The sequence below is a fragment of the Alnus glutinosa genome, chromosome 6 (genome assembly GCF_958979055.1).
Source record: "Alnus glutinosa chromosome 6, dhAlnGlut1.1, whole genome shotgun sequence".
Taxonomy (NCBI): Eukaryota; Viridiplantae; Streptophyta; class Magnoliopsida; order Fagales; family Betulaceae; genus Alnus; species Alnus glutinosa.
Window position 1 is genome coordinate 14,465,875 of NC_084891.1, and position 60,948 is coordinate 14,526,822.

At 38.0% G+C, this 60,948-nt stretch overlaps 2 protein-coding genes and 1 long non-coding RNA gene across 3 annotated transcripts; all 3 read right to left on the minus strand.

Annotated features, from left to right (window-relative positions):
* Positions 1-5,653: 5,653 nt before the first annotated feature.
* Positions 5,654-6,103, minus strand: LOC133871550 (uncharacterized). The gene has a single exon (XM_062308979.1). The coding sequence runs from the start codon at positions 6,101-6,103 to the stop codon at positions 5,654-5,656; it is 450 nt and encodes a 149-aa protein (XP_062164963.1).
* Positions 6,104-54,993: 48,890 nt separating this feature from the next.
* LOC133871551 (uncharacterized) lies at positions 54,994-56,587 on the minus strand. The gene is made up of 3 exons (XM_062308981.1): positions 56,200-56,587; positions 55,187-56,049; positions 54,994-55,026 (listed from the first exon to the last, which is right to left on the minus strand). Exons 1-3 carry the CDS (start codon positions 56,585-56,587, stop codon positions 54,994-54,996), a joined length of 1,284 nt encoding a protein of 427 aa, XP_062164965.1.
* Positions 56,588-56,868: 281 nt separating this feature from the next.
* Positions 56,869-58,999, minus strand: LOC133870188 (uncharacterized). Its single transcript, XR_009900656.1, has 4 exons — positions 58,912-58,999; positions 57,944-57,978; positions 57,455-57,663; positions 56,869-57,238 (listed from the first exon to the last, which is right to left on the minus strand). It is a non-coding gene; the product is annotated as an uncharacterized LOC133870188 (long non-coding RNA).
* Positions 59,000-60,948: the final 1,949 nt, after the last annotated feature.

Sequence of the window (60,948 nt, forward strand, 5' to 3'; positions counted from 1 at the left end):
TCCCTTCTTAGGCGATTGTAGTCTGTCTGGGTATGGTGCCCTAGGAGGATCATCAACAGTAATTGTGGCTTTAGATGGCTCTGCATCTCTCTTCTCATTGTTGCCACTATCTTGCCCAAGAGGATAGCAGGGTTCTCTTCAAAAAGAACCACTTGATTGCCCACTTGTCTCCCAGGCCTTAGTGTAACAATAGCTTGCACTTGCTCTGGCCTGTGTGCATAATTTGAAGAACTTCTACCAGTACATTGTAACTAGGGAGCTTACCCTTCTTTCTCTCACTCAAGTGATTTGCCATTTGACCCATCTGAACCTTTGATGTGAACTCGTGGGATTGAACTCCCTTAAACCCACAATCAAATTGAAACCTACCCAAGAAAGCCAAGAATCAAATCAAGAAGATCTAGACCCGTTGAAATCTTGTTTCAAGAACCTAGATTTGGTTAGAACGCCATAAAGGGTTTTTTATGAAGAACAAAAACGTCATTCAAATTCAACTCTTTTCTTTTCAAAGTGTGGCTACAAGTCTTTTTAAAAACCTCCAAGAAACGCTAGGGCCTAACTAAGGCCTTCATAAATTAAAAAACATGGGCTGAACATCTTCAGGCCCAAAACAACCTAAACTAAAAGCCTATAGCTAGTAAAAGAAGTCCACTTAATGAATTAAAAAGGCTCAAATGCCTACAACCATAGAAACATAAAAATAGGCCCAATAGCCTGTGATCTGCATGAAGGCCTTGAGAGTGTCTTCCAAAGTTGACTGTGAAGATGAGGCTGGCATGAGTGGGTGCTTGGGGCACCGGAGCTGTTTGAGCTGAATGACCATGAAATCCAAGGGGGTATTGGCTTTGGGCATAATGAGGGGCTCCTCCCTGGCCCATGGGGTGGTTCTGCTTCCACGAAAAATTTGGTTGGTTCTGCCACCCAGGGTTGTAGGACTCAAAGAATGGTTCATTTGCTTGCTTCCTATAGTCATTGAAAGCATTCACTTGTTCCATTGGGCACTGGACAAAAGTTGGTGAAGATGGGCAATTCTGTGCTAAGTGCAAAGAACTAGCACAAATGGAACAGCTATCACTACTAAATGTATTAGCAGAATTGATGGACTGGCCTATAGTGAGAGCATCAACCTTTCTAGTGAGAGCATCTATTTTCATCTTCAAATCAATATCCTCCTTAACCTCATAGAGGCCTCCTTTCTTGGGGATTCAGGCAGATTTATCCCGACAACTCGAAAAATCCCACTGCTGCCAATTGTCGGACAATTTATCTAAAGTCCTGTATGCTTCATCTCCCGTCAAACTTAAGAATGCTCCTCCATTCATTACTCGATCATACTACGGTTGGATTGGGTTAATCCTTGGTAGAAGATTTGAACGAGTCTCTACTTCTCATATCCATGTGGAGGGATATGTCCAAACTTTCCAAAAACTTCTCATCTTCCTCTTGAGAGAAAGAACTTTTGTCCTTGCGGTACTCATTCACTTTAGACATTGGGAAGAATTTGCTGTAGAACTTGTTCAACAAATTTTCCCAAGATGTAATTGGCCTGGACATGTTTGAATCCAACCATACCTTGGCTTTGTCGTGAAGAGAAAAAGGGAAAATTCTAAGATGAGCCGACTTCTCCAAGAAGTTTTGCAATTTGAATGTGGCGCAAATATCCTTAAACTTCTCTACATGGCTGTAGGGGTTTTCAAGCTCTAAGCCATGGAATGAGGGAATGAGGTGGATGACGTGAGGCTACAGATCGAAATGGGTGGCGTTGGTAGGTGGCAATACGATACACGATGGGGAATTTATTGTAAATGGTGCGAACAAATCCCTAAGTGACCTATTGTGATCCACGTTCTCCGCTCTATGTTGCTCATTCTCGGGTTGGTGAGGATTTCCAGCCATATTATTCTCCATCTCAACAGTCGCTCTCCGTTCTTTCCTAAAAACCCTTTCTATGTCGGGATCTAAGGGTAACGACTCTAAATTTAAAGATCTTCGACCAAGCATAAACAAGATGTCAAAAACTAAAATAATCTAAAATTTTACTAAAAAGAAAATGCAAGTGGGGTAAACAGAATTATCCAAGGTGCAACCAGGTTAGTTCCCAGGAAAGTGAGGGTGGTCACAAGGACACTCTTAAATCCCAAGACTTTTCTAGCCAGAACTTGCCTAGACATTGTATTCTTGGAGAGTGTCGTAAGAGCATTCCTAGTAGTCTCACCAAAATAGCTTTTTAGCTATTTTGGTGAGCTAGTTTGATGAAAACACTAAAAAACCACTCCCAGCAATCTCACCACTTTAACCAAAAAATTTTGATGAGTGAAATTACTCACCAATTCTGATGAGTAAATTCACTCACCAATTTTATTTTTCTTTCTCTCTCCCACGATCCCAGCCCACAATTAGTTCTGAATTCAGCTCTATTTGCTGAATATTTTCGAGACTCTCTCCCTCTCCCTCTCCCTCACATACGGCGCACAAGGGTCTCTATCACCACCGTGAAATCCCAATCCGTTCCCCGATCCTCACCACTGGCATTACCATTGGCCACAGGATTCCCCAATTCATCTTCCCTCCTAAACTCATAATCTTCGCAGCTCTTCCCGGAGGCGGAGTCGTCTCTACTCATGAATGTAAGACTCTTCCTGATGTGAGGAATCGTAGTGGTGGTGTGTGTGGCGCCTGTCATCACTCTAGAGGATATATTCTACAGGTTAGATTTTTTGTTGTGGGTTTATTTGAATGTGTTGGTTTGGGTTGAGTTATGGGAAGTGAGCTCAAGTTCTAACACAATGAAACAATGTTATGCATATTATTCGGGTTTGCTCCTTTATTTGAATGTGTTCTTTTCATATTCTTGTTTGTCTGCTTTGTGGAACTTTTTGATGCTCTATATGTGGGAGTGATTGGGATGTTGAATCAAATCTTGCCCATCACCTGTTTGATGATTAGCCCACATGGGTTCACGCCTCTGTAATTGTTGAGCCGGCGGATGAGATGGACAGCCCTAAACTATGTAATAAGAAGTTATCATGCAGAAATGTTTGATTAACATATCTGCTTTGAATATTTACAAAATGACACATCAAGCTTTTGAATAATTACTCATACTTGATATACTTGATATGTGATTTTAGGATGGATTCCCAAGTACAAGGAGATATGTCATTCAATAATCTTTTACAAGGAGATGCTGACATAGAGGCCTCATTTTTGGATGAATCTCAACAAACTTCAATGTCCATTGATCACTCTCAACTCCAAGTTGTTATGGCTCGCACTAAGAAACAACAACACGGTACCAACTTCTCTATACAGGAAGACAAGCTATTGGTATCGTCGTGGCTAAATGTTGGCATGGATGCAGTGCAAGGGGCTGACCAAAAACATCGCATATTTTGAGAAAGAGTTCACACATATTTCCATGAACATAAGGAGTTCCCTTCTGACCGAATTTATAACTCCCTAATGACTAGGTCGTCAATTATTTCAAAAATCAGTTACTAAGTTTACTGCATGCCTATCTCAGATTGAACATCTCAACCAAAGTGGTACTACTGGGCATGACAAGGTATAACTTATATTAAAAGCATGTATTCAATACTTTAAATGACCAATAGTTACAAGATACTAATTATTTATCTATTTACTTTAATTTTTAGATTCAAAAGGCAAAGTGTGTGTATCGCTCAGAGAATAACGATGTAACTTTTTCCATATGAACATTGTCGGAATTTATTAAAGGGGGAACATAAGTGGTTGCACCATGGCAACAAGGACAAACGAAGAAGAAGATCATCTATGGAAACATCTGCTAATGTCACTCATACTCCAAATTCGATAAATGAAGGTGAGGGGGACAATGTGTCGCATGGTAATAATGTAGACTTTGAGAGACCAATAGGCAGAAAAGCCGAAAAGGCAAAAAGAAAGAGGAAAGAGGGTCCCTCCGAAGATGTTGTGGAATTCATGAAGAAAAAAACAGAATGTCTTGAGGAAGCGCGTGTTCAAGGAGAAGAGATAATTCGCTTGGAAAAAGAAAAAATTCAAATGGAACAATTGTATCGTGAAAAGATAATGGATATTGAATTGAACAGGCTTCATTTGCAAGAGTTGGAGTTGCAAGAGAAAATGGATATGGAAAGGCAAAAGCTTCAAGCGGAACAAATGGATCGCGAAAAGATAATGGATTTTGAAAGGAAAAGGCTTCATTTGCAAGGATTTGAGCGAGAAGAGAAGATGGATATTGAAAGGAAAAAGCTTCAATCGGAACAATTGGATCGCGAAGAGAGAACAATGATTCTTGATACAAGTAAGATGACCGAACTACAACAACAATATTGGAAGGCACGCCAAAATGAAATTATTGAGTGTCAAGGATCAAGAAACTGGACATGATTTGCTCTTGTACTCTCTTTGTTGTGTTGTAATTCTCTTATTGTGCTTTAATGTTCAGTCCATGTATGCACACTTTTGGCCATGTAGTTGCTGATTTTAACACTCTGTTTGGTGCGTACTTTTTGCTGTTTGGTTTTGTGTTTATACTTTCTGGTTGTTTTGGTTGTGAAGTTTCTTAAAGGTTTTGAAAATATTTAGTTGTTGACTTATTAGTCGAGGAACTCTCTCCATGCTCAAAAGAACTACTTTCTTTCTCCTTTATGGCAGTTTTACCAATTGGATCCTCATTTGACGCTGCCTAAAAAACCATATCTTCTTCCGTCTTACCACTCTGTAAATCCACTTCTTTGTTCTTCACTTTAACATTTCTTCGAACTCTTGTTTGATTTTGTAAGGAAGAGCAATCATTTCTATTGACAACATGATCAATAGAAGCTTGTTATTGAAGAACTTTGATGTACCAGGCTCAGCAGGTGCCATTCCTATATAGTTTTTAAGACATAATTTAATAAAGCTCCCAATGGCCCTGGTAGCATTAAGGTACGTCTTTGTTTCTCTTCCAGATATTTCTACAACCAATCTCAAGTTTGAATCGAATTTTGGGAAATTTTGAATTCAATGGTACCAGTGGATTCGGATGATCATCTATGATATGTTTATAATTTTATAGTGCCTGGAGATTCTCTTATGGCCGTCATTGTGAGGTACTACTCTCTATTTTTTTTTTTTTTTAAGAAAATTGAATTGAACCTTTTCATGTGGCCTTGGGAGCGAACAATTCAGGATTTTCAAGCCAATGCATGCTTTTCACGTGTATGCTTGTTCGGCATTTTGGCCTTTAGACCAGGAGCCAGGAGCTCCTTTTGATGAGACTTTGTTACGATTTTAGAGGGATATGGAAACAGAAATACTTATTGCTCAGTATTTTACAAATTTACATCAATATATAAATGTCAAAATCTCCTCTCCACTAACGTTTAGCAAGTCAAAAGCTTTGTTGTGTTCCCCACAACTTTGGGATTGGCTGATTGCTTGTATTAGTCACAGTTGTTGAATGAAAGTTTCCATTTTCGTAAAAAATAATAATAATAATAATAACCAGCACTATACTTTTGTTAGCTAGAAGTAAACCCAAATTTTGGTTTTTACAAAAGTGGCTTTTATTTCCAACTATAAATAAGTACCAACTTAGTAAAAATTATAAATAAAGACTAACTTAATTTAAATAATACATATTAAATTAACCATTCATTTGAAGCGCCTACGATTGGCCATGTAGTTGCCATAAGTGCTCAACGAGGTTCGATTGGAGTTGACAATGATTTCCTTGGTCTCTAATATGTTGACGATTACAAATAAACTTCGAAAGCATATCTGTTTCATTGTGTGACACTGGCTCAGGAGGATTTCCATGTTGTTCATAATCGAAGTCCAAAGTGTCTTGTTCATCTCTTTCATCTTCAATAATCATGTTATGGTGAATTATGCATGCTTTCATAATTTGTTTGAGCTCAGGTATTTTGTAACATCGTGCAGGCTGACGCACAATTGCAAATCGTGCTTGCAACACTCCAAATGCATGCTCTACATCCTTTCTTGCAGACTCTTGTGCTGCAGCAAAATGTTTCTTCTTCGCTCCTAGTGGGGCTGAGATTGTTTTTACAAATGTTGACCATTGTGGGTATATACCATCGGCAAGATAATATCCCATCGTGTAGTCATGACCATTAATAGAGTAATTGACTCGAGGACCACGCCCTTGAGCAAGCTTAGTAAATATAAAAGATTTATCCAACACATTGATGTCATTGTTAGACCCAGTTAACCCAAAAAATGCATGCCATATGATGTGAACCCGTGGGATCGAACTCCCTTGAACCCACAATCAAATTGAAACCTACCCAAGAAAGCCAAGAATCTAGTCAAGAAGGTCTAGACCCGTTGAAATCTTGTTTTAAGATCCTAGATTCGATGAGAATGCCACAAAGGGTTTGCCTTTGATAAGTTCTTAGCTCAATCGAGAACAAGTAGAGAAAACTGAAAAGTTTTCTATGAAGAACAAAAACTTCATTGACAATCAACTTGTCTAGCAAATGCTGCTACAAGTCTTTTTAAAACCTCTCCATGAAACCCTAAACCTACTAAGGCCTACATCAATTAAAAGACATGGGCTGAACATCTTCAAGCCCAAAACATCCTAAACTACACTTCTTTAACTAATAAAAGAAGTCCACTTAAAGAAATAAATAGGCCCAAAAGCCTATAACCATAGAAACATAAAAATAGGTCCACACACCTATACTTAGTGAAATAAAGAGTTTGCACTAAACCACTTGGCTATGTCCACCCCATTTGTCGCTTGTATCACATGGATTAAAGTTGGTTCTTCTTCTTTCATGCCCATCTTGAATGTTGGGGTTTTGCTCGATAAATTTACAAACTCGACCCAAGTGGATTGCACCAATCCTTGCATTGCTTCCTTGATCTTCTTCGCTCTTGACTTTGTGTTTGGCCCATATGGAACTTGCAAGTTAAGATCCGGTCTACCATGGGACCCATCACCATATCGAAAGATCATATGAAGCAACTGCTTCCAAGATAATAGTTGCTTCACGTTTATGGCCAAAATACATACCTCTCCATGATGTTGGGCAATTTTTCTACTTCCAGTGCATGCAGTCGATGCTCCCCAAATCCCAGGAAAACCACGACTTTGGGCCTCCGCTAGCAATCTCGCAATATCATGATTTTTGTTGGTGACCTCAAGTACACATCGGAGTAAAGAGAAACCACTACTTGAGCAAACAGTTTTAGACTATCCATTGCTGTGCTTTCTGAAAGCCTCAGATATTCATCCACATAATCACCAATTAGTCCATATGCTAGCATCCTGAGTGTGGCGGTAATCTTTTGAAGGGAAGAAAATCCAAGTATTCTAGCTGCATTTCTTTCTTGGACAATGGCTCGTAATCTTCAACCGCGGATACAATACGAAAAAAAGAGGATGCCTCGTACGGAACCTCCTTCGAAATAGTATGGGAGGGTATATTGGTGACTCTGCAAAATAATCGAGCATAAGCCTTTCATGGCCTTGCAACCGATTACGCATGATGTGCCTACGACTTTGGGTACCACCACAATGTGATGTTGATCGTTCTTCTTCCAACACCCTCGTAATTATCTCTAAATCATCATCAGAATCATCATGAAGGATTTCGGAAGAAAAGAGCGACTTTTAAAGAAAAAACGAGCCATAGAGTAAAAATAGAGATTGAATGGAAATAAGTATTAGTTGGGGTGAATGATAAATGTGGAGGAAATGGTCTTATTTTTGTAAAGCATACGACAGATTTTTTGAAAAATATGGCCGTTAGAAAAATAAAAAAAATAAAAAATAACAAAAATATGACCGTTAGGAAAAAAAAAAAAACTAATTTTCAAAAATATGACCGTTAGGGAAAAACAAATTTCCAAAAATATGATCGTTAGGATAACAAATATTCACAAATATGACCGTTAGCAAAAGACAATTTTTTTAAAAAAATATGACCATTAGAATAAGACAAGTATTCAAAAATATGACCGTTAAGAAAAGACAAACATTCAAAAAATATTAAATAGAGAAAGAATAAAAAAAATCTAAAAAAGTATTATTTAAATGGAATAGTGAATATTGACTAGTTAAAATGGTGAGGTTGCTGAGGGAACTTTAAAAAAGTCGCTCACCAGAATACACAAAAGCATGAGACGAAACAAAGATTCCAAAAAGTAAAAACTAAAACTTAAAAAACTTACAAAACCGGACCAAAAATAAATTTTTGCCATTTTAGCTACTAACTTCCGCAAGTGGTGCCCACTGTGTTGGTGCGCTCGAGCAACTTAGATGGTTGCTCGATCAATTTCTAAAATAGAATTGAATTTTTTTTTTAAAAAAAAGAAGATAAAATAAACAAAAAAATAAAATAAAATAAAAGAAGAAAAACAAACAAAAGATAATGTAAAAACAAAAACAAACCAAAAGGAAATTGCATATTTTTTTTTTAGACAATAAAGAAAAAACAAATAAAATAAACGGAACCCTTTTTTTTTTTTTTTTTAGAACATAAAAAAATCTAAACAGTAGGAATTAGACAGAAACAAAAATCTTGTAGAGAAATAAAATTAATTTAAACAAAACTTGATTTTATTTTTTTTGACAAATTAACACTTCCCCAGAAACGGCGCTAAAAACTTGATGTGGAAATTTTAATACTTACAAGCGTATGAATCGTATGTATCAAAGTGTATGGAAGTGCGAGATCGTATCCACCAAACCAAATCAAACTCTACATTCATGCACTCTATTCATAAATCTGATTCAAATGTGTTTGTTATTTAAGTTCTTTAACAATAAATCTTGAAATCATTCGATGAATTCAACTCAAAGATAAATCACAACGATTACCCATTTGAGATCAAATCATCCATTATATCAGTTTGTCAAACAGATCACAATGGATAACCATTCTCAAAGAAATCAATTGATATATCCATCGGTTGAAACACATCAAATATCCACTAACTAGCAATCTGCCCTATCTCCGTATAATATTGGCAATTGCCTGGGTGTTCACCAAGGTAGCATTCTTCATGTCATTGGTAGATTGGCATGTAAGCTTCATGAAAGCCTTGAGAGTGTCATCCAAAGTAGACTGTGAAGAAGAGGCTGGGGCTTGAGTGGGTGCTTGGTATGCAGGTGTTGGATACGCGGGACGACCCTGATTACGAACCGGTTGATGAAATCTGGGGGGGTATTGATTAATGGCATGATGAGGTCCCTCCCCTTGATTCATGGGTTTTTCTGCTTCCATGAAAAATTGTGGTGGTTTCGCCACCCAAGATTGTAGGTCTCAGAGAAAGGTCCATTGGCTTGCTTCCTAAAATCATTAAAAGCGTTCACTTGTTCCATCGGAGACTCGGCAAAAGTCTGCAAAGATGGACAAGTCACTGCTCAGAGGATTGAGCGTAGGTGCTCAAGTGCCTTGCTGCCCGACTGTGCTCAAGCATGCTGGCTATGGTTGGATGCGCTCGAACGGTGTTACAGAGACTTAAAATTTTGCTGAAAGAGAATCGAAAACACAAAAAAATTTCATTTTTTTTTTGTTAGTTTATAAAAACAGAAACAAAACAACTCCTACAGAAAGCAAAAATCTACCTAACTAGTAGAAAAACAAAATCAATCAAACGAAAATAATTTTTTTGAACCGATTTCCACAGCAATGGCGCTATAAACTTGTTGTGCAAATTTTAATTAACTCGCAAGCGCATGAATCGTTTGCAATATAGTGTGTGGAAGTGCGAGATTGAATCCATAGGGAAATGGTTAAAAATCAATTTCTAGTTTAACTAATTCCATTTTAACCTAGTTTCAAATTTTGGATTTAAAAACATGCAAGAACTAAGGCTTAAGAATCTACCAAACCAAATCCAACAACATACACTCTTGTTTTCTATTTAAACACCCAACAAACATTTAAACTTTGCTCATTATTCAAGTTCCTTAACCACATATGTCAAAAGCATTTAATGAATCCAACTCAAAGATAAATCACAAAGAATACCCATTTGAAATCAAATCATCCATTGTATCCGTTCAATGAACAAATCACAATGGATAAATCGATGTATCCATCGGTTGAAACACATTAAATGTCTAAATACTTCAATAAATGCATATTCAACCCAGGGCATAAAGCAAGAAAGTGAATGTAACTTGAATAATGTATTAATAAACAGTGAAATGCACAAGTAGCATAACAAGAGTGTCAGTGTTATCAATGGTGAGGTTTCATCCTCAACCGTAGTTAAGAGTTTTAGTCTTCCGTGACTAAAAACACCACAAAAGTTTGAAGAACTAACATAAAATTAAACAAAACAAACAAAAGAAGAGTAACAAGGAGGCATAGCTACTGCCCTAATTCGTGCTACTACAAGGAGGCATAGCTATGGCTTTATAGAGGGACATTAGGGTTAGAGGCTCATGTAAAATGGCATCTTTACCCCTCTCTAGGGTTTTCTCTCTTGCAAAAGACAAGCAAGAACATAAATGTTGCGTGACCTGCTGCAAAAACTAGAGAAAAGAGGAGCTTTTGGCATGAAAAAAGAAAGAAAGAAAACTTATGATTGGCGTTCTAAGTTTGACTCAGCGTCTGCCAGTTCTGCAGCGTGCGCTCGATCGCACACTAGATGCGCTCGAGCGCACTCTGGCTTTCGACAGGCGCTACGCTTGAGCGTACTCCCTTGGAGTCTAGTTTTCCAGCCTTTTAAGCATTTTTACTAGAAAATTGCCATTTTCTCTCAATTTTTGCAAAACATTAAAACACTAAAACCAACCAAAAACATTGGAAAATAACAAAACTAAAGGATTAGCTCATGCAAATTAAGGGGTCCAAATATACTGTAACGACCCTTTTTTTTTTTTTTTTTTTTTTTTTAATTACAAAACATTTCATAAACATTAATCCCTTAAAATATAAACGGATCTTCACAGTGGCACGACGATATGTTGCAAAGCCAACATATGGTACATACCCCATAATATGTACCTAGTAAATCAGAGTATAACATCTATCTATTATGCAACTGAAAGCATAAACCTAATAGCAGAAATCACATCTTATACATCTTATACATCTATCACAAATTAACAATAACAAGAGCCATTTAACATCTATTTGTTTAAGTCTTTCCTTAATATAAATACATAACAAAAATGACTTATACAACAAGTGACACAGGCGTCACAAGCCATAAACAAAACCTGTAAGACAATGGACAACCTGTGATCCCCCAATTACGACCGTTGCGGCAAGCTTCAGCTATAATATCCCAAGTACACTTCTACAACGTCATCAACTACGACCGGAGTACCTGCAATCAAAGGAACTTCATCTATACGGTTGTGATGATAGCCACATCTGTATAGGTGAAAGTATGAGTTCACCGCGTCAATAAGAAGTACTGAGGCCTGAGTAGTATAAAACTCACTAAGTATACAACACACACAAACATGAATGCATGCAGGGTTCAACAGCGTTATTCACAAATTATTAAGTTTACACAACAACACATTATCTAGTACAAGTCAAGCTGTTTATCACACACTTATTATCACAGTTTCTATTAACAATTCAACGCATACCATAAACAATATTTCACACATCTCAAGAGTGCTAGCACTTCAATGCTAGACTTACCATCAACACCGCCCGTAAAGCTACGACCCATAGGGCATATATCTCATGTGTGCTAGCACTTCAATTCTAGGCTTACCACACATCTCACAAGTGCTAGCACTTCAATGCTAGGCTTACCGTCAACATCGCCCGTAAAGCTACGACCCGCAGGGCACACATCTCACGTGTACTAGCACTTCATTGCTAGGCTTACCACACATCTCACAAGTGCTAGCACTTCAATGCTAGACTTACAGTCAACACCGCCCGTAAAGCTATGACCCGCAGGGCACACATCTCACTTGTGCTAGCACTTCAATGCTAGGCTTACCACACATCTCAGCCAAGAGTTACTACCTCTGACCTACTACTATGCCAGATACTACAACACTGGACTTACCACCTATCAACTACCGGGTTCTCATAATACCAAAGCATCCACACTATATACATATCATCACATGTGTATTCCCAAACATCTTTCTTTCAACAATACCACTTTCCACAACACAATCACATTTATGACATAATCTAATGCTACTGTAAGCATCCATCCAACATCATCTTATCATCACAAATTCTCAATCCAATAATTCACAACACAACCACATATATTTTTTCTTTCAACAATTCGATAACCATAAATACATTCCAATGTTATCAACATCTATTTATCATTACAATTTCTCCAACCAATATCTCACAAACTCATTCACATATATTTTCATGCATATCTCTACATTATCTTACTATCACATTTCCATTCACAATATGAATCTCATGCATTCTTCAATATCAATTCATTAACATATATCATATTCACGACATAAATCTCATGCAATACTCAACACCAATTCAATGTCATGTCATCATTCGCAATACAAATCTCATGCATCCTTCAACATCAATTCATCAACATTTTTTCAAAATATAGTTCATAATTACATATACCAAATCATCATCATAGAATTAACATCAAATTAAACTAAACGTAGCAATTCATATTTCTAAATTCCTAAGATCCCTCAGTGAGTTGAATACTCACCTTGGTTGCATTGGACTCATGACTTGAATATCCCCACGTTCTAGTTACCTTGAACTCATTGTTGGAGAACAATTGAAGTCTCCACCTTACGTGCCTGCAAACATTTCTGATATTAGACTAAGCTATTGGACTCTATACTCTATGACACATAAACTACCCACGTGCTCAGACGTCGCATTACACGCTTCTAAATCTAGCTAGGTACCTGAAGCTATTATTAGGTTTATATTTAGGTTTAGGTTCATATTTTATTCATCCTATTATCTTTAAGACACATTTACTGTTTTATTTGTCTACTTACTATTATTAAGTCACATTATCATTGTTAATCCATTAATGACTTGTTACTTATTTACATATACACTTATGCAACTCTTAAACCTAACCAATGGTACACTTAAGTACTTTGCGTACATGGATAGGTAAATTAGTTACTAAATTACCTCATATTGGATTCAAAGTACATTTATGTACTTCAACATCCTTACTAATTTATATTTGTTGTCTTAGGGTTACATAGATAATTTACCAGAACCTTGATCTTGTTTAACATATTACTTTAATAACCCATTTTATAACTACTTGTTTATGTAATCATTCACTTATTTTATTCCTTATCCCTCACCTAGATCATCGTCACTTCCAAGGATCCTATTAGGCCTATACCATGGGCTCATCTAAACAACCCAATTCACAAACCTTTATCCAACCATTTCCCAAAGAGGACTCAATAACTTTTAGTTTCTATCCACATAACATTTGACCAATACAAGAAATCACCAGGCCCAAACTTCAAACACAACCCATTGGCAAACTACATTCTAATCTCAAAATAAATACTCAAATCCCTAGATATTAAAATTACAATATAGGATCGATAATCCAACAAATAACCAAAGATTAACTATAATCATTTAACAAACCATACCTTTACCTTCAAAATCCTATATACCACATAACCTAATTTTCACCAAAGTCCATAACCCATTTCATTATTTCACCATAAAAATAAACGAATATCATATCCAAATAAATCCCTAAATCAGTAGTATTAACAAATTCAACACAAAGCCAATCTAAACATAACCAATCCACTTAGCACTTCAAACCCACCACAAATAGTCCCAAATCAGCCCCCATTCGGTTTGAGCTTTAACAACCAACCTAGCAATTCATTTAAATTGAACCATTCACACAACCAACAATTTACAATACATTTATAAATACTAAAATCAACTCCAAATCAACACTAGTGACCATTCGACCAACACATAAGAACCCAACTAGAATTTTCCACCAACTCTAGCCAAGCTTCACACTTTACAAAAACACCCAAAATTTACACTTTAACTTCAACATTAAACATCAACTCCTCACTAGCTTTCCACACCAAGAAACCATCCAACCAGCACACCCCAACACGTAAATCAAAACTCAATATCATCAAAACAGAAAATCCACATCAAATTCACAAATCCACAACCAAATTCGGTTTTCCATCAAAACAACACTATGGCAACTTGATCAGAGAGGAAGGGAGAAATAAGAAGAAAAGGGAATCGGGTTACTAGAACAGGGGGCAGTGTGCGTGAAGGATAGGGAGAAGAGAGGAAGGAAAGAAAAGAAGAGAAGAGGGAGTGTGCGGGTAAGAGGGAGAAAAGAGAAAAAGAAGAAAAGAAAGAAAAGGAAGAGAGAGAAGAAATGGGACACGTGTCAAAATGTAGGTGGTTGGGAGGAGATAATGTTATATCTCCTCCTAGCCAACTGTGTGCTGACACATGGCAAGTGGAGATTCCCTATATTTTTAAAGCCCCCAGCTTTAATAAATTGTTGTAGGACCCCCACTATATTAAAACTCTCTCTTTTAACAGTTACAATATAACCCCACATTTAATTTAACTACACTCTACTCACACAATTATTTATTTATTCCATTAGGAATCATTATTATTGTTATTCTAATTCTATTATTTTATCTAAAAATCGTTTTATTTAATAAATACAATTTATTAATCGATAAATGCCCTATTTATTTTCTTGGTTTTTACATATACAATATGTGGCAGCCTTGAATTACCCCACTTATTACAAAGCACTTTATGCTCTTGTTCACGCTCTAGAGACATGGTAGTACTACCTTGGCGTAAGGAGTTTGTGATCCATATCGATCACGAATCATTGAAGCATCTCAAGCGTCAAGGTAAATTAAATCAGCGACATGCTAGATGGATAGAATACATTGAGAGATTTCCTTATGTCGTCCATTACAAGCAAGGTAAGGAGAACATTGTTGCTGATTCTTTGTCACGGAGGATGGCCGAATTGGTGAAGTCAATTCATGAGAGGGTACAGCTTTAAACTATGCAAAAGAATGAAAAGTTTGCTTTTCAAGCCAATAAAGGGCGAAGGTGTGTCATCTTTGAGCCAGGAGATTGAGTTTAGGTTTACATGCACAAAGAAAGATTCCAAGCTCATAGAAGGACTAAATTGAATCGTCAAGGAGACGGACCTTTCGAAATCCTTAAGAAAATTAATGATAATGCTTATAAAGTGGATATAATAATAGTGTCTTTTGACGCTAATAAACATTGATGATAATGTACTAAGCACTTCCAACACTAATAATAGTGTCTTCCATGCTTGACACAATTAGCCACATAGACCAACATGTCATTGGTACATTAATCTACTAAGAGGTCTGGGTACTCATGGAATACTTGATTCATCAAGTCCATAAATACCAATGGTGTATTTGTCAATCCAAATGGCATCACCAAGAACTCGTAATGGTCATACCACATGCGGATTGCCGACTTTGGCACATTTTCTCACGCACCAAAGTCAATGGTATCTCGAAAAAATTTCATTCTTCGAGAATTTCAAGGCTCCTTAGAGTTGACTGAATCAACCATCAGTTCTCATTAAGGAATACTCATCCTAGGTTTCTCTTGGACTTAATACACGATGATCTGTGCACAACCACATAGACTCGTGACTATAGTGGAAACATCCGAATGGTGAAGTACCACCAAAACGTTCCTAGCTTGGACTTGACTTGGAGCTTGGCTTAGGCATAAGCCAATCTCGCTATTGTGCACTCCCAGAAGTTCATTATCATTGAACATCAGAGAAAAAGAGTGGAGTAACTCGCAAATGAGACCCGTAGGGTTCGGACTCCCTATGCCATGGAGTAAGAATATAACTTCCCATTCATGGGTCTATGTTCGTTTTACATTTTGATCATCAATTCATTCCGAATTGACATCAAAGCCATGACAAGTGGAACGCTTAGGCTTAGCATGTCAAATACCGCTAACTTCGCTGGCATAGCCTTTTCTCTTGCACCAATGGAACACTTGTCCACACGCTCCCTATAAGCGAAGGCATCACCAACATGAGTGGCCACGCATGAGCTCTAATCTAAAGGTTCGATGCTCAATTTGCATAACTTACAAATGCAAATGAGATAAGGATGAACAACTTAACAAATCAAACTAAATAAAGTTAGACACTATAGCTCATCATATCAAACACTAGAGCTAACAATGTTACTTCCTATACGATGCCAAGATAACGGCCTACATGCTTACCATGGGCAAATGCGTCACCAATAGAAATAGTCACACACGTGTTTCGGTTCTAAGGGTTCGATACCCAAATGCACACAATGCTACAACATAAAGGTATAATACCTATGGCAGCATTGGCAGGATTTGAGGTGGTTGGACGGACTTCAACATTGCTTGTGAGTTGGCACACCATACTTGAGCAAACTATCTCAACTGATAGTTGCCCGCTAAATGTACTTGACTTTGGTGGCAACAAGTTGGCGACCTCACGCGAAATGGGTTCCTCGACCATATTACAAATGTGCCCTAGATCTTCCTCAACAAAATCTGAGTGTAGCTCCCCACACACTACACTAGGAAACGCTAGAGCTGCTTTGAGTCAAAGCGGCTAACAAGGGACAAAGCTTTACGAGGTGCCCAGGTTTACCACATCAAAAGCATACCCGTGATTCTACACGACAACTACACCAAAGTGTGGCTTCCCACAATTAGGGCACCACGTGACACCGAAGCAGCTTGCAAAGGCATCCTCTTCTTCAAGGAACTTAGAGCCACAACCAATAAGTTCCTTCTTCGATGGTGAGGAAGCATGAGCTCCCAATGGCATTGACCATTTTCTACTCAAATGATTCATGGTCAAAGGTCCATAAATGAGGAAGGCCTAAAACCACTACTAATGAACAATTTCCTTGACAGAGGGGGAGGAGGAGGTAGAGATGCCAAAAATCACTTCCACCTCTATCATCCACTGAGGATTCTCTTCCTTATTGCGTATCGACATTGCCTGTGTAGGCGGAATTACTTTGTCTGCGCAATGAAATGCCATATAGAGAATACTATGCAAGAAAGATTACATGCATCACAATGCTCATGCAATGCACATAAGAAGACTATTTTAAACCGTTCCCATCTAAGAGATTTACTCCACGCAATCACATTGGATTTAGCCTGCAATTGAAAGTGAAAGGAATGCTACCTAGACATGTAAATCAATAATATGCATTACAAAATCTATGTAATGCATATGGAGTATTACATTTTAATTTCCTATCTTTGTTGAAGCTTTTAAGATTTCCTACGGCTTTGTTATTCCTAGACTCTGACACAACCCCAAGTTTTCGTTTTTTGCTATTTCCTAACCAACCCTAGAGCTAACTGCTCTAATACCATTTACTGTGACTACCCTTTTTTTTTTTTTTTTTTGAAAACATACAAACGGATCTTCACAGTGGCACGACTACATGTCACTTAGCCAACATAACGTACATGTTCCCTAACATGTACCTGATATTTAGAGTTACATCTAACAGCGGAAATACATCTAATACCTAATAGATAATTACATCAAGAGCCATTTACATGTCTATCTAAGGCTTATAAAACACATTACTATAATTACAAACCAAAATACAGGCTCATATACATATGCCACGAGCCATAAATAAAATAACCAAAACGTGGACTACCAATGAGTCCGTGATTCATGACTGTTGCGATGTGCTCCAATCATAGCATCCCACACGCTAGGTGGACGAGTCAGTATATTCGCAAAACCTGTAACCAATGCATCAATGTCTGCACGGTTGCAGGGGTTGCCACATCCGCACAGGTGGAATTATGAGTCCACCGTCTTAACATAAATAAATATACTAAGACCTTAGAGGTATACTATTCACTGAGTTTTCGCAAAGAACCAACTTTTCCCTTTTTAGTCTCGGGTACACTATAACAGCTACCAATTTATAAACTTTTGTTTGAAAACCCCTATAGCTGATACAACAAACACCGACTATTAAACAACATTTAAAACATACTCTGCAGCTGAGATTATACGTAGAAGTTCCATTGTGGGAGACAACTACATATATTCTCACCTACTATAATATTTTTGTAATTGGTGGCTCAAATGTACAAAGACTGAGCGTTGCCAAATGTGAGTAACTTCGTGTCTAGTGCATACATTCTCACCAACGCAATGCATCATGTTCCCAAATTTTTTAACTCACTCAAAATCACATTCATTTACAATGCAATCATAGTCTACAAAATTCCCAACCATATCATACAGTCACATAATTCATTCCAACTCCATATATCATATTCATACTTCAAAACATCATCATATTTTCAATATACTTAAAAGTACTCAAATCATCCAAAACAGTTATAATCAACATACAATTGGTTCGAGTTTTGTAAAATAATATATATTTTGCAAACCATTATATATGAAAATAATAATTCTCAGTGAGCAGCATACTCACCTTGGCTGCTTGGATATTAAGCACTAGGTCTCCTAGACACCACCTTGCAATGCGTTACTGAAAAAATGATACATTGCACATTACTTGACATTTTCTAACATTAGACTCACATCTAGCTCTTAAATTGCTCAATAGCTAACCCATGTGACACATAGAATTTCTAGGGTTCCAAACATTTACCCATAAATTCTAGACTCTAACTAAACTCAAATAATACTAACCCAAAGTATTTGCTAAGGTTAGACATAAAAACACCCTCTTAAATAATTACCTATAACATTAAATATCAGCCCCAAGTTATATTCACTAATCTATAAATTATTTCTCACTAACATTTTCTCAATAATATTAATCTTCAAATTATATTCATTAACCTTTTATATAAAACACTACCGTATTTACAATAACATTAACCCTTAAGAAAATCTTAGGGACAAATATTAAACTAAATTAATTTAACTCATCAAATTAGGGTTTCCAAATTTAAATTCAAATCACCAAAACACTACCCCAATCATAATATTATTAACCCAATAGCATTTGCTAAGGGTTAATCACACGAAATCACAACTAAAATTAAATTACCAAAATTTCACCAAACCAAAAACCTATGGTTTGGGTTGCTTCAACCAAGTTCCAAGTAACCCATTACCTAAAGAAAACACTAGATTAAGCTCCCATTTCAAGATGTGAAAACATAAATCCTTACGTGTAGATCACATTTCCGAAGTTGGATTTGAGTTTGGACAGTTCGATCTTCGTAGATCTAAGTTTTTTTTTTCTTTTCTTATTTAAATTCTTTAATTTCTTTTCTTTGAACCTAAAAATATTCTCTTGCATTTTTTTTAAGAACACTTAATTAAGTTTAAGCAATTATTTACTCAAATTTTATACTTTAATTATTAAAAATGTCTACCAATCACAAGGTGAAGAGCTAAGAAGATCAAGAAAACAATGCAAGGATTGGTGCAATCCACTTGGGCCGAGTTTGCAAATTTATCGAGTAAGACCCCAACTTCCAAGATGGGCTTGAAAAAAGAAAAACCAACTTTAATCCATTTGATATACAAGCTACAGAGGAGGGCAGCATAGCCTAGTGGTTTAGTGTAGACTCTTTATTTGATTAAGTATAGGCGTGTGGGCCTATTTTATGTTTCCATGGTTGTAGGCATTTTAGGCCTATTTATTTCATTAAGTGGACTTCTTTTATTAGGATGTTAGGATGTTTTGGGCCAGAAGATGTTCAACCCATGTCTTTTAATTGATGTAAGCCTTAGTAGGCCTTTGGGTTTCATGGAAGGGTTTAAAAATACTTGTAGCTGCATTTTCAAAAAAATAAGTTGAATGTGAATGAAGTTTTTTCTTCATAGAAAACTTTTCTGTTTTCTCTACTTGTTCTTGATTGAACTAAGAACTTATTAAAGGCAAACTCTTTGTAGCGTTCTCACTAAGTCTAGGTTCTTGGAACAAGATTTCAACGGGTCTAGATCATCTTGACATGATTCTAGGTTCTTGAAACATGATTTCAACAGGTCTAGATCTTCTTGACTTGATTCTTGGCTTTCTTGGGTAGGTCTCAATTTGATTGTGGGTCCAAGGAAGTTCAATCCCAAGGGTTCACATCACAAAGCATCAACATCTATATGATTGTAGTGGTAGTCACGTCCACATAGGTGGTAATATGAGTCCACAAACTCAGCAGTATAAAACTCACTAAGTTTTCACAATAAGCCAATTATTTTTTATTTTTTACCTTACATTTACTATAATAGCTATCATTAGAGAGAATCTTTCTTTTGAAATGTTTCGTAGCTAATATGGTAGTCACATTATACATATATCAAGTGGCTAAGTCGTACACGTATACAAGCTTTCCAAACGTTCAGGAAATATAAGCATTATACATGTCAGCAGAAAGTGATCGACATCATATCCCAGCTATGTAGAGATACGAGCATTTACAAACCTTTAAGAAATACCCGTATCTAAGTACAATTAAGCCGAGTGCCTTATAAAACATCATATGCTCTCTAGCCGTAACAATATACATATGCTTCATTCCATTCAAGCTCATATGCATATTGGTACGTCTAGTATGAAATTCCATATAAATCATCTACGTAATCTAGCTGTAAATTCCATAAACTCATATGCATACTGATACATCTAGCATGAAAATCATCATAAAACATGTCACATATCATTATCATGCTATGCATGCTCAGCATCTATTTTCATCTTATTCTGGTGTTGAGGTGTATGCAGCCCAAGGGTCTTTCACTTCATAATGCCTAGGGGTACGCAGCCCCAATTGTCTTGTTTCATGGTGCTCAAAGGTACGCAGCCCAAGGGTCTTTAGTTCAGCGTTTTGTTCCATGTATGCTTGTGCTTTCGTGACTACTTACATCATATGTGTTCATGCTTTTACACACTTATGTAATTCTAAACATTTCATACTTTTCACACGATTCTCTACGTAACATGAAATCATAGCTCATTTGAAATCATCTTAAGACATAACTTAACATAATTGCAGGTATTGAAATCAATCACAAGCATATATCCACTAAAAATATCATTGGCTCGATTTATCATAAATCTCACATTCATTTCATTGTAAAAACTTCACAAAACGTAATATATTTTCTCAGTGAGTTGAATACTCACTAAGGCTACTTGACAATCCTTCTTGTAAGCCACACAGTGTATCACTGCACAACACATTGTGATGACACATTAATACTATCATATAGCATTTTCTAACTCCAAATTTCCATTTAGCTTTTGAATTGCTCTTGCACTAAGACCCATGGAAAACCCATAGAATTTATAGGGCTTGATTTGACAACCCATTAACTAACAATACTAAACCATAAGGTAATCTTAGGGTTAGACACAAAATTTACCAATCTAGAACATAGACAAAAACTAGGGTTTAGGGATTTTACCTTGATTTCCTACTAAAAATAAAACCCGATGCTTGGAGATGATCAAAAACACTCCAAAATACACAATACATAAACTGTAACACCCTACCTTTTATAAAAAGGCATGACATTATTACATCAGAGATGATAAATCGTGTAGCGGAATATTTTTTTTTTTGTTTTTTTCAATAAGACTTAGGATTTTATAACATAACACATTGAGCTGACTAAAATACCTCTAGACATTTATTATGAATTATTTAATTTCCTTTACACTAGTTACAATGAAACATGTGTCTTTAGGCACACTGTTAGTTTGTGATTGGCTGCATTCTGTTTGACAAAATCACTTTTATGTAATGTTGCTACATTATCAGGAATGTCGTTTATTTCAGTCTTTATTTGTGAAATGTGTTTCAAGATGCTCAAAGAAGATTCTGTGCAGATTCCAAGTCAGAGTAGTCGTATCCCAAGATTCCGTTCGGATGGCCCTGTCATTTGTCCGGATCAGTGTCTAGAAGATTTGAACAGTTCAAGGTTGCATCCGTCTGGACGTCGCTGCAACACGTCTAGACGCTCATCAGTGTTCGACAAGAAATCAAATTTCCTTCTCAGACACAGATATGGGAAAACAGCACATCCGTTTGGATGACAGGGCAATACCGTCCAGACACTATCCTTGATAAGGCAAGACATGGAGAAGAATTACAACCGTCCGGACGTTAGGGCAACACCGTCCGAACGCGGTCCATATTATGGTATTTATGTGTAGTGATGAGTGTCAAATATTGTATATTTGGACCCCCTTAATTTGCATGAGTTAAGCCTTTAGCTTTGTTATTTTGCAGGTCATTAAGTGAAGAATGGAGGTTTTGAGGGAAAAAAGTGAAAATTTGGATTTCAAGGCAATGGGCTCGAGCGTAATCTGCAAAACTGGCAAAAACACAAACTTGTACCAGAACTCCAATCAGACCATTTCTTATGACAAAAGCACTTATTCCTCTGATTTTTGTAGCAGAGCACGCTGTTTCGTGATTTTGGCTGTCTCTTGCAAGAGAGGAACCCTAGAGAAGGGTAGGGGAGTCTTTCTACATGGCCTTCAACCTTTTGAAAATCAACATGTTGGGCCGTAGTTTAGGCCATTTTCTCTTCAGTTTTAGCTTAGTTTCAAAAGTTCTTTCTATTTTGTAAAAGTTTCGTTTTAATTTTATGTTGTTTCTTCAAGCTTTGTGGTGTTTTTAGTCATGGTAGGCTAGGACCCTCAACTAAGGTTGATGATGAAGCCTCACCATTGATAACGCTCACACTCATGTTATGCAATTTGTACATTCCATTTTTTAGTGAAATGTTATTAAAGTTTCATTCTCTTTATTGCTTATGCCTTAGAGTGAATGTGAATTTATTGAAGTTGTATGGCATTTAATGTGTTTCAACCAGTGGGTGTATCGAGTTGTCGGTTTGAAAGAGGGTATCCATTGTGATTTGTTCGTTGAATGGATGATTTGATTTAAAATGGGTACTCTTTTTTGAGTTAAGTTGGACTCATTAAAACAAAAACACTTTATGTAATGGTTGCGTTTTAACAGGATGGTCGGTTTTCAATTCAAAATCTTCATGTATTCAGACAATGATCAAATCAAAGACAATAACTGATCACAAGCTTCTTAAAGATGTCCATGAAGAGTCCTTGCAAAATCCAAGACAAAAACAACCGGTTCCTGTGCAACCATCTGGACTGGCCTTTGAAGGCGTTTGAATGCCCCTCAGTATCCAACAGATAACGATGAAGACAGTCGGACATCAGAGCAACACCGTCCAAGGCTCCCGTAAGGTATTTTTGTCTCTCCTCTGACTTTTAACTTCTGGATTATTTTTTTTTCGGGATTTTTCTTTCTAGGTTACAACACCAAGTGATAAAAGGCATTCAAAACTGAATAAAAATGGATAAATAAAAAGATCCACTGCTTATGCTATAAATCTGTTCTTGATCTTTCCCTAAAGAAATAGTCAGTGACCACATCATTGCGAAAATAGACGATCACTAAAGGACATAGTAAAAGAAAAGTGATGCAGCTTAGGGGGAGTGTATCAAATGAAGGTAACTAGGCCCTAGCATAATAAGGTTTGACTTTTGACTGATCTAACATTGATTTTCTCTCTTTGAAAAATCCAGGTGATTTAAGTCATATCACATACCTTATTGAGAAAGCCTTCACACACACAAACACATTGCTTAAGTTAAGTTTTCTATTGAAAAATGTCTTTATGTAGGGAAATTCTTGTGCTTATTAAAACTTAACACTCAATTATATCTTGGCATATTTTTGAAATGCTAATTGAAGTGAGATATCAATGTTATATACATGCCTGCTCTGGAAATTACTTGGGAAATATTTTTCTATTCTTTTCCTCTCTTTTCTAGATTCTTTTGTGTGAAGCGTCCGGACGGTGTGTTTCGGGATGTCCGGATGGTGCTCCTGTATGTCTGGAAGGTGAATCTGGTCTTCCGGATGATATGGTCGATTCATCCGGACGTCAATTCTTCTAGTCTGGACGAGCGTGTTTTTGCAACACTACCTGGCACTACGTCTAGACATCACTTAAGTTCCGTCCGGACGGTGAATCCTGTAGCGTTAAATCACATTCTCCTCGCGCCGTAGCCCTTTTATTCGCCTTTTTTGGTTCGTTTTTGTCGTCTTGTGCATTTTCTCTATGTTTTTTTATGGATAACTCTCTAGTGCACGTGTCATCTTTGCAGTTTATTTTTATATTCTTTTACTAATTTATTTTATGTTTCTTTGCTTAAAATAGGTTGTTTTTCGGTCTCTATTATTTTGAGTTTAATATGTATTATTCCTTAAAATATGTTATTATTTGGGTTGAGATTATGCATATTTTGGTTCTCAATATTGGTTGGGTTGTGTTTTCTTGATGTTGTAATTTCTGGATAGTCCATTTTACAGCCGTTATAATGCCCAAATTTTTTTTTGGGACTAACAGGAATTAATGCTTTCATGAATTTCTGTCTGTGATTTCTTTTAGTCCAGGAAATATGTCTTCCGATGACTCTCCTCCCCGTGTCAGACAAAGAACTGAAGAGTCAGTTGCTGATAGACTGCATCGCATGCGATCTCGACGGGTCCTATCCGAGCGCAATCTTCTCCTCACAGATCTGAGTGATCCAGTTCTGCTCCCCACCGCTCATATGCTCTAATGGAGAACCACTGGGAGTACTTGTACAATTGTGCCTGCCCGGCCTTTCCCAGACTGGTACGGGAGTTCTATGGCAACATGATCATCATCCAGGAGGATGATAGAGGACTCATTATGTAGACCATGGTTAGAGGACAGCAGATACAGATTGATCCATAGCTTATCAGTACTGTGATCGGAGTGCCTGTGTTACCAGTCTCCGGAGTTCCTTTTCCTGATGAGGCTCCCAGCATTGATTTCTTGCATGACTTCTTTGGGATGAGACCCCAGAGAGAAGACAAGTCCCACTCCCATATCAACATCGGTGCTTTTGCTCCTATGCACCGATTTTTAGCCAAGATTGTGGTGACTAACCTTTGGCCTCAAGCTTGTTGGAGTGAGCTTACCCTCAAGAAGGCCACCCTTCTCTATGCCATCGTGATGCAGACTCCTTTTTGCCCATGCAAGCACATCTTGCACACTATGCTCGAGGTTTGAGATGAGAAGAACACGAGTCTGTCTTTTGGGTGTTTGATCACTTAAATCAGCCTTCAGGTCGTGACAGATATTTCAGACTTGGAGCCCCGCTCACGGATTCCAGATCCCCTTGGCATACAAACTCTCATGAAGTTTATTGCGTAGTTGAGGCATAAGGCTCAAGGTGCTGTTCCTCAGCCTCCACCAGATCTCCCCATAGCAGCTGCATCATCATCTTAGGCTGTGCCTCCCTCTTTCGACATTGAAGTTGCTTTTGCACAGCTTATGACTTCTATGTCAACTCTCCAACGGGAAGTCAATCTAATAGAAAAGCGTGTCGAACAAAGCCAGATCAACATAAGGGAGTACCTGAAATATCATCATCCAAAGCCGCATGATGATGATTGAGTTTTTTTTTTTTTGTTATGTCTTGTTTTGGTTATCGAACAATTTTAAATTTGTGATGACATTTTGTGTAATTGTTAAACACTTATGGTTTAATTAATACTCTTTTTACCCTTTGTCATTGTGTGACAAAAAGGGGAAGTATTTTTTGGTTTGGTGTATTTGGTATTTAGACCAGAAATGTATTTCCAAACCGGTCAAGTGTTTTTGTTCCAGAATGGCCAAAGGGGGAGTTTGTTAGTTTTTTAATTGTCTACATTCTGGATAAAACAAAAACACTTTATGTAATGGTTACGTTTTAACAGGATGGTCGGTTTTCAATTCAAAATCTTCATGTATTCAGACAATGATCAAATCAAAGACAATAACTGATCACAAGCTTCTCAAAGATGTCTATGAAGAATCCTTACAAAATCCAAGACAAAGACAACAAGTTCCTGTGCAACCGTCCAGATGGGCCTTTGAAGGCATCTGAACGCCCCTCAGTGTCCAGCATATAACGATGAAGACGTCCAGACGCTAGGTCAATCAGTATTCAACAAGGAGTTGGATTTTAGACTATTTTGGAGTTCCGTTCGAACGCGAAAAGGATTTTAGCGAAAACCGTCCAGACGATCGGTCAAGCCGTCCAGACGTAAACCTAATAAAGATAGAATTGCGCTGTTTCTGAAAGGATATCGCAAAAAACTGTCCAAACGAGGCTAACTTCCGTTCAGACGCTCTCCAGCCAAAAGCCGAATCTCAGAAGTTTTAGGTTTCCTGTAAGCCTATAAATAGAGGGCCTTAGGCTTGTGTTTTCTGTAAGCACTATGGAATTCACTGTCGTGAATTCCATAGTGCTTAGAGAGGGTGTTTAGGGAGAATCGAAGATCCGCTAGCTCTCAAGTCGTTGCCGGTGTGTGCTCAACAGTTCGTGTAAAGTCTATCTTAGGGGTTGACCCTAAGGTAAAGGAATCCATCAAAAATCCCTTCAGGTGGAAGATCTGGTTGGGAAGCGTTCACAATGGACTTCGTGTCAGAGTTAAAGGTATGACTACTGCATAGGGTTATGTGAGTACGAGTGTCTTGTAACTAGCTTTGTTTTTGGATAGTGGATTTCCTCGGTTTACCTGGCCCGGAGTGGTTTTTCTCTTCACAGAGTTTCCAATTCGTAACAAATATCTTGTCTTATTTAAATTTCTTATTTAAGATATTTGTTTGCACACAAACACACACACTTGGTTAAATTAGAAGTCAATAATTATTTTCACAAAGCTTAAGTGTTCTTTGGGTGTTTTAAATAGAAAACAAGAGGGTGTGTTGTTGGATTTGGTTTGGAGGATTCTTGAGCCTTAGTTCTTTTTGTATTTAGTTTATCATCATCTTTAGCTTAGTTGTTATTTTGCATGTTTGAACCTCAACATTTGGAACTAGGTTAAAATGAGATTAGTTAAACAAAACCCTGATTTTTACCATTTCTCTGTGGGATCGACCTTGCACTTGTAAAACCATTTATTGCAAACGATTCGTGCACTTGTGAGTACATTTATCACAACAAGTTTTTAGCGCCGTTGCAGGGGAAATCGGTTCAAAAATTGGTTTTAATTTGTTTGATTTTGTTTTTCTACTAGTTAGGTAGATTTTTGTTTTCTGCAAGTATTATTTTTTTACTGTTTTTATAAACTAACAAAAAAAATATTCTTGTTTTAACTTTTGTTTCTGCATTTTTTTGCAGAATTCGAGTTTCTGTTTTTGTTTTTAATTTATTTTGTTTATATTTTGTTTCTGTTTCACATTATTTTTCTGTTTGTTTTATTTATTTTAGTTTGGTTAAAATTCTCTATGTGTTCGGTGTATGCTTGGTAGGAGATAAATAGAGAGAATAAGCAGAATAGGGGAGAAAATGTTGCTCATACTAGATCACTTAGGGTTCGCACCCGTTGCGACAAATTTCCCTTCGTGTATAGTTTTGCCACCGACCAATGCCACCCACTTTGCCCAAAGCCTCTTGTCATCCAACTCCTACCTTCATTTCATGGCTTGGACATTTGTGCCACATTTAAATTTCAAAATTTTTCTGAAGAGTCTATGCACCATAGGCTATTTCCTTTCTCACTTCTCGACAGAGCCAAGGCATGGTTGGATTCAAACATCCCTAGGAAAACTTACTTAACAAATTTTACAATAATTTTTTTCCCAATGTCCAAAGTGAATGAGTGTAGGAAGGAAAGAAGTTCTTTTACTTAGAAATTTTCAGAGAGTTGGGATAGGTTTCAAGAGATGTTGATCAAGTGCCCACCACATGGATACAAGAAGTGGAGACTTGATGCAAACGAAGGAGCTGGACATGCTGATCATACACGTGGGAATGGAGCTGAAGTTGCACAAGACCCTTTGTCACTTCCTAGTGGCCCAATTACAAGACTTAGAGCCAAACGTTTCAAGGAAGCACTAAATGGGCTAATCCAAGAGAATTGGGCTGATTCTAAAGAGACCAAGATGGGCTCAAATAATAATCAAGGCTTAGTCCATGTCATCAAAGCAATTGAAGAGGATAATTAGCATGCAAAAACGTGACCAGCATGGTCTGACCATTAAAGGGTGTGAACTTGTTGAGTTTCAAGAATATTAAATAGGAGAATGAACTTGGTCTTGATTAGTTATGTTAAATACATTAAATATAGTCATTTAGTTATTTTGGCTGCCTCTAGAAGTCCAAGAGACCTAAAATGCAGGGACTTGTTTATGTTGGTGTTTGTGTTGTTTTTAAAGTTGTAGTTATGAATTTTCCTATTCTTGGAGGGTTGTTCCAAGTATATAGATGGGCATTACGAATTTTGTAGGCAAAGATTGTTTTCAGAAAATTAATATTATTGTGAGGTCTTGTGTTCCTCTTCGCTCTTGAAAGAACTCTTTGAACTTATCAAGTTAATCTTGTGGCGTTCAAGCAACCAAACTTATCACATTGATTCTTGAGTGATTCTTAGGTTTCTTGGTGTGTTGTTTCAATCCTTCGTAGTCTTGGTTTCTCATCTAGTTAGGTGACGGGTCAAGGCTCAACAAATCTTGTCAACACGATCTTGGGGTTTCAAACCATCGTTGTTATCGGGTTTCATCACAATTGTTGATGGAGTTCATATCATTTTGGTATCAGAGCCTTGGTTCTAAGGCAAGTTTGACAATCTTTTATTATTATTATTATTATTTTATTTCCTGTTCCCTGCTTTGAAAAAAAGAAAAAAAAAAGAAAAAGAAAAAAGAAAAAAAAAACGAAAAAGAAAAGAAAAGAAAAAGTACACGATTCCAGTAAGAAAATTTCTTCCTTTCTATCTTGTTTCTCGCCTTATTCAAGTTCTTGACCTCTTTGATGAGTTTTGGTTGTTTCTTATTTTTGAATTGCTGCTGGATTATTTTGAATTAGTTTCTTGATGTTCAATTAAGAACTAAGAAGACACAAAAGAGTGGAAAAAGGCAAGAGTGTGTGAGACTATAAGAGGGTAAAAGCCGTTTAGAGTGAAAACACGAGTGCAAGTGTATCAATTCTTGAGTGAAACACGTGAGGGAGTGCTTATGAGGATTCTAACCTTGTTTTGCAGATTCTAAACATGTCCAATAATCAAGAAGAAGATACAACCGAAGAATTTCGACAATCCGCAGCTTCGAACCTCCAAATGCAAGCGTTGTTAGAACCGTATGTTGAGGGCTGAATTAGAACCTATTCACGAGAGGTTGGACAGGGTAGAAGCAGAAACTCCTAGGGGACAGCAACAAGACAATCCCAATAGGCAGCAAGGTGGGTGTGTTCCATGGCGGAATGTTGAGGAAGAGGCGGAGTTGGAGGAGTTTGATGAGCCATATTTGAACCGGGGCAGGTTTGAGTGTGAGTATGGGAATAGAGAAGAAGCTAGGATGGTTAGGCCTAGGAGGGATAATGATTAAGGAAACATAAAGATTAAAATCCCATCTTTTCAAGGTAAAAATGATTCTGCAGCTTATTTGGAGTGGGAAACTAAAATGGAGATGGTGTTTGATTGTCACAACTACTCGGAGATAAAGAAGGTTAAGTTGGCTGCAATTCAATTCATCGATTATGCCATTGTTTGGTGGGATCAATTACTGATTAATAGGAAGAGAAATAGAGAGCCATCCGTGGACACTTGGGAGGAGATGAAAATGCTTATGAGGAAGCGTTTTTGTACCCAGCCACTATTATAGGGGATTGTATCAAAAGTTGCAGAGGTTAACTCAAGGTTCCAAGAGTGTGGATGAGTATTACAAGGAGATGGAGGTAGCTATGATCCGGGCTAATGTAGAAGAGGACCGGGAAGCCACCATGGCTAGGTTTTTGCACGGTTTAAATTGTGAGATTGCAAATATAGTCGAGTTGCAGCACTATGTTGAGTTAACAGATATGGTGCATCAAGCCATAAAGGTGGAGGAACAATTCAAACGGAAAGAATTGGCTAGGAGGGGACAACCTATGGCCACCACCAGCCCGTGGAAGACTACTCCAAAAAGGGACGAGCGGCTTCAAAATAAGCCAAAATTTGAACTCTCTAAGAATGCCAAACCAACTACCTCCACTACTTTAGGTAACACCGAGGCTTCTACTTCTAAAACATGTGATATTAAGTGTTTTAAATGTCAAGGGCAAGGACACATAGCCAGCTAGTGTGTAAACAAAAGGGTGATGGTGATAAATGCCCAAGGAGAGCTTGAGTCGGAGAATAAGGAAGAAGTAGATGATGATGACATGCCACCTTTGGAGGATGCTGATGATGAGCAAAATGCTGTGGTTAGAGATTTATTGGTAGCTAGGCGAGTTCTCAATGTGCAGGTTAAGGAGGAAGAAAGTAACCAAAGGGATAACTTGTTTCATACTCGGTGCTTTGTAAATAACAAAGTTTGCAGTATCATTATTGATGGAGGAAGTTGCACAAACGTAGCCAGCACTTATTTGGTGGAGAAATTGGCCTTAACCACCTTGAAACATCCTCACCCTTACCGGCTTCATTGGCTTAATGAATGTGGCAAAATCAAAGTGACAAGGCAAGTGTTGGTGACTGTAGCGCCCCAGATTTTAAGTAATTAAATAAATGTCTTAAATTATAATTTAAGACCGAATAAAATAGACAAGTCTAGAATTGACGTTTAAATCATGAGACTCGACGTTCGAACGGCTTAATATTATAGGAAACAATATTCACATCAATCAATTAATAAAATTCATGGCTTTAAACACGATATTTTTATTCCCGATAAATAATAAGGAATATATGGATATTTATGAAAAATAAATATTCCTCAGTCTTATTATTCATAAATTGTAATTTTATAAATGAAAAATACTATTATTATATTCTAATAGTATTACGAGACCAATTAATAAACAGATTGAATTAATCAGTGGATTAATTGATACAATAATATCGTTGAATAATATTGATGTGTAATATTCACCATGTGTAATAATTATCATGCATAATATTATTGTGTATTATATAAATATATATGTTTAGCATATATTGATGGTGTTATAATATTATTGAGACAATAATATTACCGATGGAACGAACTAGACACAAAACGGATGTAGTTTATAATTTTAATGAATTATACATAGACCCAACGTAAAAATATCTAGAGGGATATTTCTATGAGAGATATTTTATAAGAGATATTTTTATAAAAACTTAACTACTAAGTTATGTTCAAAATATCTAGTGATATTTACTAAACTTAATCATTAAGAAAAGTAATATCTCCTCTCCTCTTCAATATAACCCGATACACTTCTTCTTTTTATTATTTTCTTCTTCTCTCTTCTCTTCTTCCTTCTTCATTTTCTCTTCTCTGTTCTTTTTTGCCCGAAAACAGAGACAGCGAGAGGGAGAGAGTGAGACTGAGATGAGAGATCGAGTGAGAGAGAGATGCGAGAGATTGAGAGAGATGAGAACCGAGAGAGAGAGAGAGAGAGAGAGAGTGGCGGGGAAGAGAGGACCCGGTGGATCCGTGAGAGAGAGAGAGACCCAACGGAGAGGGAGAGGAATCGGGAAGATCATACCCGATCTTCCGGTGGCCGAGCTGGGTGACGCCGGCAAGACCAGGGAACGCCGGTGATGCGATTTCCGACGAACCCGTGGGCTAAAACCCATCAACCTAGGAGCTTGGACCCGCGACCCGCGAGCCAAACCCGACGGAGACGATGAAGCTGGACATCTTTGACATCAGTAAGAAGCCGAGAGAATGTGATGAGATTGGAAGTGTCTGCTTGATCGAAGAGATCATTGATGAAGCTATAGAAGGATCAAGCATTGAAGACCCTCTAGAGGCATGCCTAGATCAGTTTGGAGAGGATCTGGACTTGGATGAGACTTGAGCAGGCAGATGCCATTTTGGAGTTTGCTCTTTTGGTGAGCAAGGAGAAGGAGGAGGCAGCAGTACTTGAGCCTCCCAAGGACCTTAAGCCCTTACCAGCAGAGACTTGCCTGTGATCATAGCTTCAGATTTACTTGCTGCTCAAGAGGAGAAGTTGTTGGCTGTCTTGAAGGAGCACAAGGAAGCTATAGGCTGGAACATTGAAGACATAATGGGAATCAGCCCTTCGGTGGTGATGCACAAGATACATGATATGGTCGTTTCGTATACAAAAATATCAATAATAAAATTACCACTCGCAATGGTACGAATCCTTGTAGGATAGGTTTATATTGAGGGTGTCGAACCTCAAAGACTGCGTAGGAGTTTTTATCAAGCTTTTTGAGATTAAATATAACTTAATTAAAAGAAGTTTGATTTTTATTTATAACTAATTTAAATGCATTGAACTAAAGACATAAAAATAAAAAGAGTTGGGATGAGAGAATAAGAGGTTGATTTGACCATTCACTGCATAACTTAACAAAGAAAATTCATACTATGCATGATATAGGGCTCATCTCACTCGAGTAGCTCTAAATTATAAGTATAATCCATCTTCGATTGGCACGGACCATTCACCTAACCACTAAGATACGGTACAACCCGTCTTCCCTAGGTATGGATTAGCTACGTCTTTAATAGGATACATACACAATCAATGGAATAATATAACCCATCTTCGGCTGATACGAACTGTCTACCAAAATTACACTAAACTAGGGTGTAGTACAATCCGTCTTCCCTAGGCATGGCCTATCTAACCCTCTTGATCATATGTCAATTAAAACCGTTGTATAACAATCATTCACATAATCACAAAAAATATGAAGGATTGAGTTCAATCAATATAAAAAACTTTCTAGCCAAGATGAGAAATTCATAATGATTGAATATAAACATTAAGATCAATTCTCACAGTTATACAACCATAATGCATATAGAAAATACCAAATTAAAATATAATTAAACCATTGTTACTTGGAAAGGGCTGCATCAACACCCTGTTTTGAATTTAGCTGCTTATCGTGGTGTTGAGATGGCCTCCTGCCATGTTCTTCTCCTCTTCAACTTGTCAAGCTTGCAAGAAGAATTTTCTGTCTAAAACTAAGCACCCCTCTATTGAAGCTTAGAGGTCTATTTGATATGAACTCCACCAACAATTGTGATGAAACCCGATAATAATGATGGTTTGAAACCCCAAGATCGTGTAGACAAGATTTGTTGAGCCTTGACCCGTCACCTAACTAGATGAGAAACCAAGACTACGAAGGATTGAAACGCCACACCAAGAAACCTAAGAATCTCTTAAGAATCAAGGTGATAAGTTTGGTTGTTTGAACGCCACAAGATTAACTTGATAAGTTCAAAGAGTTCTTTCAAGAACAAAGAGGAACACAACACCTCACAATAATGATAATTTTCTGAAAACAATATCAGCCTTACAAAATTCGTAATGCCCATTTATATACTTGGAACAACCCTCCAAGAATAGGAAAATTCATAACTACAGCTTTAAAAGCACACAAACAACAACATAAACAAGTCCCCACAAAATAACTAAATGACTAAGTTCAATGTATTTAACATAACCAGCCAAGACCAAGTTCATTCCCTTATTTAATATCCTTGAAACTCAACGAGTTCACACCCTTTAATGGTCAAACCATGCTGGTCACGTTTTTGCATGCTAATTAGCCTCTTTAATTGTTTTGATGACATGGACTAAGCCTTGATTATTATTTGAGCCCATCTTGGTCTTTTTAGAATCAGCCCAATTCTCTTGGATTAGCTCATTTAGTGCTTCCTTGAAATGTTTCGCTCTAAGTCTTGTAATTGGGCCACTAGGAAGTGACAAAGGGTCTTGTGCAACTTCAGCTCCATTCCCACGTGTATGATCAACATGTCCAGCTCCTTGGTTTGCATCACTATTTATAGAGATTATGGGAGGCCTAAAAGCCCTAGGAATCCATGAAAAGTTGGAACTTAGTCTTTTAGTCCAACTAGGAGATTGAAACTTCTATCCAAGTAAAAAAAGGATTCTAAATTCGTCCACATTTGTGATCGTTAATTGCTGGGGGATTTTCACATAGTAAATATCCGAATTAGGAAAAAGTAATTTCTAACATATTTGTTGCATTTGTTATTAGCGTTCCAACACCACCAATTTCATTGCAATCCGATATCTGAGCAGAAAGTTTGACTCTTATTAGAGAAATTTCGATTTAATCATTTTCCTGATTTGAGTAAACTTAACCACATCATATACGTCCTCTATTATGATTGGCTAAGCTTAACCATATCTTCTAGGTCTTCTCAAAGTGTTCTTTAAGCCCGAAATCAATGGAATTAATTGCATCTTTATTTAAAACCTGAAAACAATAAAACAACACAAAATCAAACAAATAACAATGCTAATGAATTAACGTATACAAGTTAAGGGGCTTGAATGTGCAACATTCGGTGCTTATCAATACATCTAGAGGAGGATGCCAAGCCATCGAGGGAGCCACAAAGAAGGCTCAACCCAGCAATGCAAGAAGTTGCGTGAGTTGAAGTGATTAAGCTGTTGGATGCAGGTATCATCTATCCAATTTTTGATAGCAAGTGGGTGAGCCCAATTCATGTTGTGCCCAAGAAAGCTGGAGTGACGGTTGTGCAAAACAAGGGGGTGAGTTGGAGCCAACTCGAGTTTAGTCAGGATGGAGAGTTTGCATTACCTACCTCAAGTTGAACACCGCCACCTGGAAGGATCATTTTCCACTCCCATTCATTGATCAGATGGTGGAGTGCGTGGCTGGCACGAGTACTATTGCTTTTCGGATAGTTATTCTGGATATAACTAGGTCCCTATGGATCCCGAAGATCAGGTGAAGACGACCTTTACTTGTCCTTTTGAGATGTTCGCTTACCATTGCATGCCCTTTGAGTTATGCAATGCACCCACTACTTTTCAGCGATGCATGATTAGCATCTTTTCTAACATGGTAGAATGTTACCTTCAGATATTCATGGACGACTTCGCTGAGGTCTTCAGTTCAACATTTGAGGAGTGTTTGCTCCACCTCTTGTTGGTTTAGGTGAGGTGCAAAGAGAAGAACCTGGTGCTCAATTGGGAGAAGTGCAATTTTATGATGAAGCAAGGCATTGTGCTTGGATATGTCATTTCTCATCGGGGGATAGAGGTTGACAAAGAGAAGGTGGATCTGATATCCAACCTTCCAACCCCATATATGGTGAAAGAGGTTCGCTCTTTTCTGGGCCATGCAGTATTCTACTGGCGATTCATCCAAGATTTCAGCAAGATCGCCAGACCCTTGTGGAAGTTGTTGGTGAAGGTTGCCCCATTTATTTTTGATGAGGACTACAAGAAGGCATTTGGGGCCTTGAAGAAGATTCTGACGTCAACACCCAGCTAGGGTGCACCTTTTGAGATCATGTGTGATGCGTCAGACATCACACATTATACTTCAATAGATAAACTCATTGATAAACTCCCCCATGTCATCTATTATGCAAGTAGGAATCTGAACGATGCCCAGCTCAACTATTCAACCACTGAGAAGGAGTTGTTGCCAGTCTACTCGGATCACGTGGCATTGAAGTATATTTTCTCCAAAAAGGATGCTAAATCTCACCTCATTCGGAGGATATTACTATTGCAAGCATTTGACATTGAGAATCGGGACAAGAAGGGTTCCGAAAATGTGGTAGCCGATCATCTTTCAAGGATTACCATGGATTTCACTGAGGAGGCCACCCACATCTCTGAGACTTTTTCCCTGATGAGCAGTTGATGCACATTGTTCACACTCCTAGGATCACCTTGGTTTGCTAATATAGTAAACTATCTTGTCATCAGTTGAATGCCTTTGCATTAGGGGCGGCAAGATAAGTCCAAGTTCATGTCCATGGTGAAGTACTTTTTCTGGGACAATCCTTATCTATTCAAGTATTGTCCCGATCAAATCATTAGGAGATGCATCCCTGAGCCTGACCAATCCAATGTCATCTCCTTTTGTCATGATCATGCTTGTGGAGGCCATTTTTCAAGACGCTCACACTTATTGTGTCTAGTGTGAGCGCTGTCAGAAGCTAGGATATATTTCACGCCGGAATATGTTGCCTCTCAACCCCATTCTTATTGTTAAGATCTTTGATGTGTGGGGCATTGATTTCATGGGACATTTCCCAAACTCCTTTCAGCAGCTATCTGTACATTCTTGTTGCTGTGGACTATGTGTCCAAATGGGTGGACTATTAGCGGCGGCTTTCTTGTCATCGCTAATAATCAATTATTAGTAGCAACCTCCAAATGTCGTTGCTAATAAGGCATTATTAGAGGCCACTTTGAAGTAGATTCTTGTAGTGCCTATATTTTCTCCATACTATCTTACTTTTATGTTTTTGTTTATTTTCAAATTAAAAAAACAAAAACAAAATCAATGAAAAAAAATGACTTCTAATTAAACTGTTTGTAACAAAATAATGTAAATGCGGAATTTAAATAGCACAATTATTTTGTTAACGAAGTGGAGGCTCAATTAAGAGAAAAACCACTCTGGAGCAGCCAAACCCAGAAAATCTACTACTAGAAGACAAAGCTAGTACATAGACAGTAAGACTCACATACCCGATGCAGCGATCATATCTAGCACTCTGACACGTAACCAATTTGAACGCCTCCCAACCAAGTCTCCTACCTGAAGGGGTCTTCTATGGATTCCTTTACCTTAGGGCTCCTCCCTAAGATAGACTTCAATAATCGGGCACAACAACGACTTGAGAGCTAACGGATCAGCACAATATCTCCTTAAAATAAAGAATTCAATACCGAATTCTTTAAATAACACATGCCTCGAAGCCTCTATTTATAGGCTCAGCAGAACTAAATTGAGTCTGGAATGGATTTCTCTAGGCAGTGTCCGGACAGTAGCTGAACGGTGTTGCCGTAGTGTTTGGACGGTTGCTTTTCTGCTACACGCAATTTCCATAATAAGGAATGGCGTCCAAACGATGTTGCTCTGACTTTCGGACGGTGTAGACCTGACGTCTAGACATATGCAGCTCTCTTCTCACATCTGTGTTTGCGAAAGAAATTCTTTTACTTGTCGAACACTGAATGGCGTTCGGACGGATGCACTTTGAACACTGAATGGCATCCAGATGGATGCACTTTGAACACTAGATTCTTCTTGAACTCTGAAGAGCGTCCAAACGTGTTACTGCGACATCAAGACGGATGCAAGCTTGAACAATTCGAATCTTCTAGACACTTGTGGGCGTCCAGACGCATGTATGGGTCGTCCAGACAGAAGCTTGGTATCCGACTTCTATAACTTGGAATCTGCACAGAATCTTCTTTGTCCTTCTTGAAGTACATTTCTGAAACAAAGACTCTGAAATAAGTGGTATCCCTGATAAAATGGCAATATTACATAAAAGTGATTTTGTTAAACAGAATGCAGCCATTATGTGACAAAAATCACTTGATCGGTTTAAAAAATACATTCCCGATCCAAAAAAAAAATACCCCCCCTTTTTGTCTCAAAAGGACAAAGGGTAAAACAGAGTAGAGAAAAACCAACTAAAACTCTCCCTTAATGTCTCAGCAGGACAAGGGTAAACAGAGGAAATAAAACCCAGAGTTATAAAGTTTTACAATTATTCAAAATAGGAAAAAAAAAATTGTTTCAAAATAAAATAACAAAACAACAAAAAAAATAAGTGAGCAAATCACTCAGTCACCCTCATCATCATCCTTAGGATCTAGTTTCTTGAGGAAGCGTTTGATGTTGATATGATTTTGCTCAACACGAATACCTATAGTAGTGACCTCTCGCTGAATGGAAAGCATAGTATCAAGAATGCTGGAGAGCATAGCATTAGTGGCGGGAGGTGGTGGAGCAGTCTGGGAAAATGAGGCTGCAGCAGGATCATCCTAAGCTGGAGGAGAAGCTACTTCTTGTTGATCCTCAAATCACCGTTGAGCATTAGATTTTAGCATTGTATGCTTCCCAAGAGTATCCTTAGTCTTCTCCTTCAGCTCCATAGCAAGAATGTCAAGAACAACCTGCAAGCAAATCCTCGTGATGCTCATCATGCAAAGGGAAGACCTGTTTGATGTTCATCATGCATCTCCAGCATAGTGAGCACAGTGTACTTGCAGAGACAGAAGGAAATCCGTTGAATCAAAGCATATAGAAATCGCTCTCTTGTAGACTAGCTCACTCCTCCAAGCTGTGGGCCATAAATTGTGCTGCACAATTTTTGCAAGACAATGCGGTGAGGAAAAGATGCCAATCCTGATAGAGTGAGAGACTCTATCCTATGCTTGATGATAAGGATCCAAAAACATGAGCAGCTCCTCCATGGTAGGGGAAACCACAGAATCTGGGAAAGAACAACCCTCAAAAGGTACTGGATCAGTCCCGATTATAGTCCCAATAAGTGCAGCATCAACTCGGAAAGTCACTCCCCGGGCTGTGGTCTACAAGGTGAGACTACCCTACTCATCGTGAATAACCTCCAAAAATCCATAAAAGTCCCGGACCAGTCTGGGATAAACAATACCGGAGCACTTGTATAGATAGTCCCCATGGTTCTCTCGAATCAACTGATCAATAAAATCAAATGGAGGAACCATGACGTCTGTTCTGAGGACATTTCTCTCAATGATCACAAGTTTGGTTTCCACCCTGGCCCTAGTGGCAGCTATGCCTTCCTCTGTCCTTTGTCGGACCCTACGCTAAGAGCTACCTGAAGACATTTTTCTCTGAAAAATACAAAGAAAAATATATTCCAAAAAGAATGCCTCAACCAGTTAGAATCTTGTTAGTCTCCAAAAAAAATTTGACATCATAACGGCTGTAAACTGGACTTCCCAAAAATTACATATACATGAAAAGCAACAATCCATACACATATAATTTTAAATCAACCCCAACAATAGATAATAAAGACATTTTCATACATTATTTATCTCAACGAACATATTCCACAAAAAAAAAAAACCTAATATTTTAACAGTTAAATAAAAACTGAAAACAATAAAAAACAAAAAACAAAGTACCTGGAATGAAGGAAAATGCACAAAAAGACAAAATCGGCTGAGAACTCATGAGAAGACACGAGAAAAATGTACCAAAACCTAAAAAACTCGAGAAACAGTAGAAATGATAGGCATGTATGGCGTAGGGAGAAAAGAACACGAACTTAAACTTGTAAGATATCCTGATGGAAACTGAGGAGCTGGACATGCTGATCATACACATGGGAATGGGGCTGAAGTTGTGCAAGACCCTTTGTCACTTCCTAGTGGCCCAATTACAAGACTTAGAGCCAAACGTTTCAAGGAAGCACTAAATGGGCTAATATCCAAGAGAATTGGGCTGATTCTAAAAAGACCAAGATGGGCTCAAATAATAATCAAGGCTTAGTCCATGTCATCAAAGCAGTTGACGAGGATAATTAGCATGCAAAAACGTGACCAGCTTGGTTTGACCATTAAAGGGTGTGAACTCGTTGAGTTTCAAGGATATTAAATAGGGGAATGAACTTGGTCTTGGCTGGTTATGAATTAAACGTGACCAGCTTGGTTTGACCATTAAAGGGTGTGAACTCGTTGAGTTTCAAGGATATTAAATAGGGGAATGAACTTGGTCTTGGCTGGTTATGAATTTAGTCATTTAGTTATTTTGGTTGCCTCTAGAAGTCCAAAGAGACCTAAAAATATTGGGACTTGTTTATGTTGGCACTTGTGTTGCTTTTAAAGCTATAATTAAGACTTTTCCTATTCTTGGAGGGTTGTTCCAAGTATATATATGGGCATAACGAATTTTGTAAGGGATATAGAATTTTGTTTTCAGAAAATTATTATTGTGAGGTCTTGTGTTCCTCTTTGTTCTTGAAAGAACTTTTTGAGCTTATCAAGTTAATCTTGTGGCGTTCAAACAACCAAACTTATCACCTTGATTCTTGAAGAGATTCAGATTCTTGGTGTGGCGTTTCAATCCTTCGTAGTCTTGGTTTCTCATCTAGTTAGGTGACGGGTCAAGCCTCAACAATTCTTGTCTACACGATCTTGGGGTTTCAAACCATCATTGCTATCGGGTACAAGGAGATGGAGGTAGCAATGATCCGGGCTAATGTAGAAGAGGACCGAGAAGCCACCATGGCTAGGTTTTTGCACGGTTTAAATCGTGAGATTGCAGATATAGTCGAGTTGCAGCACTATGTTGAGTTAACAGATATGGTGCATCAAGCCATAAAAGTGGAGGAACAATTCAAACGAAAGGGATTGTGATGGAAACCGAGGAGCTGGACATGCTGATCATACACATGGGAATGGGGCTGAAGTTGTGCAAGACCCTTTGTCACTTCCTAGTGGCCCAATTACAAGACTTTTTCACATGCATTGAACACATCAGCAAAATCAGAATCTTGTGCATACAAATCCTTAATATATTCAAAGCCAAGCAATTTTGTATCTAAAATGGAAAGTAAAGCATACCTTCGGGACAATGCATCAGCCACCACATTTTCCTTACCTTGCTTGTATCTGATCACATAAGGAAATGTTTCAATGAATTCCACCCACTTGGCATGGCGTTTGTTCAACCTTTGCTGTCCTTTCAAATGCTTCAAAGATTCATGATCTGTGTGAATCACAAATTCCTTTGGCCATAGATAGTGCCGGACTAAGCCTTGATTATTATTTGAGCCCATCTTGGTCTTTTTAGAATCAGCCCAATTCTCTTGGATTAGCCCATTTAGTGCTTCCTTGAAACGTTTGGCTCTAAGTCTTGTAATTGGGCCACTAGGAAGTGACAAAGGGTCTTGCACAACTTCAGCCCCATTCCCATGTGTATGATCAGCATGTCCAGCTCCTCGGTTTCCATCATATCCGTCCGGACGGCCACTGCCAGATCAGCACTTGGCATACCCGCGTGCGTCCGGACAAGTCACTTAACCGTCTGGACTTTTGGGCCACACACGCTTGAACCCAAGAGAAGGACCGTCCAGACACTTCACATAGAAAATCTGAAACTGGAGGAAACTTTGCAGAAAAATATTTTTCCCTAAAAACAGCTTCAGAACATGCATGTATAATCAACTAATAAACAGTCAAATAGCATTTCAAGAACATGCAAAGATCTAATGAAGAGTTAAGTTTTCAATAAACACAAATTTCCCTACAGATAGAAATTTTAAATAGATTATTCACCTTATGCAATGCATGTGTGTGTGAAGACTTTCTCAATAAGGTATGAAGTTCACTAATATGACTTAAAGTAACTGAATTTTTGAAATAAGAGAGAAAATCAATGATAGATCGGTTAAAAGTCAAACTTTATTTTACTAGAGCCTAGCCACCCTCATCTGATACACTCCCCCTAAGCTACAGCACTTTTCTTTTACTCAGTCCTTTAGTGACCATCTATTTCTGCAACGATTTGATCACTGATTGTTTCTTTAGAGACAAGTTGAAGAACAGATTTATAACACAATAAGCAGTGAATCTTTTTACTTATCCATATTTATTGATTTTTGAATGCTTTTTATCACTTGGTGCTGCAACCTAGAAAGAATGTCATAATTTTTAGGTCCTAGGTTCATCTATCAAGTTGGTCAGTTTGACAAACTTAGCAAAAAAAATCTCTCTCATCAGGATTTCCTGAAGCAAAAAGTCAGAGAGAAAAAAAAAAAAAAAAAAGTACCTTAGGGGAGCTTTGGATAGTGCACAAAATCATCGCATGAGAAAAGTAACTATTAAGCATTAAGATGCACATGTAAACTTAGCAGATATCAGCCATAAATTCTCAATTATATATAAGCATAGTTAATCAATGGACAATGAACTAAGATATTAGGTAAAAATACATACAATATCTGCAAAGCTATCAAAAGAAGAAAAAAAAAAAAATAGAATTCTGCATCTTCTCCCCCAATTTTTTTTTTTAAAAAAAAAAAGAAAAGAAAAGAAAAAAAAGAAAGAAACACAAAAACAACAAAAACATGCTCAAAGGTAAAGAACAAACCTAGCATGTGTGGCAAGATTAAAACTTGTCTTCAAGGAGAAATGGTCAAAAATTACTAGTACAGAAAAGCAGCTGCCTGATGTGCTTTTTCTGTCATCCCGAAATAGTACCTGCAGAATTTTCTCAAGAACAACAAGAGAAATAGGGGGAAAAATAATAATGGTTCCTAGACTACAAAGCAAGCAAAAATATGTCAGAGAAAATAGTGCAATGTAATCAAACCTAATGCTCTAGGATTAGGAACCAAATCCTAGACATGTGTACCCTCACCATCTAGGTGTGACCATTACCCCTCAAAGGATGAATGGCTTCATCTTTTCTAACCCATGTCTGCCTTCCTAGTGGTGGTTGTCAACAAGCCTTCATCTGGTGATTCATCCACTGTATCATACTCTGCATCAATATTGGCAGCTCCCTATAGAATTGATCATCCTGAAGCTTCTGTGGCGTATTCCGTTAGTACCTTGATTTGTTTTTCTTGGGTTTGGCATTCTGATTGGCAAGAACAAATCGTTATTGATGCCACTAATGTTGAGGAGCCGTATGTCGTGAGACTTAATGCCGAGGAGCCTGATACTAAGGAGCTTGATGCTGTGAAGCCTGATGATGGGCCAGAGTTCTAGTATCGAATGTAGCTTGTCTTGGCACCCTCTTTCTTAACTTTTGATCTCTAAGCTTTGAGAAGGGAGCATTGTGGTCAGATGTGACCACTTAACCGACAATGGTGGCATATAGGAGGCCTTTGTATGATAGGAGGCCATCTTATGATAGGAGGCTTTTGAGTAGCCTTAAGACTAGCCGGAACATCCCAATTAATAACTTCCTTTCCCTTATCCAGGTTGACGGATGGAGGCTTGGGAACTGTGGGCTTGACAAAAATAGTCCTAGAAGTAGAGGGGATATCAGAGGAAGAAACTACATACCCGAGTCTGGTCTTGTCTGATGGGCTCTTTTGGATTGACAGCATATGGGTTAGTTTCTCATCAGTAACCCTCTCCAACTGTAACTATGTCTTCAGTAGCTTCTCCTCTAGATCTTGAATCTTGAGCACCAAAGAACTCTTCTTTGTCTATAGACTGTTCAGCTCATGGATGTGCTGCTTACGAGTCTCCCTCAACTTCTCTGTTAGTATTTTATATTGGCTACATTCTGGATAACAAAAAAACACTTTATGCAATAGTTGCGAATTAATAGGATGGTCGGTTCTCAATTCAGAATCTTCATGTATTCAGACATTGTTCAAATCAAAGCATGTCCATGAAGAGTCCTTGCAAATTCCAAGCCAAATCAATCGGTTCTTGTGCAACCGTCTGGACGAGCCTTTGAAGGCGTCTGGATGCCCCGTAGTGTCCAGCAGTTTGCTTTGAAGACGTCCGGACGACAGAGCAACACCGTCCTGTCGTCCGGACGGCTAGGTCAATTTGTATTCAACACAGAGTTGGATTTTAGAAGTCGACACTGTTTGGAAAGTCTCTTCAAGTTTTCCGGACGACGTGGCAATACGTTCAGACGCTGTCCAACATTTCAGACAATTTAAGTGTTCCGTTCGAACGCAGAAATGAGTTATAGAGAAGATCGTCCGAACGTGGACCTAATAAGGATAGAATTGCATTGTTTCTTAAAGGATTTCACCATCCGGACGTGGCTAAACCTCCGTCCCGACGCTCGACAGCCAAAGTCCGAATCTTAGCAGTTTTAGGTTTTATGTAAGCGTATAAATAGAGGGCCCTAGGCTTGTCAATTGTACATAATTTGGTATTGAATTCTGTTAGCTTTGAGAGGGTGTTTAGGGAGAATCAAAGATCCGCTAGCTCTCAAGCCGTTGCCGGTGTGTAATCAACAGTTCGTGTGAAGTCTATCTTAGAGGTCAGCCCTAAGGTAAAGGAATCCATCAAAAACCTCTTCAGGTAGGAAATCTGGTTGGAAAGCGTTCATGATAGGCTTCGTGTCAGAGTTAAAGGTATGACTACTGCATAAGGGGGTATGTGAGTACAAGTGTCTTGTAACTAGCTTTGTTTTTGGATAATGGACTTCCTGGGTTTGGCTGCCCCGGAGTAGTTTTTCTCTTCACAGAGTTTCCACTTTGTAACAAATATCTTGTCTTATTTAAATTCCACAGATATTTTGTTGCACACAAACACACACACTTGGTTAAATTAGAAGTCAATATTTATTTTCAATTGGTATCAGAGCTTGGTACACTCTGTATTAGATTTATTTCTTGAGTGTAATCTCTTGACTTCTATTTTGTTTATTTTTATAAATGTCACAAAATCTTAATTTAGTTCCGCCATTTGATGGGACGAACTATGGCTATTGGAAAGCCTGCATGCGCTTCTTTTTAAAATCAATTGACGTCTGGAAAATTGTTGAAACTGGTTGGATTAAACCAGAAGAAACAGACGAAATTACTATTACTCAAACAAGCGCACGGCTTTCCAATGATAAATCCCTCCATGCACTATGTCAAGCACTTCCACCATCTGAATTCGCAAGAATTTCAAATTGTGAAGTTGCTAAAGATGCATGGCAAATTCTAGAAACATATGAAGGCACAAAACTAGTGAAATCTGCCAAGCTTCAAATGTTGATTTCTAAATTTGAAGAGATTAAGATGCTAGAAGAAGAGACCTTTGGAGAGTTCTACACTAAGATTAGCGACCTAAGAAACTCGATGGTGAGTCTTGGGAAGCAAATCTCAGATGTAAAACTCATCCGAAAGATACTAAAATCTTTGCCTGAGTGTTTCAGGATTAAGGTGACAACTATAGAAGAAAGCAAAGATCTAGAGGACATGAAGATTGAAGAGCTGGTAGGATCTCTTCAGACATATGAATACTCCTTACCTCTAGTCAGAAAGGCAAAGACTACTGCCCTCAAAGCATCTAAGGCACCTAAGAAGAAATCTAGAATCTCATCTGACGAAGTCTATGACGTTGATGAAGACGCAGTGGCAATGTTAGCCAAGAACTTCGAGCGGTTTATGAAAAATAATAAATTCAAGAAGAAGTTCTCTGACAGACTAAGAAAGGCTCCCCACACAACTGGGTCAGAAGAAACAGAGAAGAAAGATCTGAGGGGTGCCCAATGCTTCGAATATTCAGGTTTCGGGCACATCAGAACTGAATGTACAAATCTGAAGAAATTAAAAGGGAAAGCCTTTAATGCAACTTTAAGCGATGAGTTTGAGAAGGAAGAAGAAACTCCTAAGGAAGAAAAATTCCTGGCCTTCGTGGCCCCACATAAAGAAATTGAGGATTCTCAATCTTACTACTCTGAGAATAGTGAAGAAGAAGATATATAGTAAGCCTATCAACTTCAATATGTAGAGTTCTTAAAACTGAGTGAGAAATACAAGCAGCAGGTAGTAGAGCTTAACAGCCTCAGGATTAAGAAGACTGCCATGCTCATAAAAATCAATAATTTAGAAGAGAGGCTTCTGGAGACACAGTTACAGTTAGAGAGAGTTTCAGACGAGAAGCTAATTCACATGCTCTCTATTCATAGTGCCCAACCGACAAGACCGGACTCGGGTATGTTCCTCCTTCTACGTCTGATATTCCTTCTACCTCCCAAACTATTTTTGTGAAACCGGTTATTCCCGAGTCTCCACCCTCAAGCGCGGATAAGGGAAAAAGTGTTATGGATGGGGAAGTACCAGTCATCCCTTAGCCTCTGGCCAAGCTTCCTATCAAAAGAAAGCTTCTCATATGCCATCACTATGGCGAGCCAGGGTACATCAGACCTAAATGCCCACATCAGCATTGGTGACACATGGGAGTTAGCAGTCATATTAGACCTAGGTGTCCTCCACCTAAGCCACCAAGGCATCATAAATGTCCGCCCATAAATCATGTTCCAAGGCATCAGCAGCTGCAAAAGCCTACTCAAGCAAGAAAGACTTGGGTCCCTAAGAAGCTGTGTATGGAGGAACAGAAGACTGCAGGAAGGGAAATCTCCTATGAAGGAACATCTTCCGTTAGTTCTTTCATGCAAGATCTAATCAGATTTCTGGTACTACAACTAAAGAAGGAAGGACAGGACAAGAAAGAGGACATCCAACCCCCAAAGGGAGCGGACCTGCTCAGTAGGTGAGGTCACACATGCCTAGGATTTTGGTTCCTAAATCCTAGAGCATGACAGGTACACTTGCATAGTATTTTTATAGCATCATATGAAATGTTTGCATATTGTTATGGAACCATCTTTTCTATCCCTATATTCCCTCTTGTTTGTCTTGAGGAAATTCTGCATGTATTAAATAGGGATGATGGAAAAAGCACGTTGAGCTGCTGCTCTTCTATCATGATATTGTCAAACCTCTCTCCCTAAGGTCAGGTTTGTTTTTATCTTACATGCTTGTACTATACTATCCTTTTTATTATGAAGCATGTTTTTGTTTTCTTTAAAAAAAAAAAAAAAAAAGGGAAAAAGGATGTAGAGTTTTCTTGTTCCATTATATAGCTTCCAGATATCTTATGTATGTTTAACTGATGCCTTAGTTTTTGATGCATTTATTCTTTTGCCTTTATATAACTGAGAGTTCTTGATATCTGCAAAGTTTCCCAGTTGCATTCATACTAGATAATTGCTTTTCTCATGCGATGAAATTATGCACTATCCAAGGCTCCCCTAAGGTACATTTTTCCTCTCTGACCTTTAGCTTCTCGAAATTCTATTGAGAGAGATTTTTTTTGCTAAGATGGTCAAGACGATTAACTCGCTAGTTGAACCTAGAACCCATAAATTCTGGCATTCTTTCTAGGTTGTAGCACCAAGTGATAAAAAAGCATTCAAAACTGAATAAATATGGATAAATAAAAAGATCCACTGCTTATGTGCTATAAATCTATTCTTGAAATTGTCCCTATAGAAACAGTCAGTGACCAAATAATTGTGAAAATAGACGGTCATTAAAGGACGATGTAAAAGAAAAAGTGTTGCAGCTTAGGGGGAGTGTATCAGATGAGGGTGGCTAGGCTCTAGTAAAATAAGGTTTGACTTTTGACTGATCTAACATTGATTTTATCTCTTCTCTAGAAAATCCGGGTGATTTAAGTCATATAAGTGAAATTCATACCTTTTTTAGAAAGCCTTCACACACACGCATTGCTTGAGTTAAGTTTACTATTGAAAAATGTCTTTCTGCAGGGAAATTTTTGTACATATTTACTCTTAACTCTCAATTATATCTTGGTATATTTTTGAAATGTTAATTGAATTGGGATATCAGCTTTATATACATGCGTATTCTAGAAATTATTTGGAAAATATTTTTCTGCTATTTTTCCTCTCTTTTTCAAATTTTTTAGTGAAGCATCCAAACGGTGGTTCTGGCTGTCCAGACAGTAAGGTTGATTCGTCCGGACGTCCTTTCTCCTTGTCCGAACGGGCATGTTTGTGTGATCTCTTATGTGTCACTACGTCCGGACGTCACTTAAGTTCCATCTGGACAGTGAACCCTGTAGGGTTATATCGCATTCCCCCCCGCGCCGCAGCCTCCTCATTTCACTTTTTTGGCTTCTTTTTGTCGTCTTATGCACTTTTTCCTTGCTTTTTATGTTTCCTTCTCACATGTGCTTGTCCTCTTTGCAATTTCTCTCCTCTCAAGGTATGATTTTTCCCTTTTTACTGTTTTCTTATCAGTTTTATGCTTATAATAGTTATTTCTAAGGGATTAATTATTTTTGGGTCTATGTGGTTTAAACATGTGCTTTTTATGCTCATATTCTCTGTTGTTGGGTTGTGATATTGTCATTTTCTAATTGTGGTATCTTGAAATGGTTTGGGTTGTGTTTTATGTAGTTGTAATTTCTGGGATAGTCCATTTTACAGCCGTCACAATGCCTAAATTTTTTGGACTAACAGGAATTAATGTTTTCATGGATTTCTCTGTGATTTTATTTTAGCCCAGGAAATATGTCTTCAGATGACTCTCCTCCCCGAATCAGGCAAAGAACTAAAGAGTCAATTGCTGACAGGCTGCACCGCATGCAATCATGGCAGGTCCTATCGGAGCCGAATCTTCTCCGCGCAGATCTGAGGGATCCAGTTCGACACTCCATTGCTCAGATGCTTTTGGAGAACCAATGGGAGTACCTGTATAATTGTGCCTGCCCGGCCTTTCCCAAACTGGTGCAGGAATTTTATGGCAACATGATCATCATCTAGGATGATGACAGAGGATTGATTATGCAGACCATGGTCAGAGAACAACCGATACAGATTGATCCACAACTTATCAGTGCTGTGATTGGAGTACCTGTTTTACCAGTCTCAGGTGTTCCTTTCCCATCTGGTGATGAGGCACCCAGCATTGACTTCCTGCATGATTTCTTTGGGACGAGACCACAGAGAGAGGACAAGTCCCACTCCCAGATCAACATCGGTGCTTTTGCTCCTATGCACCAATTTTTAGCAAAGGTCGTTGTGACAAACCTTTGGCCTCAAGCTCGTCGGAGTGAGCTTACTCTCAAGAAGGCCACCCTTCTCTATGCCATTGTGATACAAACTCCTTTTTGCTTGTGCAAGAACATCTTGCACACTATGCTCAAGGTTTGCACCCAGATCACGGATTCCAGGTCCTCTTAGCATTCAGACCCTCATGAAGTCGAATGCGCAGTTGCGGCATGAGGCTTAAGGTTGTTCCTCAGCCTCCACCAATTCCCCACCAGCAATTGCATCATCATCACAAGCTGTGCCTCCTTCATTTGATATAGAAGCTGCATTTACTCAGCTTATGTCATCCATGGGAGCTCTCCAACATGAAGTTAATCTTATTGGAGAGCGTGTTGAACAGTATCAGATTGACATCAGGGAGTACCTGCAGTATCATCACCCCAAGCCTGATGATGAGGACTGATTTTTTTTACTTATTATTGTGTATTTCATTAAAAACTTATGTTTTTATTAATACTATGTTTACCCTTTGTCATTGTGTGACAAAAAGGGGGAGTATTTGTTCTAGAATGCCCAAAGAAGGAGTTTGTTAATATTTTATATTGGCTACATTCTGGATAACAAAAAAACAATTTATGTAATGGTTGCGAATTAACAGGATGGTTGGTTCTCGACAGTGTTCAAATCAAAGCATGTGACTGATCACAAGTTTCTAGAAGATGTCCATGAAGAGTCCTTGCAAATTCCAAGCCAAATCAACCGTGTTAATAAATGTGTGTGTTTGTGTGCAACAAAATATCTTAGATGCGGAATTTAAATAAGAAAAGATATTTGTTAGGAAGTGGAAACTCTGTGAAGAAAAAACCACTCTGGGGCAGCTAAAACCCAGGAAATCCACTATTCAAAAACAAAGCTAGTTACAAGACACTCGTACTCACATACCCTTATGAGTAGTCATACCGTTAACTCTGATACGAAGCTCATCGTGAACGCTTCCCAACCAGATCTTCCACCTGAAGAGATTTTTGATGGATTCCTTTACCTTAGGGTCATCCCCTAAGATAGACTTCACAAGAACAACGAGCACACACCGACAATGGCTTGAGAGCTATCAGATCTTCGATTCTCCCTAAACACCCTCTCAAAGCACTATGGAATTCGATATTGAATTCATACAATTTACAAGCCTAGAGCCCTCTATTTATAGGCTTAAAGAAACCCTAAATCTGCTCAAAATCAGACTCTGACTGCGGACCGACCGGACGGAAGTTAGCCTCGTCTAGATGGTCTTCTACGACTGTCTTTCAAAAATAGCGCAATTCTGGAGGCCGTCCGGACTCTACTCTCTTTCCTTCTGGACTGTGGGCCTTCCGGAAGTTTCTATTGCCCATCCAGACATTTTAGTTGTAGGATTTTTTCTTAGCTTTCTAACGACACCAATTTCGTCTCAATTCGATACTCGAACAGAGAGTTATGATAAAAACACTGAGACGTGTTCAGAAATCTTCTTAGAAACCTGAAAAGCGTCCGGACGGTGTTGCCCTTCCGTCCGGACGATTGCTGTTTCCTGATCCGTGTCTAAAAATGAAATCCAAATCTGAGTAGAAATTGAAGAAGCTTCAACGCTGAAGCTTCTAGACACTGTAGGGCATCCGGACGCTTTCAAAGGCCCATCCGGACAGTTGCACAGGAACTGGCTGTTCTGACTTGGAAATTGCATGGAATCTTCATTGACATCTTCTTATAAACTTGTGACCATACACAAGGTATTAAATGAGACACTATCCATATTACTTGAAGACTCTTAATAGAATCGATAATCCTGTTAAAAAGCAACTGTTACATAAAGTGTTTTTGTCAACCAGAATGTTGCCAATATAAAATACTAACAAACTCCCCCTTTGGCCATTATGGGACAAAAAAACACTTGACCGGTTTGGGAATACTTTCTCGGTCCAAAACAAAAATACTCCTCCTTTTTGTCTCAAAAGGACATAGGGAAAACAAAGTATAAGAGAAAACCACAATTACTAAAATTCAAAACAACAGTAATAATAGTAAAGCGTCTCATCAAAAGCTCAAATCAACAAGTGAAAACCAAAACCTCAAGATATCATATTTCCTAAATTTGAGCCACTTCGGCTTCTTTCTCCTGAAGCCGGGAAACCATAGACTAAAAATTTTTAGTCACTTGAGTCTTCCAGCCTGAAACTGATCATCCGCAGAAAGAAATCCTCTAGAAAAGTGGTCTGCAAGATGATAAAGAAGATTCACCACTGAATCTCTAGTTTGTCCAGATCCAGAGGAAAAGGTTACGGAAGACTCTGTATGAGCAGAGGGAATGAACTCATCTAACATTTGAGATCTCTGGAACATATGATTTCAACACTGGTCTGTTTTCCAAAGAGCCCTCTGTCTGACACTATGCTGGAAGCCGACGGACAACATATTCTTGAAAATATTTAAACAGAAATCTATCCAAAAAAAACACCACAAGGAAATATTAGATCCTGTTAGTTTCAAAAAGAATGTGGTATTATGATGGCTATCAATTGGATGCATAAAGAAATACAAAAGTAGATATAGCAATCCAAAAGACACAGATTAGTAATATCCATCCAGCATAAAGACAGAAAAAGATATTCATGCACAATCTCTCAAATCATAATCAATTAAAGATTCCAATATTCTAAAAAGAACCAAACCTTAAGAGAATAAGGAAAGTAAACGGAAATACCTGGGAATGAGAAAAGATGTGCAGAGAATACCAAAATCTGGGGATCTATCCGAGAGAAAAACACACACAACACAACATGATAGAACAGGCAAAAAATAGTGTGTGTGTTTGGTAGAGAAAGCAAAAAGCTCGCGTCCGAACCTGGTAAGACTCAATAAGCACAAAAATTTCTCTGCAGATAGAAATTTTTCAATAGTAAACTTAAGTCATACAATGCGTGTGTGTGTGTGTGTGTGTGTGTGTGAAAGCTTTCTCAAAAATGTATGAAGTTCACTGATATGACTTAAAGCAACCGGATTTTCTAAATAAGAGAGAAAATCAATGGTAGATCATTCAAAAGTCAAACCTTATTTTACTATTTGCCTAGCCACCCTCATCTAATACACTCCCCCTAAGCTGCAGCACTTTTCTTTTACTTCGTCCTTTAGTGACCGTCTATTTCCGCAATGATTTGGTCACTGATTGTTCAAGAACAGATTTATAGAGACAAGTTCAAGAACAGATTTATAGCACAAAAGCAGTGAATCTTTTTATTTATCCATATTTATTCAGTTTTGAATTGGTGCTGCAAATTAGAAAGAATACTAGAATTTATGGGTTCTAGGTTCAACTAGCGAGTTGGTCAATTTGACCATCTTAGCAAAAAAAATCTCTCTCATTAGAATTTCCAAAAGCTAAAAGTCAGATAGAAAAAAAAAAAAAAAAAATGTACCTTAGGGGAGCTTTGGATAGTGCACAATTTTTTCATCGCATGAGAAAAACAACTATCTAGTAAAGATGCAGTAGGAAAACCCAGCTCATATCAGATTTAGGATCTTAACCATATGAATGTATATTCTATCAAAGCAGAGAACTGTCAAAACAGATAAATATACATGAGATAGTTGAAAACTTTAGAAGAAACCATGCATCAAATCCCTTTTTTTTTTTATTAAAAACAAATCAACATGCATAAAAGGAAAAGAAAAGACAATCAGTCCAAGCATGTAGGGTAAGGACAAACCTGACCTTAGAGAGAGAGGTTTACCTATACCAAGACAGAAAAGCAGTCGCCCGACGTGCTTTGTTTGTCATTCCAATGAAATACCTACAGAAATTTCTCAAGACAGCAAGAGAAAACTATATTGGGATAAAAAAATGGTTCCATAGCATGCACAAGATATGACAATATAAAAGATGCAATGCAAGTGTACCTGACATGCACTAGGATTTAGGAATCTCATTCCTAGGCAAGTGTGACCTTACCTACCAGGTGGGTCTGCTCCCCCTAGGAAAGTGAGTGTCCCTATCTTGTCCTCCATCCTTTGGTTGCTGATCCATATATCTGATCAAGTTCCACATAAACCTACCAACAATGGGCAATTCTTCATAGGATGGATGTCACGCCCCCGTTTTGAGATATAAGGGAACGTGAACTATATAAATTCACATGACAGAAATTAAAGATTTTAAAGGACTAAGGCACACATGAAAGGAATATTTTCATAATATCAATAGCAGCATCAAAATATATGTGTATTACTTGGGACTATTGTTTCATTACATTTTTTTTTCTAACAAAAGGGAGGAAATATACACCAAAAATCAACAACCAAAGTTGTTAATAATCCTCCCAGATACATATAAGACTGTATGATGTACAACTACAAAAAAAAAAGTACAAGTTGTACTACATCGGGACTAGTCGCTCTACGGTCCATGGTAATGACAGAATCCCCGACTGCTAACTGCTATTATCTGACTGCTACCCAGCTATACTTTAACACAATAAGTCCATGTCTCCCACTCAAAAGGCCAGATTTGGGGGTCCTTGACCACCAATAGGCCTATTGGCACTTCGCCTCTCAGCACTATAATGTAAACGGCCATCTGAAAAAAATGTTGAGGGAAAGGGGTGAGTTTGAAAAACTAAGTAACACAACATATTACAAGACAATATATAAAAGAGTTTAGTTTAGAAATTATAAAATTTTCAGTGTCCACATATAGACATATTAGCATCAATAAGAAATGTGCATATGTAATCATCATTCATAGTGTGTAAGTTTTATCTACCACTAGCCCACTTCCGCATTTTTACCATGAGCGGTGCAGGTTGGGCTCGTCCATAGGACCGATCCAAAAGGACCCATAGGCTCATCCTGTCGTCACAGAGGAGAGCTGCCGGGTTAGGAAGCTCCCTAGGTAAGAACGCCCCGGCCGATAGCCTCACACTTTTGGTGTGGTTGCCCCGCTACCCATCATCATCATAAGATCCGGATCACATCATTATGGTGCCGTGGGATTAAACTTTATGTTATGCACATAAAACATACATTCATGTAAGTGAATCATAGTTTCATCATCTTGTTCATATAGTGCACATGTAACATATATATATTTTGAGAATCATAATCTCATCATCATCGTCATTCATATGGTGCACATATACATATTTATAATTTCATACTTGAGATAATAGAACAAATAATATTCAAGTGAGATAGTCTTTGGAAAATTCCCGACGTTTTTCTTTCAAAAAATGTTTTATTTAAAATTTTGCCGGGGTTTTAAAGTTGTGTTCCCTTACCTGGATTTTCTGAGCAGACTATTAAATATCTTTACCTAGATTATACCATAAAATTATTTTTAGAGACCATTCAAAGCATAATTAAAAATTTATTCTATTAATATTTCAAAGCAATTCAGCCCATCAACATTCTACCTAATATTAGAGACATGCAGTGAAAGGTTTTAACTCCAGGAGGTTCAACACATGTTAATAAATCATAATAATATCATTTTCTGCTGCAACTTTGCAGCCCAGTAAAAATCAGAAACAGATTTCCATTACAGTAGTCAAAATAAGGCAGTGGATATGCTCAACTACATGCATGCAAAAAGTTAGTCCTTCTACAACCATCCCTAATACAAATAATGCCAAATACAATGGTAAGTAAACTGCATGAATCAAATTTTACAGCATAAATCATGTGAGTTGTGCAATACCATTTCGTTCCGCTAATATTAACCCTTATTCTAATCAGAGCCTAAAAATGTTAATTTTGTCCATTGAAAGGAATTCCAAAATTAAAAATCAATATCTAGACTAAAGATCCAGATTTGCAAAAGCTACTTTTGTCATACCACAAGTATACCTACTAATGTCCATGAGATTAGTAAAGCTACTTTTGTAAATTGGGAAAGGCCTACTAATGTCCATGAGATTAGAGGCTTCCTTGGCTTGCCAGATTAGTAGGCCTTTCCCAATTTACAACTGCTTCAATTTTCTTGGGGTCCACTGTGATGCCTTCTTTAGAAATTACATGTCCGAGGAAAGAAATCTTTTTCAGCCAAAATTCACACTTGGAGAATTTAGCGTAGAGTTGCTCATCTCTAAGCTTTTGTAAAACAATTCTCAAGTGGTCTTCATGTTCCTCTAGGTTTTTGGAGTAGATTAAGATATCGTCGATAAATACCACCACGAATTGGTCCAAAAATTCTCGAAACACCCGATTCATTAAATCCATAAAAGCTGCTGGTGCATTTGCTAGTCCGAATGGCATTACTTGTAGTGGCCATAACGTGTGCGAAAAGCTGTCTTAGGTATGTCTTCCCTCCTTATCTTCAGCTGATGATACCCTGACCGAAGGTCAATCTTTGAAAAAAATTGTGCACCTTGTAGCTGGTCGAACAAATCGTCTATGCAGGGTAACGGATACTTATTCTTGATGGTGATTTTGTTGAGTTCCCGATAATCAATACACATCTGCATCGTGCCATCCTTCTTCTTCACAAAAAGCATTGGTGCTCCCCATGGTGATACGCTTGGGCAAATAAATCCCTTGTCTAGCAACTCCTGTAATTGCTCCTTTAACTCCTTTAATTCTGCTGGCCCCATCCTGTATGGTGCTTTAGATGCTGGGGCAACTCCAGGGGTTAACTCGATACGAAATTCTATTTCTCGATCGGGAGGGAGCCCTTGTAAATCTTCAGGAAAAACATCAGAAAACTCCTGAACTACAGGTATCTCCTCAATTTTCTTTTCTTCCAATGGAGTATCTACTAGACACGCTAGGTAAGCCTGGCATCCATCCTGCAACAACTTCGTACATTGAACTGCTGAAATTATGCGTGGAACAATATTCACCTTTGTCCCTATGAATTTAAACTCAGCTTCTGATGGTGGTCTAAAAATTACTTCTTTGTGATGGCAATCAATTATCGCGTGGTTGCTTGACAACCAATCCATACCTAGGATGATGTCGAACCCATGTATATCAAATATTATCAAATCAGCTAATAAGGTTCTCCCATCTATATGAATAGGGCTTTTACGAACAATTTTCGTGAATATCACAAATTTTCCCACAGGGGTAGATACTACTACACCAATCCCCAATAGTTCTATATTTAGGCTATATCTTCTAACGTAAGAGGCTGATATAAAAGAATGAGTAGCTCCTGAATCGAATAGAACTACAGCTCTACTAGAAAATAGGGGTAAAGTACCTGTCACCACTTCATTTTTTGTTTTTACGTCACCAGGAGTGAGGGCATATACTCTAGCTTGAGTAACTTGTTTCTGTCCGCTTCCCTTTTGTTGGGGTCTGTCTCCTTCCTTTACCCTAGGGCAATCTCGTACAAAATGTCTGGTTTGACCACATTGAAAACACATGTTAGTCCCCATATGACATTGTCCTTGATGAGGACAGTTACATTTGGAACAGAGCATGCTATTGAATGGGGTTGATATACTCTCTTCAAATTTGGCTCCGTGGTTGTTCCCATTTTGTCTTCGTTTCCAGAAGGGTTGACTGTTGTTTCTTGGAGGTGCTACCCTTTTCCGCGAATCCATCATTGCCAAAGCACTCTTCTTAATACTGTCTTCAGTCAAAGAAGCCTTGTTAACTAATTCCACAAAATCTTTGATTTCAAAGCATACGACCTGATCAAGAATTCGTTGATTGAGGCCCTGTTCGAACTTCCTCACTCGGTTTTCTTCATCTGCTACTAAGTATGGCGCAAATCGAGGTAATTCATTAAAACGAGCAGCTTACTGAGCGACCGTCATATTCCCTTGGGTCAGGACCATAAATTCCCGTGCTCTAGCGTCTCTGAGGATTTTATGGAAGTAATGTTGAAGAAACTCCTTTTGAAAACGTTCCCAAGAGATCACCCTTTCACTTCCTAATTCTTGGACTAGTAGTACTTTCTTGGCATTCCACCATCGTTTGGCTTCACCAGATAATCTATAAGCTGTATATTGTACCTTCTGTTCCTCTGTACATCCTGCCAGCTGTAATATTTCTTCAACGTCTACTAGCCAATTTTCAGATTCTATAGGACCTTGCTTCCCATCAAACATAGGCATGTTAAGCCTTTCAAATCTTTTGAATGGGCAGCCTTGCTCGACGTCGCGAGGTGCCTCACCTCTGAAGTCGGCTATGGCTGCGATGAACTGCCTAGCCATATCTTGGAACATTTGGGCCACGTCGGAGGTAGCTTTGGTTCTCATGCCTTGCGATGATCCTACACCTCCGTCTTCCATAACTCTGCAATGCTTCAAGATTTAGAGTTTCCTATCTCTTAAAATAAATTTGAATCATAAGCGTAGTGGTGCAACCTATCCTAAGTCTAGATTTCCTCATTGCTCCCTAGGTTTATAGCAAGTCAACTTACGGTTGACTTTGCTCTGATACCATGTTGTCACGCCCCTGTTTTGAGATATAAGGGGAACATGAACTATATAAATTCACATGACAATAATTAAAGATTTTAAAGGACTAAGGCACACATGAAAGGAATATTTTCATAATATCAATAGCAGCATCAAAATATATGTTTATTACTGGGGACTATTGTTTCATTACATTTTTTTTTCTAACAAAAGGGAGGAAACATACACCAAAAATCAACAACCAAAGTTGTTAATAATCCTCCCAGATACATATAAGAATGTATGATGTACAGCTACAAAAAAAAAAAAATACAAGTTGTACTACATCGAGACTAGTCGCTCTACGGTCCCTGGTAATGACAAAATCCCCAAGCTGCTAACTGCTATTATCTGACTGCTACCCGGCTATACTATAACACAATAAGTCGATGACTCCCACTCAAAAGGCCAGATTTGGGGGTCCTTGACCACCAAAAGGCCTACTGGCACTTCGCCTCTCAGCACTATAATGTAAACGGCCATCTGAAAAAAAATGTTGAGGGAAAGGGGTGAGTTTGAAAAACTCAGTAAGTAACACAACATATTACAAGACAATATATAAAAGAGTTTAGTTTAGAAATTATAAAATTTTCAGTGTTCACATATAGATATATTAGCATCAATAAGAAATGTGCATATGTAATCATCATTCATAGTGTGTAAGTTTAATCTACCACTGGCCCACTTCCTCATTCTTACCATGAGCGGTGCACGTTGGGCTCGTCCATAGGACCGATCCCGAAGGACCCATAGGCTCATCCTGCCGTCACAGGGGAGAGCTGCCGGGTTAGGAAGCTCCCTAGGTGAGAACCCCCCAGCCGATAGCCCCACACTTTTGGTGTGGTTGCCCCGCTACCCATCATCATCATAAGATCCGGATCACATCATTGTGGTGCCGTTGGATTAAACTTTATGTGATGCACATAAAACATACATTCATGTAAGTGAATCATAGTTTCATCATCTTGTTCATATAGTGCACATGTAACATATATATATTTTGAGAATCATAATCTCATCATCATCGTCATTCATATGGTGCACATATACATATTTATAATTTCATACTTGAGATAATAGAACAAATAATATTCAAGTGAGATAGTCTTTGGAAAATTCCTGTCGTTTTTCTTTCAAAAAATGTTTTATTTAAAATTTTGCTGGGGTTTTAAAGTTGTGTTCCCTTACCTGGATTTTCTGAGCAGACTCTTAAATATCTTTACCTAGATTATACCATAAAATTATTTTTAGAGACCATTCAAAGGATAATTAAAAATTTATTCTACTAATATTTCAAAGCAATTCAGCCCATCAACATTCTACCTAATATTAGAGACATGCAGTGAAAGGTTTTAACTCCAGGAGATTCAACGCATGTTAATAAATCATAATAATATCATTTTCTGCTGCAACTTTGCAGCCCAGTAAAAATCAGAAACAGATTTCCATTACAGTAGTCAAAATGAGGCAAGGGATATGCTCAACTACATGCATGTAAAAAGTAAGTCCTTCTACAACCATCCCTAATACAAATAATGCCAAATACAATGGTAAGTAAACTGCATGAATCAAATTTTACAACATAAAACATGTGGGTTGTGCAATACCGTTTCATACCACTAATATTAACCCCTATTCTAATCAGAGCCTAAAAATGTTAATTTTGTCCATTGAAAGGAATTCCAAAATTAAAAATCAAAATCTAGACTAAAGATCCAGATTTGCAAAAGCTACTTCTGTCATACCACAAGTATACCTATTTGATTTTATCTTCAAAATTAGTACATTTATACACATATAAGGGTGGCTAACAAATTTTAAAAAAAAATCAATCTCTCAACCGATTTTTCAGCCTCTAACAATCCCAGAAATTTTTAATCAAATACCACCCCAATCTAGTTTGGCTGAGAATAGCAGAAACAACAAACCTATAGATCATACCCATTCTATTTCTACAACAAAAATCTTCACAAAAACAATCCTTAATAAATTCTTAACAGATTATCCCCAAAAATCCTCAATTAAAATTTACAACACCCAATGGTTTAGAACCCACCGAAACACCACAAAGCCATCAACACTAAAAAAATGGAAATGAAAAGAGTAAGTAAACTTGAAAAAAAATTAGTTTTCTGTCAAGGAGGAAGATCGAATACCTGCTGGATTTAACTCCTCTTAACCAGGATTTTCCACACCTTGTTTGAAATTCTGAGGAAGAAGACTATTTTTTTTTATATATATATATAGATAGAGAGAGAGAGAGAGAGAGAGAGAGAGAGAGAGAGAGAGAGAGAGAGAGAGAGAGAGAAGGGAGACAGCATTGGGCAAAGCAACAAGGGGTTTCCGTGGCTGTTTTTATCTGAAATGCCGAGGCATGTTTGCAACGTTTGAGAGAGGAGCTGAAATGTGGCGTTTGGTGAGCTTTCTTGAGACACGTTTGAAGGCTTATGAGGTCCATTTGTCATGTGTGTGTGTGGGTTCGTGACAGAAGGAAGGTAGGAAGAGGGAGAAAAGATGAAGAAAGAAAAGAAAAGAAAGAAAGAAAGGGGAGAGGTGTGAGAAATTAGGGGAAGCTTCTCCCACTCAACCTCAACCACTCATGTCAAGAGAATAAGTCTCCTATCTATTTTAAACCCCTTTCTTTTCTAAATCGCACTTTTACCCCGTCTTATTTTATTCCTCCCTAATAACCATTATTCAACCCCATTTTCTTTAATATCACTGCAACTTAATCTTACATAAAACCACTGTTATTCTCAATTTACTTTACAAATCGAACTCTACTTATTTCTAATCTCCTAACCACTTAAACCCAATATCGATTCTTTATTAGGAAAATCATAGCCTATGAATTATTGTTTCCACAACCAGCATTTAATTCCTTGAGTATCCACATATTTCTCTAAATATCACCAAAATTATTAAATTGTCTATAAAATATCATGACTAGATTTTTTTTTTTTTTTTTTTTTTTTTTAACCTCAAAATCGAAATCCCTTTATACGGAGATTAAAAGCTAGGGTGTTATAATGGATCCTTTTTAGGCTTCTGCGGCTTTTCCTCATGATGCTAAGATATGTTCTTCTTTGGCAACTAGGCCCTTTTTACAGAAACAAACCTCTGTTGTTGTTGCTGATGCCGTGGAGCATGATATCTTGCATGAGGTCCAGACTTTCTAGGTGGGTATTTCTGAGACTGAGGACCCCTGGGTCTGACATTACTATTAACTCCACATTGGTGACATATGGGAGTTTTGTGCACTGGTGGAGCATACCTTGATAATTTCCTCTAAGCCGGATGCTTCCTAGGAGGTCTGGTGCTAGCAGAATCTTTCTTTGGCAAGTTCTTCTTCACTTTGGACCTCTGAACAAGTACGTGGGGGCACATGGGTCGGATGTGACCACTCAACCCATAGTGATGGCAAATAGGGACAAACTTTTGAGTGGGTTGTCTCCTATGTGGAGGAACATATTTTGTCTTGGAATGTTCTCCAATATCTTTTTCCTTCTTACGAGCATTCTTCTTATTCAAAGTTCTTGGAAATTTTAACTGACCACAATTTGGTCTAATATGTCCCACCATCCCACAATGATGACATGAAAGTAGGCTTCTCTCTGTAGAATGCTCAGACTTTGCAAGAGTAGTATTATCATTCTCACAAGATACCATAATAGTCTTACCTTTGTCATTCTGAGGCTTTGAACCTGAGGGCTTCAAAAACACAGTTCTGGAAGTAGAAGCAATGTTGGAGGAATCAATAGCTACATATCCGAGACCAGTTTTGTCAGATGAGCACTTCTGACCTGTCAGCATCTGAACTATCTTGTTGTCTAAGAACTTCTCCAACTATAACTGTGCATCCATCAGTTTATCTTCCAAGTCCGTGATCTTTTGAAGTAATGTGTCTCTCTCTGTCTTCATCATGTTCAGCTTTATCACATTCTTCTGATTGGACTCTCTCAGCTTTATGAGTTCCATGTACATGACATAATATTCCTCTTTTAGTTCTTCATCACCATGCTCAAAGTAGTAAAGATCGTCTTCGTTTTCACGTGGAGCCACACATGTTAGACACGTCTCAAGAGATTCTTCTTCTTTCTCAAAACTCATTGCTAAGAGTTGCAATGTAGGCCTTCCCTTTACCCTACTTAAGATTTGCACATTCAGTTCTCATGTGCCCAAAGCTGGAGCAC

What these genes read in the sequence shown, in the direction of transcription:
- LOC133871550 (XM_062308979.1), bottom strand. Translation starts at nt 6,103, where the DNA reads ATGGGATATTATCTTGCCGATGGTATATACCCACAATGGTCAACATTT.
- LOC133871551 (XM_062308981.1), bottom strand. Translation starts at nt 56,587, where the DNA reads ATGGAAGACGGAGGTGTAGGATCATCGCAAGGCATGAGAACCAAAGCT. An exon ending in AAGGGTGATCTCTTGGGAAC is followed by an intron (nt 56,050 to 56,199) that starts GTTTTCAAAAGG and finishes CGCCATACTTAG; the next exon opens with TAGCAGATGAAGAAAACCGA. An exon ending in TTAAATTCATAGGGACAAAG is followed by an intron (nt 55,027 to 55,186) that starts GTGAATATTGTT and finishes TTTTTCCTGAAG; the next exon opens with ATTTACAAGGGCTCCCTCCC.